Source organism: Halichoeres trimaculatus, unplaced genomic scaffold (assembly GCF_033239565.1).
Source record: "Halichoeres trimaculatus isolate MK-OKI-2021-1 unplaced genomic scaffold, fHalTri1.1 fHalTri1_scaffold_53, whole genome shotgun sequence".
In the NCBI taxonomy this organism is placed as follows: domain Eukaryota; kingdom Metazoa; phylum Chordata; class Actinopteri; order Labriformes; family Labridae; genus Halichoeres; species Halichoeres trimaculatus.
Genome location: NW_027437232.1, coordinates 114,303 through 186,391, shown reverse-complemented (window position 1 = coordinate 186,391; position 72,089 = coordinate 114,303). Strand labels below are relative to the sequence as shown.

At 40.7% G+C, this 72,089-nt stretch overlaps 2 protein-coding genes and 2 long non-coding RNA genes across 9 annotated transcripts in view; all 4 read right to left on the bottom strand.

The window, feature by feature from the left end:
- Window positions 1-24,010: 24,010 nt before the first annotated feature.
- LOC141786603 (uncharacterized) lies at window positions 24,011-26,287 on the bottom strand. Of its 2 annotated transcripts, none has more exons than XR_012597863.1 (4): window positions 26,219-26,287; window positions 24,948-25,216; window positions 24,327-24,603; window positions 24,011-24,197 (listed from the first exon to the last, which is right to left on the bottom strand). XR_012597863.1 is itself a non-coding variant. In XM_074665200.1 (4 exons), the coding sequence occupies exons 1-4, from the start codon at window positions 26,246-26,248 to the stop codon at window positions 24,175-24,177; spliced, it is 612 nt and encodes a 203-aa protein (XP_074521301.1). In that variant the 5' UTR covers window positions 26,249-26,281; the 3' UTR covers window positions 24,011-24,174. The 2 variants fall into 2 exon arrangements, 1 of the variants encoding a protein (XP_074521301.1); XM_074665200.1 differs by having other exon boundaries at window positions 24,314-24,603; window positions 26,219-26,281.
- A 5,011-nt stretch (window positions 26,288-31,298) lies between these two features.
- On the bottom strand, window positions 31,299-32,526 carry LOC141786602 (uncharacterized). Its single transcript, XR_012597862.1, has 3 exons — window positions 32,122-32,526; window positions 31,962-32,030; window positions 31,299-31,322 (listed from the first exon to the last, which is right to left on the bottom strand). It is a non-coding gene; the product is annotated as an uncharacterized LOC141786602 (long non-coding RNA).
- Window positions 32,527-32,549: 23 nt separating this feature from the next.
- LOC141786601 (uncharacterized) lies at window positions 32,550-34,520 on the bottom strand. Its single transcript, XR_012597861.1, has 3 exons — window positions 34,398-34,520; window positions 33,933-34,098; window positions 32,550-32,853 (listed from the first exon to the last, which is right to left on the bottom strand). It is a non-coding gene; the product is annotated as an uncharacterized LOC141786601 (long non-coding RNA).
- A 30,597-nt stretch (window positions 34,521-65,117) lies between these two features.
- Window positions 65,118-72,089, bottom strand: part of LOC141786597 (5-hydroxytryptamine receptor 3A-like) — a 23,301-nt gene continuing 16,329 nt past the window's right edge. For 4 of the 5 annotated variants that reach the window (XM_074665192.1, XM_074665196.1, XM_074665191.1 and 1 more), the window contains 6 exons: window positions 69,037-69,206; window positions 67,344-67,504; window positions 66,616-66,826; window positions 66,331-66,504; window positions 66,062-66,147; window positions 65,118-65,628 (listed from right to left, as the gene is read on the bottom strand). In XM_074665192.1, the coding sequence (XP_074521293.1) occupies window positions 65,383-65,628; window positions 66,062-66,147; window positions 66,331-66,504; window positions 66,616-66,826; window positions 67,344-67,504; window positions 69,037-69,206 (1,048 nt within the window). In that variant the 3' untranslated portion in view covers window positions 65,118-65,382. The remainder of the gene's footprint in view (window positions 65,629-66,061; window positions 66,148-66,330; window positions 66,505-66,615; window positions 66,827-67,343; window positions 67,505-69,036; window positions 69,207-72,089) is intronic. The other variant, XM_074665194.1, reaches the window with a different exon arrangement.

Genomic DNA, 72,089 nt, shown 5'->3' with positions numbered 1-72,089 from the left:
TGATTTAAAACATGATTGGTAGCAGTGACATAATTAATACATTGCAAGATGAAATGGAATTTCAAGCCTGACTTTGGACATGCCTGAGTAGAGGGCAAAAAAAGACACTTCATCCAACAAAAGCATTCCTTTAACAGAGTTATTCTAAAACATCAAGAAATGAGTGCTGTGCATAGATGTTACTTTGATTACTTTTGAGTTGGTAATTGTAAACTCGTTTCATACAGAGATAATCAAAGGGATCCCACACATGCAGCAGATGGTCTTGGGTCTGTCACCACAGGGCACTGCAATGTGTAATTTGATTTAACCCCTATACTTTAGCATGAGAACACGTGCTCGCTGTTAAACCACAGCTCTCCTGTTGGTGACATTTCACCCATGATGCCTTTATTAAATACTAGATAATAGCAACATAAATATTGCAGTCTAACATGGAATTGCTGTGTCTCTATATGCCAAAACATGACCAAAAGAACTCAAACCAGACCAAAACAAAAGAAAAACGTTTAAAACTCTCCCGATGTACATGCTTCAGTCTACTACCAAATGGACTGCAGGTGTTAGATAAAACCCGAAATTACAGGCACTCATAAAAACAAGCAATGAAGTATGTGCATGTGTGCTGTTCATACTTTTATGTGTGTGTGTGTGTGTGTGTGTGTGTGTGTGTGTGTGTGTGTGTGTGTGTGTGTGTGTGTGTGTGTGTGTGTGTGAGTGAGTGAGTGAGTGAGTGTGTGTCTCCACTCAGTCACTCAGTGTCCTATTCTGTGGTGAAGCTATAGCCACAATTTGTGCGGGCTTCCTGACACTCCCACCACTCCTTCTGCCAACCAGAGGGAGGACTGTCACCACCAAGTTAGGGCTTCACTCTATCCACTCTCTCCTCACTGTGGCATTCATCACGACATACTGAAAGAGAAAGGTAAGCCCTGTCATGTCTTTTCTGTTGTGTAACTTGTCTTAGCAGCTTTTTAAAGAGGATTCCTCTCATTGTAAACAGATATTGAGAATACCAGTGTCTTAAGACATGGAAATGAACTTATGAAGTGAAAGTGATGTTTGTCTCCAAAAGAAAGCATTCCATCAATACTTGTGATTAGTAAGTGGCCCCTTTTGTTTAATCTGCTTTTTTTGGTTAATAGGATGGTTGTTTTTCATTTAGCAACTATGTATAAATGCATGTTTGTTTCTTGCTGTTACTTTTTAGCTTCTCCTTAACTTCATGTCACTGTTGCATGAGTTTGGTTTAACCACAAGTGACCAGCTATCAGGACAGAGAAGACAAGCTAAATATACAGTATAACTGCATACATGCACCTCTGTGATTATAGGTCAGCGAGGTCTCCTCTGCCTGAGCAGATGGCACAACTTCCCCTCTGTCTTTCGAGCTCAGTTGGCATTTCAAGTTGCATTTTTAGCATAGCCTAAAATAATTTGTTGTTCCAACCAAATTACCGTATATAACTTCTCTAATGTAATTGGAAGAAATGGAGAAGGTGAGTGGGATTGTATGCAAGACAGTCAATGGATGACTCTTAGTTTTGGATGTGTTCCCACACATGCAGCATTAAAGAGCTCACTTATCATGTATTACCACAAGTTTTTTTAAGGCAGGAAAGAAATCCTTTTTGTAGCTTTTCACTTTGAATGGAGTTGTACAAAGATTATTCATAGATTTTACACTACATTGTTTCTTCTTCTCTAAGCAGAAAGTATATGTCTACAAGCAATGAAACATGCACCAGCCCATGTTCAGATTAGACATGACTTATCTTGATTGAAAACAGCCTGCAGAAGCTAGCTGAAGGGAATGTCAATCAGTGTTAACAAGCATAAGACTTGACCTGCATGTGTCACCCTTTGATTTGGTCACATACTCTCTAAACATACTGTGATTAAATATAAATTCAGATCACAAAGCTAACTATGAAAATAGACTAAAGTGGCAAGTGGCACAAATACATTTGATAATATCAAAATTTTTCTGTGACTGTTTAGATCCTGAATAAGTGTGTCAGGTGAGCAGCACTCTGTAAATATTTATATTGGGTTAAGTGAAATTGTGGTTTATAGGTCAAATAAGAAAACAAAATCAATTATTGAATCCTTAAATGATAGAGAAAATGTCTTTTCGTCTTTGTCAATCTGCATCATACATGAACTCACTTTTACCAATCGAGAGTGCTGGCAGGCTGCCAACACTCCTGAATATGGAGGCACTCTCCTATTTTTTTTTTTTTAACCCTTTTCCCCGCTGGTCTGCTGGCTTGTGGTTTCTCCTGATTGTCCCCCAACTTTAAGTATATTTCAGTGAGCTCTAATATTTTTCCAAGTCAATCAAGACCCGTACTTGGGCGTTATATTGAAAACTGAAAAAACATCCACCACTCTCTCTCTTAGTTGGTTTGATCCAAAGACGCTGCAGGACACCTCAGAGACAGAGACAGATAACTATGCCGCACTTGTTGATGCAGAGTTGATCAGAGCCTCAACTGTTTTCTTTCTTTCTTTTTTGGTGTTGACATGGCATGTCGTGAGTTAAACTAACCTAGCTCTGCTCTAACGCAGCATCCTCTCCAATAAGGAGAGTTTAGAGCAGCGTGAATCTTATAGTGAGAAGGCTGACTCTAAAATAGTGAAACGCTTGCCTTTGTTAAGCTCTGTCTGTCTTTGATGTGTGATGCGCATACGCGCTGCGCGTGTACACGACAGCACTCTTTCTTCAGAACAGGAGAGAGTGCAGTTGGAGGAGACTGACTGAGCCAGTGAAAGAGGGCAAATTCAAACCACAATGTCTTGGACAGTGCCTGTGATAGATGAAGTATTAAAACATAGAATAGAATAGAATAGAATAGAATAGAACTTTATTGTCATTGTAACGAGTACAATGAAATTGAAGTCACAGCAGCAATCAAGAAAACAAAAGTAAGAAAGTGTGTAGAAAGTGCAAAAAGGTCCATAAGAAAAAGTGATGACAGCGTGTCCATCATTCTCCAGTCAGCCAGCCTCCACCTCCACAGGGTCCAGGACTGAGCTTCTTCAGTCATGCTCCATCTCTGTCTTCTGTATCCTGTCTGCTTACAGTAGGTGAAGCTCTTCCAACATGGCGTTGGTGTCTGATGTTAGCTCTGTTAGCCATGTCTGTGAAAAGCATGATGCTACTCCGCCCTCTGGTTTTCCCTCTGTTGCTGGGTTAGCATGGCTAGCTCTTCCATCTTATTGGAGATAGATCTTACATTCTAAAGAACGATGGATGGAACATCGTTGATGACATGGACAGGTCCATGTCATCACTTCTATCATTGATATATGCTTACTGGTGCTAGAATATCATTGCAATTTCCTGTATACGAGCAACAAGATCACAAAGCTAAAGCAAATACTAAGTAAGCACTGTGTTTTCTGTACTGCTTTTTTGTATTTGCTTTTTATTAGATGCAACATGTTGAATATGTTGAAAAGGAATCTGGTGTCAGAGGGTAATGTAAATTTCTTTTTGTGTTCAGTTCTTTAGTCAAACTTCAAGTAGAAAATCCTGAATCAGAGTTTTCTTAGAAACTGTCATCTGCTAAGCTAAGATAGCTGGGGCAGAATAGCCAATGTAAGGCTGGCTCCTCCAGGGTGATGTAAAGAATCAACAAGGGAATGTTTAAAATTAAATGGTAAATGGACTTGAGCTTATATAGCGCTTTTCTAGTCATGGACCACTCAAAGTTGCTGTACACCACAGGTCACACTTACCCATCCACACCCATTTGCTCTCACATTCACACACTGATGGATCCAATCTTTACTATGACAGCTATCCATCAGTACATCTAACACAGTCACGCCCTTTCATACCCATTCACACACCACTGGCGCAGCAGTGGGAGCAAGTAGGGGTTAAGTGTCCTGCCCAAGGACACATCGCCATGTGTCGCCCAGAGCTGGGCTTGAACCTGCAACCTTCCGATTACCAACCAAGCGCATTCTCCAGCTGCGCCACCGACGCTGATGATGTTGATGGATTGAACCATTTCTTATTGACCCTTATCAATACCCACCCCAAAACACCAGTGAATCTTTTCACATCAACAAAATATATAAGCATACCTATAAAATACTTATAGGCTCACGGAAGAAATTTTGCTATTAATCTCAGTCCCACTTTCTGAATCTGAAGACCAGTGAGGCTAAAAAACAGACCCAAGAAAACAAGTCGCACTACTCAATACCCTCAAAAGCAGTATGCAGTACCTCCTGCTACCATCACTTCATTTTCTAAAGGGGCAAGCAAAGTAGCCCTTCAGTCAAGAATCGCACCACTTGATACACCTAAATATTCCCCATAGTGCACCCTTAAACATTGAAGCAAAAATGTTTGTACTGCATTATGAGATATATTCTCTGATGCATCTTGTTAAGTTAAAGTAAGGATGGGTTCATTATGAGAAGTCTGAGCTTTACTGGATGTTATTTTTAATGAGAAGTTTGCTTACTCCAGTCATCTTTGTAGAGAGGTCAAAGACGCTGAGCAATCCAACATCATCTGCACATAAAGAATGCTCTGTGATGCTGAAGCCAGTGGAGTGTTTTGATGTGGTCAGTCTGCAGCACTGCTGGTTTTCCAAATGAAGAGTGAAGTTTGGAGGAATTTAGGTTTACTACCCACCTATCCACACTGTTTGTCTGTAATGACTAAGAGGCTTTAACATGAAAGAGGGATGTATAGATGAATCTGAGGAAGGTAGAAAGTGGAGCTTCTTTTTTTAGGATTCCAGATGAAAGACTTTTAGAAAAGTGACACATTTGATTAATTCTCCAGTAGTATGCTGAGAGTGTTGTTTACTGCAGGCACGAGGCCTCAACATTAGACTCCATGGGCTTCTTCGGGCTGAAAATTCATCACCGTGAAGGGCAGATTGATAGAATGAATGGATATTTGGAAAATAAAGTTGAAGGTTCAACAGCAGGGAAAATAAACAAAAACAACCTAGCAAACACAAATTCATTAAAATCAAACAATTTCTGTTGGGTGTTGACCTGAGGATTTCTATGGGTTTCATGGAGTCTTTGAGCAGTGGTGATTTTAGGGAGTGGCCTGGTGCCACCCCTAAAAACTCATTGGCCACCCCTTTGGCCACCTCAGATCTGATAGGTAGTTGGCCAAGTTCGTTAACACAAGAAACAAGAGAAATGCTGTCAATCAATGGTGATGGCTGACTGACTGATCTAGAGTCAGTTTTACACTTTTAACTACCACAATATGGTCGGACTGAGGCTGCAGAGAGCTGATTTCTGATCACTGGAAAAACAGTGACCATGCAGATCTGGGATCAGTAGAGCCATGAGATGAGCACGCTGCATCTCTGTGTCACCTGTAGCTCCAGCAGAACAGGACAGAGACAACATTCATTGTAACTTGATAAAAACGGATTCAGACATTTGAGAGGTACAGTGTTGGGCAGTAACATCAAATAGCATCTAGTTAGTAATTTAACTACATTTTTCAGTAACGACGTGGTAGCATCGTTGTTTACAAAAAGAAAGAACTTTTCAGGCTTGGGTGAAAGTCGCTGAGGAGACAGGAAGAGGCAGCAGGCCTTGATTGTGATCTCCAAGGCTTTCACACACTCTCCTGTCATGCTTTTGAAACCATAGCTGATTGTTTTTCAGATGCTTATTTGGGCTCTTGGTCTATAAGTGAGCGGGCTCTCTATTCTGCCTGCACTGTCAAAATAGTCCAGCGTTGAGACCCTGGTGTTCATGCAACGCATTACAGGCATGACGCACGTTTAAATTCGCAAATTCACATTTGGTGTGGCCGCCGTATTAGAGTTACCTTCACCCTCAGGAACGGAGGTTATTCTTAAGTTATATTTACGTTTGCATAGTTCACATCTGGAACAGCGCAGTGCAGTTTGACACCATCTTTTGAACTAACACAAATAACAACCATAACAAAGATTCCTGATCCTGACTCAGGTTTTGGTTTTTAGGGGAGACCAGGTATGGTTGTAACATGGGGAGAGTTGTAATACTACCAATTCCACCAATCAGGGATAAGATAGGAGTTATTTTTTCATTTTCTAAACTGCTTATCCTGTTCAGGGTTGAGGGTGGCTGGAGCCTTTCCCAGCTGTCATTGGGGGAGAGGCGGGGTACACCCTGGACTGGTCGCCAGCCAACCACAGGGCTGACACATAGACAGAAAACCTTTCACGCTCATACTTACACCTACAGGCAATATAGCTGTTGAGCATGCTTTTGCAACACAGTCTCACTCCCAGCGTGTCAAAAACCGACGCTTGGTCAGGGCCCTTTGGCGTCAGAAGCTGACGCAAAAGTTCTCCCTCTGCGTCCTCATGAGACGCTGCGGGTCTCCAGTTCACTCCAATGTAAACCGACTGTGGCGTTTTACAACGCTGTGAGCTCACATCTGATTGGTTAACGGGGGAAAGAACATCCGGAAGTACTATCCTGTCTGACAGTTTTCACGTTCGTCGCTATTTTACTATGTTATACGCGATAGTTCTCTACAAAAAAACATATATTTGTCATTGTTAATTGCTCAATAAGATGTGTCAATGTTTAAGTCCATCAGTTGTCTTTATGTTCCTTTCGATTCAGAGAAATAATGAATTCGATCTCACTTTTGGATGGCCGAAGGTACTACACTACCCACAATCCCGTGGGTTGTTTCCATAGTGACGACACCCAAAAGCTTTGCTTCACCAAATCTTTTTAAAACTATTTATTTAAAAATAATTTAAAATGTTGATGTGAAGTGAATTTACTTATCATTGAAACGCTTTCTTAAATAGTTTGTTTCAATAAATGTTTTAGGGACGTGTTATGACGCCATGGTATAGCCTACATAGCCTACGACCAGCGACGATTGCGGGTGCTTCCCGCTTGCGTATTTTTTTTTTGTAGGATAGATGCGGGAATCTCATACTGTTACGTCTTCTTATAGGCAGATGCTTTCATGATTGGCTGTTGCTATTGCACGTATTACCCAACGGACAAATTGGATCAAGTCGCAGCATGAATATTTATGAAATACCCGGATGGATCCTACGAGAAAAAAAGCTCACCTCCCGCTGTCCCCATTTCTCCCCTGCTTCCTGTAAGTATTAAATGACTGAGGAAATTTAAAACATTAATTTCAGTATCTGTCTATTCAGTTGTTTGTAGGTAATAGTTTACTTTTTAATTTCATGAAGATAAAACAGACTTTATGAGTGTTTTATGAGTCAATCATGTAATGATTTTATTTTGAATGTTGTTTTGAACGTTTCCAAAAATGTACTTGCCGGTCATGCAGGCATTATTTTACAAACTATCCTGCTTTAGGCAAACCCCTTCAAAATATTACCTTTAATTTATATTAATAAAATTGCTCTGAGGAAGTATATAGGCTAATCTCCATAAATGATATATTTTTATTCACTGCGTAACACCATCTCAAGATAGTTGGTCAGTAGCCAGTAATAAACACAAGTGGCTGATGCAGGTTGTTTAGTTTTTGGTAACTTGTGTCTGTTATTTCCCCTCAACAGATCCTTCAAATTTGTCATCTCATATATTTTGGTTTGAAAAATCCACAACAACCCAAAGGCACTTTTAAGAGCCCTGTCTGTCTCTCTTGTTAACTTGTCCTTGCTGTTGACTTGTCTCACCTGTTAGCCTGTGTCTGACTCTATTTCTGTTTATATTTGTCTTACCTGTCCATAAGTCTATTGTTTCCAAGTTTGTTTCTGTGATCGTGTTCTGTCTTACTTTTTGTCCCTTGTCCGTATCCTTGTGTTGTGTTCTGTTCTTCGTTTGTATCTGCACAGTCACCATGAGTGATTCTGAACTTCAGGAATTGCTTATGGCTGTGGATAGCCTGACTGATCAGTCACAGGTCAGTGGTGATTTAGCAAGTGCAGATGACTTGCTCAGGGAGCTGCAGGGAGAACAAGCTGCAGCAGCACCAGAAGCACCAAGACCTACAGTGAAGTGGAGAAAGAGAACCTGTGAAGGAGACTTAATTCATGGACGGCCAAGATCAATAAGGAATCAGTCTAATCAAGGTCAGTATTGTTTTTACATTATTAATATTAAAAAAAAATCCAGATTTTAACTTGCAAAATAAATGCAGTATCACTGGTCTTGGATCATTTTTGAAAGAGACACAATAAGGCCACTTTGACTTCTGTGTCAAAGGGAGTATTAAGTTCTGTATGAGCTTACAAAAGTTAGCACTGCTGTCAGATCTATTACATTGTCTTGAAGTCTTGCGAAATGTCTTGGCTTTAGACCTAAATGGGGTAGCATTGTTGCTTTCATATCAAATGTTTCACAATGTTTAAGATCTTTTTCTTTTTATACAGCCTGAGATTTTGAAAAAAAAAAAAAACAATCATTATAATGTCACAATTTTTTTTCTCTATATTTTTTTCGAGTGTAGCCCGGCTGACTCGGAAGACTGATCCTCCTGCTGATGCTCCTGAGATTGTATTTGCCCCAGCCATTTCTCCAGAGACACTTGGTATTTACTTAATTTATTCTCCATTATCCCACAGCATAAAGTTGAGTAATATGTACTTGTTTCTGATAGAACTGCAATTTATAATACATCTTTGTATTACATCACAAATACAAATAGAATTGAATAATGGACAGTTACACCATTCAAAGCTACTTCATATGGTACATTTTAAAATTGAAAAGATCTTTGTTATTTTTTTGTACCATTTTAATAGAGGGGTTCTTACAAGATCTGCAGCAATCCCTCAGTGATACCACTGGAGATGAGGTGGATGAGCCAACCCCAAGAGCTTCTCTTCTGGCTTTATCAAACTGGAGCACAAGAAAACTCTCTTTTCAGAGAGTTGGAGGGCAGAGAGACCACGTCTTGTGAACACAACCATAGCACAAGAAAATGCAGCAAACCGTGTCTGCCAACAGTGTGGAAGGAATTCAGCTGTTGTCCGATGTCGTGATTGCCAGCCATCCCCCTTCTTCTGCTCTGAATGTGATGTCAGCATGCACACCAGACATGTGCTTCACAACAGAGATGCCTGTACAGCAGGATTCTTCCAGCCTTTGCCTCCAACAACTTTTATAAAGTGTAACACCCTTTGCCCATGTGGTATGTTCTGGTTTGTAAGTTTCAAAAATATATTTTCTTACTGGATTTGTTGAGCACTTTAGGGTTCAATTGCAGCTTCTTCTGGGTGATTTTAATACTTTTCAGTCATGTGCTTCATGTCACATTTTTGTCATGTAGGTAAACTGTAGTTGAATTGGGTCAGAAATTTGTCACAACGCAATATAGTAATTAATTCTTCTCTCATGTCATTCATATGGTGTTTTCTTGTGCTTTTCAGTGCGTTTTGTACCCATGGAAATCCTTGACAAAGTCTGTGATTGTCAAACACCGTCATTAAGTGTCAAACCAGGGAAGACTGTGGCAGTGATCACAATGAATGGTAAGAATGTAATGAACTTTGGTCCTGATTGAAATGTTTGTTTAATAAGATCTGTCTCTTCTCAACAACTCCCACATGTTGCCATACATTGTTAGAAGGAAAAAAAATCACATGAACATCGAGTGATGCATTCTGCGTTAGAGGGAAAAAATGATTATCTAGGGCAGTTAACATTACAGTGGATTTCCATTTTTTTTTTTCCAGGACGCCATGAGCTCAGCATGCCTGAGTTGGTATGTGAAACAGGCCAGGTCAGTTGGATTGCTGGAGTTGATGACCTTCTTCGAAGTGACTACTGGCCAGCTACCCTTCACTTCTCCACCATTTTTGCCATTGTTACTTTTATTTCATTTGAAGAAAGTAAAATGGTTGCACCAGGACTGTCCTGTCAGGCATTTTTAAGAATGCTGGATCGGCGAACTGTCCGCTTTGGCCGTGTGAGTATTGAAGGTCTTTGTCCCATGTTATTTATTTGTATATCTTTGTTGAAAACTGGTGTCCTTAAAATGCATTTGTTTTAGTATCATTGTTTGTAATTTCCCTGTTGATGTTTTTTTTATGATAGAGTGGACAGATCTCAGCTGATAGCTTTTTAAAGAGTTTTTTTGAGTGGGAGGCTGTTCAATTTGAGGTCAACAGCATCTGCAAGGAGGAGCCCTTCGCCTGTCCTGCTTGCAGCCCGGACATGCTTGCAGTTTCTGTTGATGGAAACCGCAAGCATTACTGCTTCAAAAATGCAGCTAGGTACTTCAAAGTATATATATAACTTCACAGTGTTTAAATTAATAACAATGTAAGTCTTTTAACCCGAGAGTGTGAGATATCATCACCTGTCCCTTTGTTTTATTTAGATCTGAGGAACAGGCCATCTTTGAAGGCGTCTTCATAGCAAAGGATGAAGACGTCTCAAAATTTGTCGACTACATACAGAGCACAACCAAACATGTAATATTGCAGACTGTAATTATATATGTTCAGGAATACAATTGTGTTTTATGGAAGTGTTTTTTGAGGTCCGTCTTTCGACCGTTTTAATGAATAAATTTTCATATTGTAGGTCTCTGGGAGAGGTATTTGTGGAGGGGAGTGGTCAGCAGCCAGAGAGACCTCCCAAAGATCTGCCAGCAAGCTAGATGAGGAGGGACTGGAACTTGCAGTCTGTTGGCATGGAGTGCTCCTGTGTGCCCTCAATATGTACAGAGGAGAAATTTTTGCCTATCCCCTGTACTTACAAAATAAGCTAGAAAATAGGCAAATAACATTTTTTTGCATGGATGTGACCTGCAAGTACTGGCCCTACCTCCAAAGAGTCACAAAAAGCTGCCCAGAGCTCCAGTATCTTTTAAACATGAAGCCCTTCCTCTCAGTGTTTCATGCCAAAGCCCATGACTTCAAGTGTGAAGTAAGTAACAATTAGCATCAGACAAAATGACTGTCTACATCTCAATATCAGCACTGAGAAGTTATAATTGGCATTGTTTTTGGAATATATTTTAAAAAGGTGAAATGGAGTGGGGCATATCAGGAGGGGGCTGGGTTGACACTTGACGAGGAGGTGGAACAGTGCAATGCCTTCCTCTCGCGGATAGCAGTGACCACCAAACATATGTCAAAAGGAGGTGAGGTGAAAACCGTAGAAACTCAGGTATACCAAATGGTACAGGATAGAGGTAACACATTTTCTGTTACAGGACGCACAGACATGCTGACACACATGGCCATGCGCTGGAATCAGCAAAAGTTTCACAACCTGGCCACCTCACTGTCCCGCAATCTGAAAGTAATAACGTTATATCCTTTATTATTACATAAGTATTATTTGTCCTTTCAAGTATGAAATATTATTTGATAGGAATAGTTGGGGATGTGAACTGAGTGTTTATTTCATTATTTTTATTACCTGTGATTGTTTGTGACTGTAGACCTCAAAAGCTCTGGAAAACCAGCTGCAGAACCTGGAGTCCATGAAAGCCCAGTTGGCAGTGACTGAGAGCCAATTGGAAGAGTGGATCAGCGATGTGAAGGAGTGGGCAGAAAGTAAGAAAACTGTTCATGAAGCTTTCAGGGTTTAGTCTGATACTTTGTAATTGATACCTGTTCATGTTGAAATACACAATAATGTTATGTTGACACATGACATCCGGTTTAATCTCTTAAAATAAGGTATGGTCTCTGTAGGCTTTCATTTGAGAGCAAGCATTGAACACTCAGTTTTGCAAGCCATTAACTTATAATGCCATTCGAGAATTAAATAAAATTAAGATTGAATTGCACTGATATTGTAAGTCACTGAAGTGCAAAACAAATATACCCTCTCTACAGCAAAGACCAACACCTTGACTGATGCGGATGCCTTGGCAAGCAGGATTGAGTTGCTGGTGGCAAGTATCAGGAAACGTTCCCAGCGTCTCTACAAAGATACAGACAGCAACAAAGGTCGTGCCAGGATCCGCCGCAAAATCAGGGAGGAGAAGGGGATCCTGAGTTCTGTGGTTGAAAAATACAACAAAATGGGACCAAGTACAGGAACTCTGTGTTTGGAGACCATTCTGTCTCAGGAGACAGCTTGGCCATGGCAACGACCACAGAGTGGTGTGTACACTAATAAGTTGACTACCTTCAGTAAATGTAACAAGTACAGAATACCTATATTGCCTTAAATTGTTCTGTAAAGCCATAAAACTTTGTGAAGCCTTTGAATTCCTCATTATGAATTGACCTTTTTATGGAAGTATAACTGTGCCATCAGGATTTGAACATGAATTTCTAACTCTGAATTTTTTCAGCATCGAAATTGGACTTTGAATATTAAAAAACATCGAATTTTAAGCGCTGATTGGTTATTCTCCCCCTTTTATATTTGTCCATGTTGAAATAAATTCAGTGTAAAAAAAATCAACATCTCAAAAAATCCAGTCGAAAAAAAATTAGTGTTAAAAAGAATTCAACATAAAGAAATATCTATGTCTCGAGAATTTCGGTGCCAGAAAATTCAGTGTCAGGAAATTCAGTGTCAAAAATAATCCAGTCTCAACATCCGGGTAACCAAGGGGAAGCAATCGATCCCTTGGTCAAGTCGTACAACGCTCAGCCAATCAGGTTGCGCTCCACTGGTCTTATGACACCATGACAGTTTCGAGTGAACTATGTCGACCAACTCCAATGACGCGGCTTTGGTAAGCCTGTTTATGCTATTTGTCATTTGTGTTTTGAAAATTGCATTATAGCTATGACTTAACATGCTGCACGTTAACCGGCTATTTTGAACGATAACAATACTCAACTTTTATTACGTGGCGTTCGCCAAAACTGCGTCAGCAGCTTGCTAACGGTACGTACATTGTGTTTTGGGGCAACACGGATGAACGTTTTTGATTTGAGGAACAACGATGTCGTTATCTGATTGTTGTAAACAATCGCTGGGTTATCTGGCAAGTAATGACAATCTCGGCCTGCTAAAACTTCTTCGCCGTGGTGTGGGGCCGCTGCGGTAGCTCACCTCGTAGACCCGGTGTGTGTTAGCCTCCTGAGCCTCGCAGATTCGAGTTCGTTCTCACTTAACGGGACTGGTTTATCGTGTTGTTTATCTGACACAGAAGTGTTTTTTACTGAAATATCATACCATGTGATGTTTCTTCTGCTGAGAGTTGAATGAAGATAATTTTGGGCATAGTTAAGCATGTCTAATAACCCTGAATTAGTGTCTTTTCCCAAAGAAATACATAATATTGTTTTCAGAATCAGAATCAGAATCAGAATCAGAATCACCTTTATTGGCCAAGTATTTTCAAGAATACAAGGAACTTGACTCCGGTTTAAACTGCACTCTCTCAGTACAAATGTGGATAGAATTACAAGAGTAGAAAAATAGAGTTTAAGTAGTAGAAAAAGAATAATAATTATTACAATATTAAATAAAGGACTCTGCACAGAGTAAATACAAAAATATATACACAATTTAAGTTAGGAAAAATAGTGCACTGAATAAATGTCATAAAAAAATGTGCAACTTGCAACAGGGAATGGAAGATGGATGTGCAATAGAAACAGAAACAGAGAGACTGTGGCTGTACATGAGGTATATGAGTTTTTTTAAAGCAGGTTAAGTGTTCATCAGAGTGACGGCCTGGGGGAAGAAACTGTTCCTGTGTCTGGACGTCTTGACGCACAGAGCTCTGTAACGCCGACCAGAGGGGAGCAGTTTAAACAGTTTGTGTCCGGGGTGTGAAGGGTCTGCAGAGATGTTGCCAGCCCGCTTCCTGGTCCTGGACCTGTACAAGTCCTGGATGGAGGGCAGGCTGACTCCGATGATTTTTTCTGCAGCCCTGACAGTTCGTTGCAGTCTGTGCCTGTCGTGTTTGGAGGCTGAGGAAAACCAAACCGAGATGGAGGAGCACAGGACAGACTGAATGATGGAGGTGTAGAAGATGATGAGCAGGTCCTGGGGCAGGTTGAACTTCCTGAGCTGTCTGAGGAAGTACAACCTCTGCTGTGCCTTCTTCCTGATGGAGTCTATGTGGGAGGTCCACTTCAGATCCCGGGAGATGGTGGATCCCAGGAACCGGAAGGAGTCCACAGTAGACACAGTGTTGTTCAGAATGGTGAGGGGGGGCGGAGGAGGGGGGTTTCTCCTAAAGTCCACTGTCATCTCCACAGTCTTGAGCGGGTTCAGCTCCAGGTGGTTCTGACCACACCAGAGGACCAGCTGTTCCACCTCCTGTCTGTAAGCGGCCTCGTCACCATCCTGGATGAGACCAATGATGGTGGTGTCGTCCGCAAACTTCAGGAGTTTCACAGAGGGGTCCCTTGAGGTGCAGTCATTAGTGTAGAGGGAGAAGAGCAGTGGGGAGAGCACACACCCCTGGGGGGCGCCGGTGTTGACTGTCCGTGTGCTGGATGTGATGGACCCCAGCCTCACCTGCTGGGTCCTGCCAGTCAGGAAGCTGGAGATCCACTGACAGGTGGGGGGTGGCACAGAGAGGTGGGAGAGCTTGTGGTGGAGGATGTCAGGGATGATGGTGTTGAATGCCGAGCTGAAGTCCACAAACAGGATCCTCACGTACGTCCCTGCAGAGTCCAGGTGCTGTAGGATGTAATGCAGTCCCATGTTGACTGCATCCTCAGCTGACCTGTTTGCCCGGAAGGCAAACTGCAGGGGGTCCAGCAGGGGTCCTGTGATGTCCTTCAGGTAACTCAGCACCAGGCGTTCAAAAGACTTCATGACTACAGAAGTCAGGGCGACGGGCCTGTAGTCATTCAGTCCTGTTATGGAGGGTTTCTTTGGGACTGGGATGATGGTGGAGCGTTTGAAGCAGGAGGGCACCTCACACAGCTCCAGAGATCTGTTGAAGATCCGGGTGAAGATGGGGGCCAGCTGGTCCGCGCAGGCCCTCAGACATGAGGGGGAGACACCATCAGGTCCTGGAGCCTTCTTGATCTTTTGTCTCTGGAACTGCTGGCACACATCCTCTTCACGGATCGTCAGTACGGGTGGGGTTGCAGAGGGGGGGGAGCTGTCCAGGGGGGCAGGTAGTCTTTTGTTGATGGGATGAGTGGGGGGTGTGAAGGAGTCTGTTTCAAACCTGGTGTAAAACAGATTCAGCTCCTCAGCCAGATGAGGGTTCTCCACAGGGTGGGGGGATGGTCTCTTGTAGTTGACGGCCTCCTGAAGGCCCCTCCACACCGACACAGGATCGTTAGCTGAGAATTGTCTTCTCAGCTTCTCAGAGTAGCTCCTCTTAGCTGCTCTGATCTCCTTTGTCAGTGTGTTCCTGGCCTGCTTGTACAGGAGCCTGTCCCCACTTCTGTAGGCCTCCTCCTTGGCCTGGCGAAGCTGCCTCAGTTTCCCAGTAAACCAAGTTTTATTGTTGCTGTATGTGCGAAAGGTCTTGGTTTGCACACACAGGTCCTCACAAAAACTGATGTAGGTCCATGAATGTCTGTGGCTGCAGCTTCAAAGACGCTCCAATCTGTGCAGTCAAAACAGGCCTGGAGCTCCTGCCTTGACTCATCCGTCCACTTCTTCACTGACTTCACTACAGGCTTTGCAGATTTTAATTTCTGCCTGTAGGTAGGAATAAGGTGGATCAGACAGTGATCAGAGAGTCCTAAAGCTGCACGGGAAACAGAGCGATATGAGTCCTTTATTGTGGTGTAGCAATGGTCGAGAATGTTCGCGTCCCTGGTGGGACACGTGACGTGCTGTCTGTATTTTCGGAGTTCATGGCTGAGGTTTGCTCTGTTAAAATCCCCTAAAATGATGAGCAGGGAGTCTGGATGCTTCCTCTCCACGTCTGTGATCTGGTCGGCGAGCTGCTGCTGCGCCTCTGTTACGCACGCCTGAGGTGGAATGTAAACACTGACCAGCACAAACGAGGAGAACTCCCGCGGTGAATAAAACGGGCGACAGTTTATGAAAAAGGATTCCAACTGGGGGCTACATGTCCTCTTCAACACTGTGACATCTGTACACCAACCTTCGTTAATATAAAAGCATGTTCCGCCTCCCCTCGTCTTCCCTGAGAGCTCCGTTACGCGGTCCGCGCGCAGGAGCTGGAAGCCGGGCAGATGTAGAGCGCTGTCGGGGATGTGTTCACTGAGCCAAGTTTCAGTGAAACACAGGGCGGCGGATCTGCCAAAGTCTGAGTTTTTCCTGTTGAGGAGCAGCAGTTCATCCATCTTGTTTGACAGAGAGCGGACGTTGGCCAGGTGGATAGACGGGAGCGCAGTGCGTAATCCCCGCTGCCTCAGTTTCAAGAGCGCGCCTGCTCGCTTCCCGCGCCGGCGTCTTCTGTAAACTCCATACAGAGCTGCTGCTCCTCCAACCAAAACATCTGTAAAGTTCCCTGGTTCAGTGAAAACCAGTGGAAAAATTGTACCAGATGTCAGGCCAATGTTTATGAGCTCTTCCCTGGTGAAAGTGACCAGAGAAGGAGAGCAGAGTGCACTGAAAAAACACAAAAACGCACAAAGTACGAGAGAGCGCAGTACCGAGGCGACCATCCGCGGCGCCATCTAGATAATAGTTTTATAGCTTGTTTCAAATTGTTGTATAATGTAGGACGCATATCTTAAGTGTTCACCCTTTGGAAACCACAGTAGGGTCACCATAATTATAGTGCAGTAACGAGTAACTTTGTAAAATGTATTCATGTTCTCGTTCTGCCAATTTTTAATGCTCCTCTTGCTTTTTCTGCATTGTTGCAGGGCAGTCATGCTGATAATATTTTACAGTCAGCCAACCGCCTTTTACAACTACTCAACTCATCAGGTCAGCAGGGTTCAGCAAGTGTTGGAGTCACAAATCAACAAGTGAGGTTTAGTATTGAAATTTACTTTGTGTACATATGGCTTATACTACTCATACATTTTAGATGTATTGATTATTAATAGATTTTCTTGGATACAATTCTGCAGAGAACAGAGACGAACAGAACCAGTTCAAATGGAAATGACCAGGTGAAGAAAAGTTTGTTTAAGTTTAAAACATAAACTTCTCACTTAAGGCTAATATTAAAGTAATTATGAAATGAGCGAAGTTATAGCGGGACTTGATAATACATAATCTTCTAATAATGTCACATATGGTTGTAGTTAGTGTTTTTTGTTTGTTTGTTTTCTGTAGGTCCTTTCCAGGTATTTTCACCAGGGGCAGGGGAAAAAGGCGATTTCCCACAGCAAGTCCTGTTCCTGCCAGGAGGCCTAGGCCACTGGATGTGGCTTTCTATTTGTTGCCAAAGCGATGTGAAAAAACTCCAAAAGAGGAGGAGCAAATAGTCCATATGCATGCAGGACTGGGCCGTAGGACTGCTCATCTAGATGAAAGCACAACACATGAGGAGGTAAAAACATGCAATTGTTAACTTAGTATTGTAGGTTTTGAAGTTATATGGATTTTTTAGAATTCCATGCAGTGTTATTGATGCTCTTCATGATTTCAAGTTTTGACACTATTTTTGGGAAAGATTATATGTGTATACATTTTTTGCTTACAGTTATGTGATGCCCTCAAAGTTTTATTCCCAAAATTGGGGTCAGTTACTGGTGGGTGGCTGCTCTACAAACCTTCAGGTAGGCCAACACTAGTTTGTGTGATACTGGTACTTTTTCATAAAACAAAATACTTAAAATGTATTCTTCACAGTAACCTCTATACTTTGAACTCTGCATGTTTAATATCAAGCATATCTGAGCTGAGGTCAGAGAGCGCAGACCTCCACCAGCACCACAGTCCTCACTCAGATTGTAATTTTCACCATTAATGTTAGTCCTACCTTTATTTCATCTAACTATTTAAAATCATTGACTATGAAAACATACCATTAGCAAGTGGATTCATAATCATATCTAATTTAGTTCAGTGGTTATTCAAAAAAATTGCATTTTTCATCATGCTGGATCCAGACGGTGATCAGGATCACTCCCAAAATGTAATCATTTGTTTCTTGTCCCAATCCTGACATTTCCTGAAAATTTCATTGAAATCCGTCCATTTTTTTTTTTAGATATGTAACGAACAGAGAAACAAACAAACAGATGCTGATTATTGCATAACTTCCTTGGCAGAAGTGGGAAAAAACAAAACAAAAAAAAAAACACCTGGTTTGTTTTAGGTTACTTCTTCAGCCTGGTCTGTTCTGATGACATATTTAGGTGCTTTGACTAAATGTTTGGATTATCTAATAACTTTTGATTGTAATGTAATCTTCCACTCCTGCTATCTGTAGGTGGATGGGGGAGCCGACAACTCAATCTTGTGACTCCCAGTGATACTGGCTATACTGGCGTGATGCTGAAATCTTTAAGTCGTGGGTGTAAAAACCTTTACATTGCCCCAATCCAAGAAGAACTCAGCACAAACCCCCTGCCACTAACTGATGTAGCATTCAGCAACATGCCAAAAGCCACATGTCAGAAGTGTGGATTAGAAGTTCCCCTTCCACTCCTGACAGAGCACATCAAATCTTGTGACGTCATGGATTTCTGTAGCGACGATAACCTGGCCAATGGGGAAACCAGTCGGCTTGAAGAGAGACAGTGTAAGAACTCTTAATGTTCAGCTTTTGTGAGTATTGGTATTGAAAAAACAGAAACCCCTTTTTTGAAAATAACACTCTTCTCAACCTCTAATCAGCAGGTGTGCAGGAATGTCCTGTCTGCACGAAGATGATTCCTACTGATATCATTGAGGTACATACTTCCTCGTGTGTGGAAAGGTATCTATGTACTTTTTATTCTCATTGTCTTTTCAGTCTTTGTCCTGCCTATTCTACAGTTGTAACAAAAATAATTTTGTGAGGGTAGAAGGGCAGGGAAAGAGGTGACACATGAAAGCGTTACATTTGAGGGAGACCAAGAAGCAATGCCTGGACCATCCAGATCTTCTACAGCTATTACAGATGGTAGGTGCTGTTCAGGCTTAGCAGTAGCATAGGAAAGTTAAGGAAGATATAATGTTACATCTGAAATTTTGAATTCTTTTTGCTGTCTCAACAACAAATATTGGTAATGAAACAACCTTATTTCCTTTGTTTTCATATTAGACTGGTTAACCATCACTGACCCCAGCAAGGCCATTTCTCAGTGTGCTGGCAGTTCTCTGCGTAATCATGATACAGAGAGTCCCTTACTTCTCAGCATGGACATCAGAAAAAGCCTTGAAGAACAGGACATGGCACTGATCTCCTTCTACAAGCGGCCTAATGTGGAATGGGGACGACCCCTCAATTGCAAACTTGAAGGTAGCTTCAGTTAAAAGCTACAATTGTCAAAATCTAACTCACTTATTTACCTTGTGCTTTTGCTACCAAAATTGACATTGTTTTACAGGAGATACTGCTATTGGAGAGGGCGTAACCCATTTTTTCTTCTCAACATGCATAGAAAAACTGAAGTCAGGGTTTTGCATAAATTTTGGTATGTATTTTTTTTTTAGCATTTTCAGCATTGTCAAATTTCTAAAAGCTCCTCTTAATGTTGGCCAGACTATCACCAAAATAAAATGCAGTTTCTGAGGAATCACTCTCATACACACCCAGGGGAAACACAAATGCGGACAGAGCCATGTTCATTTCAGTGTATCGCCACATTTATTCTGTGGTCTCAACATCAACAAAGTAACAACACCACAAAGCTACAGTGCCACCTATGGACCAAACTTAGTATAGCACTTCTGGTAATCCAATATACTACAAGGCCTATTTCTTCTTATTGTTCTTGATTATTGTTTTTTATGTCTTAACAGCAGGTAAAAAGCTTACACGTCTTTTTGAGGGGGAGCCTGGGCATTTAGTCCCCTCAGCTTCTCACTTTCTAGTGGAGAGTGAGATGTTCATGATGGCGGGGAGAATGATAGGCCACTCCTTTCTTCATGGAGGACCATGGGTGCGTCTCAAAGCTCCAAAGTTCCATCCTTCCTTCCTCCACTTGCGTCGTTCTCTTGCGTCTTAGTCCCTCCCACCAGAGATGCATGGGAGAGACGCGAGGAAATAAAGAGAGGAGAGAGGAACGGAGGAGATTCGTTTTATAGAGCAATGGGACATCCTCTCCTTCGGAGCGTCACATGAAGCGACGAGTTTCAGTGATGACGGCATCAGCTGATCACCTCTGGATCATCTGTCAGTCAGCTCTAACAGCTGTTTGTGCGTCTGGGCACGTGCGCTGTAATAACTCTGATCAAACAGAAACAGTAACAGAGATTTGTCTGTTCTTTTAACCAGTTAAACACACACGTAACCATAAAGAAAACTTGCTCTCTGTTTATTCTGTGTGCTGTTTAGAAGGTCACGGATCACTTTTCCGGTAAAATGCGTAATTGTGAGATTATTTATGAATAATTTATCCTTTATCTTGAGCCCATCTGATCGTGAACTCTGAAGCTTCAGAGTTCACGATCAGATAAAGTGGGTTATATTACTATCAATATGACCCACCTTATTGTGTCTCAGGAAGATATTATTGATCAGTCAGTTTTTTGTATTAATCCTCTGATTATATTGATTTGATGATGGTTGTGTTCAGTGTTTTGTGATCTAAACTCACAGCAAACCCTTTAATACCAGATTTATGATCAGTTTCTGAACGATCCTCTGTGCCCGTCTTCAGCTCGTCTTTTCTCTCATTAAACTCCGTTGTGTTTGTGAAGTTTCATGTGAAGTCTGAGCTGCTGCAGCGTCCAATCAGAGAGTGATATTCCATATGGGGGCGTGTCGGTCAGTGAAAAGACTTCCGCAAAGCCGGCTCTCGTGTCTCGTCGATCATAGCTCCTCCGATCAGTCTCCTCTCTCCTCTCTCCTCTCTCCTCTGAGCGCAATTATCGCTTTGGGACAGTCTTCAAAATGGCGACTGGGAAAGTACTTCCGGTGTCGTGGAGGAGATAGGACGGAGGAAGCACGAAGTTAACGCATTGAGACGCACCCCAAGTCTTCAGGGACTCAGCCCTTCTTTTGTACATATTCTGCTTGGTGGGAGTCCTGACACTGCCACCGTTACATTGGAGGACTGTCCAGACCTGGACATCAGGGAAACAATTAGGCTTGTATGTTTAATTAAAAAACAGTTTTCTGTCTTTCGGTAATACGTTGTACAATGTGGATACCTTTTTATTTGATCAATCTTTATTTGTATAGCGCCAATTCATAACAAGTGTTATCCCAAGACACTTAACAGTAGAGCATAAAACTCTTCATTTTGTGGATACACATATAAACATATATAAAAACTAGTGCTGTCAGACGATTAAAAAAAATAATCTAATTAATTAGCGGATTTATTATTAATAAATCTAATTAATCACATTTTAATCTCATATCTGCTTAAAGTACCCTAATAAAGAATTTGAATTCTAGGATATTATAAAATTTTTGTGCATGACTAATCAAATGAATACACTAAGAAGTGAAGATTTATAAATCCACATTTTTATTGGTGATTAAATAAAACAAAAGTCAGGGCAACTTGTCCAGAAAATTCTTAGCTCAATCAGGCAACTCAAATTTCACTTTCAGTGTGTTTCATAAATCAAATTCAAAATAAGAAAAAGGTTGAGGACATCCAGCAAACCAGTTAGGCCTGATGCATTATTAAAGAATGTAGTAAAAATATAGATAAACCAATTCAATAATAAAACAAGACTAAGTCTTAAATATGCCATTCCTGTTGTCACCTGGGCTTTGTTTTGTTTGACTAGAGACGCATGTGTGAAGTGACGTGCCACTGCCATGTACGAGTCCTCCTGCTGGCCAATATTAAAATGTTTGTGTGCTATGATTAATTGCGATACATTTTTATGACGCACTAATTTGTGGTGTAATTAATCTAATTAATGCACTAAAGTAACTGCCCTATAAAAAACAAAAACACATATGTATACAAATATATACTCCCAACACCAAAATGAATCCGTTTATCCCTTTTATTGTGTATCCATTAGGAATGTGTGTTAATATCAGCAGAGTATTTGTATCAGCCCACAACATGCCATCACTAACTGCCATCTCTGGTATCCATTGTCCTTGACGAGATATTTTACATCCCTTATTGTCTTAAAGCTTGAAGGGGGATCCATACTGTCTGATAAAGATAAACAAAGCATCCAGGACTTGGCCTTTGCATGGGACCTCCCTTCCCTAACTGAGAACAACAGGAGGTGGCTTTTTGAGAAGCTGTTGATCCATGCTGTGAGTGAAACTCAGGCCCCGTTTACACGACGCCGAAAACGGTCGATTCCGCAAACATTTCGTTGCGTTTTGGCCTTCCGTTTAGACGAGACCACGTTGCGTTTTCAGTGAAAACGCAAACTTTTGAAAACGCTCCCCAGAGTGGAAAGATCTGAATCCGCTCCGCCATCCAGCTTCGTGTAAACACAGAGCGGAGCGTCTCAGGGTGAAACGCTGACGTCACCGCATGCGCACTCGCAGTTTCAGGTGAAGGCTCCGCGCTCAGCCACATTTCCAGTTGAGCCAGTAGTTGGCGGTAATGCGCGTCATGGTTGGATTGCCGACCGTCTCACACAACAAAACGGCAGAAAAAGAAAAAACAGAAGAGGAGACTTCTCCTCCTGGAGTCGTATGAACGCGGATCGTTTTCGGCGTGAAAACGATCCGCGTTGAATTTATTTTAATATTATCTTTTAGTGCTGTAGAAAATGTTTTTTATACCTTGTAGGCATCCATTACTGTCCATTTTTGTCTTGTTCTTGTTACTGATGTATTCCTATACATTACTTACAATTGACATCATTGGTATCAACCAGTTATGTTTGACCAAAGAGTGTAATGAGTATTGATTTAAGAATCAAAATTATTGTCTTAGTCATTCTATTTTCTTTTTTTCAACATAGGTACTTCTTCAGCGAATCACATGGCCTCGTGAGGATGACAGTGATGATGAAGACTGTTCCATCGAAACTAAGTGCCGCATGTCAGGCTATCTGCGACAGTTCATAACCAATGGTAAGTTTACTCGTCTTAAGAGTTTGTCTAATCTTCTGTTAAGTTAAGCTGTTTGTGCAATAGTTGGCTATTTATTCTAATGACTAATCATCACCCATTTGAATCTACTTCGTAGCAACACCAGCTGAACTCACCAACTTGGTGAAATTCTGGACCGGATGGGAGGTCGTACCACAGAGTCTCTCTGTGGAAATCATTGGGGGCAGATACCCCACATCATCTACCTGTTTTGAGACCTTGCGCATTCCAGGGCATTATAAGGACTACCCATCTTTCAAAAATGACATCCTGGCCTGTATTTGCACTTGTCATACTGGAATTGGTCTTGTGTGAGCTACATCTGGGCCTCAGTTTATGCTTATCAGACATAGTGGCTGAAGTTAAATGTTGTTTTCAAGCTTAGGTGTTCATTATGTCTTGAAGTTGTACAGATATAGTTCTCTTTCTTTTATCTCAGACATGTAGATTCTTCACGTACCTTGACATGTTTCGGCGGAAACTTCCGCCTTCCTCAGAAGTGTCAACAGATGATAGATATGACGTGTTAAATCAGCTGGTGTTATGGAGGTGTGACTCTCCTGTTAATTTTTCTGACGGGGTCACGCTGTCCATTCCCCTGAGCAGGACGCTGCTCCAGGTGTGTGAGAGCATGTATGCCCCCACCTCCCTGTGCATCGTCCCTGGGTCCCGTTTCCTGAATTACGAATAGGGAAGCCATTGAGATCAGGAAACAGGGCCCAGGGATGATGAACAGGGAGGTGGGGGCATACATGCTCTCACACACCTGGAGCAGCGTCCTGCACAGGAGAACAGACAGCGGGACGCGTGACCCTCCTGTCAGAAAATTTGACAGGAGGGTAACACCAGCAGATTTAACACGTCACACCTATCATCTGGTGACATTTCTGAGGAAGGCGGAAGTTTCCGCCGAAACATGTCAAGGTAGGTGAAAAATCTACATGTCTGAGATAAAGGAAAGAGAACTATATCTATGTTTTCAAGCTTGTTCAGATTGATCTGACAGTACATTAAAGGTTCAACACAAAACAAGTCTTCCTGATCATTTTATTTAGGTATCTTGAAATTGCTCACAAAATTGAACTGCAGATATGTAGATATCACAGCCCAAAGACTGGGATGCAGCTCTTGGGTTGATTGCATCTCTCAAAGATGTCAGTTGTTCATCAGTCAGTGGGCATGCAGTGTGTGGAACAATGACACTCAAGTGATCATCACAAGGAAGTCCACTTTCTTCCCAGTCAATGTTGGGGATATCCATGCCCTACAAATAGAAAGCATTTTAGATTGTATAAAGTAAAAGTGGACACACTTCAAAATATTTTGTGCTTTTAGCAGATCTGATTCAATATCTTTAATTAAATGATTTGTTCTAATTACACATATGCATAACCTCTATGCTGTCTGGTCCCGGAACTGGATTATGTGTGCGACCAAGTTCCCACAGCTGGTTAGGAGTCATGTGGCCCTCTGTTCTTAGTGAATGGTTGTCCCAGCCACTGTGGAAAGTATCGAGGTCATCCTGCAGGCGTGGGAGGAACACAAAGTGGCAGCAGAAGAGGTGCATTTCATTGGCGATGCTGAGGAAGCCCTCTTCTTCAAGGTAGTGGAGAACATCATAGTAGATGCAGGTTACAGCTGTCCACAGGTCTCTCCACAGCCGCTCAATTCTGGAAAATGTAAATACATTTTTAAAAAATAATCAAAAAAGTGTTTCTAATTATCTGTTTAATTTGTTTAAAATATTTTTATCCCCAATGGATGCACAAAAAATAAATGTTAAAATATCAAATATATTTCAAACAATGAATTTCTTTATTTTGTATTTTTGCACAACCCACTTAAGATTTAGAACTTGTTTCATACATACTGCATGTCAATACAGCCTATGCATATGTGAAAAAAAATTGTACATGAAAGTTCCCCAGTAAGTAGTTGTCTGCCAACATACTACCACAGCACAGTATGAAAGAGGTGGCAACCTAGCATCTGGTATCACTATTACTGAACATACCGTTGGTTATGAACACTCTTCCCGGATATAAATGTTTGTATGTCAGTATGTTGCTCTCTTTCCTCCTTTTCTAAATTGATGAGACTGTGAAGCTGTGTCAGTTCGTTTAAAATAGCTGGACAAACAGTCAATTGACCTGACAAAGCATTCAAAAACACAAGTTCTTGTGTGCAAGTAAACTCCAAGAAGTCTAGGTCCAGAGGCATACGTCCCAGAATATTCTCCAATCGAGAGCGAAGCCTTTCCAAAAGATGATTAAGCAGTTGCTCCTAGGAGAGAAAAAATTAAATTAAAAAAATTACCCATAGAAAAGCAGACCCATGATAAGTTCTACTATTTAGAGAGTGCAACTTGTAATAGTAATTGCTTCAGATACTTGAACAGCTTAAAATTAGATGGCTATTGACAATTATTACACAACAACTCGACAGTGACCTTCTGATCCTCACTCTCTACATTTATAACTAGCAGGTATCTGCGTGAAAGAGTCCTTTCTCATGCGCAACCCTAAAGTGGTATATAAAATGAATGTTAAACTATTGTATCACAAAATCAATCTAAAATTCACCGGATGAAAGGCGAATCTGGGCCTCTGCAGGACAATATTAATCATTTACGGCTGTCATGTCCCACCTCGGTGAAGTTCGTTTCAGGTTGGATCTTCCCAGGCACCTGTTGGTCCTTATATCCATACAACTGCTTAACCGTCGAAGACCCAACGCAAAACTAACTTCACAGCGGTGCACAACCAGACTGCTGCGTAAAGCAGGTAGGTCCGTGGAGATATGCCCGCTGTTCCCCCACCCCCATGCACCCAAGGGCGGCGGCCAAAAGAAAACTGACTAATGTAAATTACGTTATACTGCAACCGTGTATCACAGTTTAAATGTCGGTGTTTAAAGAGCAACTCTGGTTTTTTGACACCTGGACCTTATTTATAGGTGTTTGCATGCTCTATACTCATTCAGACAAACATCGTGCAGCTCGGAGTCCTTCAGAAGTTATTTAGATCCAACCGATTTTAGCCGCACTTCGCGGAGGCCATGGCAAGGGAGCTTCGGCGCGGCACATAATCTCTGCAAAATCGCTCATTTCGGCTATATTTTGTCATCCATCGCTATCCATCGTTATCACAAACACGCTCCTCTTCTGTTGCCATAGGCGAACACTGTCCACAAGCGCACCACCAGTTCGCATTGAGTCGTGGACATGCTAAATAAGGTCCAGGTGTCAAAAAACCGGAGTTGCCTTTTAATGTCAGTAATACTCACCGAAGCGATATCTCTTCCGTTGCTCGACATGGCTGAGTAGCCGGTTTCTTCTTGTCTCGTTTGTTTGTATGTTTTTCTTTAACTTCTTTTGTTCTCTTCCTCCGTATTTTTCTCCTTCTGTTCGCTGCTCCTCTTCTCACGGTACCTCTTCTGCTTTGCAAAACGAATTGACCCTTGGTGACCTGTCATGGTGTCAAATGACCAGTGGTGCGTAACCTGATTGGCTGAGCGTTGTACGACTTGACCAAGGGATCGATTGCTTCTCCTTGGTTACCCGGATGTTGAGACTGGATTATTTTTGACACTGAATTTCCTGACACTGAATTTTCTGGCACCGAATTTCTCGAGACATAGATATTTTTTTATGTTGAATTCTTTTTAACACTGATTTTTTTTCGACTGGATTTTTTGAGATGTTGAATTTTTTTACACTGAATTTATTTCAACATGGACAAATATAAAAGGAGGAGAATAACCAATCAGCGCTTGAAATTCGATGTTTTTTAATATTCAAAGTCCAATTTCGATGCTGAAAAAATTCAGTGTGAGAAATTCATGTTCAAATCCTGATGGCACAGTTATACTTCCATACCCTTTTACCCTTAATGTTTACAGCCTATGTTGATCTCAGGACCAAGAGAAAAGCCTTTGACATTGTCATGGCAGTAAGGAGACTTCAGGAGGAGAAAAAAATTCTTGTCATGGAGATGAACCACCATTGGAAATCTCTTTCAGCTCGTGGTAAATCTCTAAAGGGACAGTCCTGCTTGGTTTCTGGAGCAGTGATTCAAAGTATGTATTTGAATTTCACATTGCATGAATGTGCAAATCAAAGTCTGCTGATAACATTACTAAAACTGTTTTTAACTCTTAATGTTAATTTAAGATTCACCATGGAACCTAAATGAAGATGAGTTACAGGGTCTGCACAGTGTCATTGGAAAAAAGCAGCAGAAGATCAGAGAGATGATGACTCATGCAAGACGCTGCTACCTGCAAGTTTTGTCTGGAGCAGAGGACATCGACTTCCTGCAAGATGATCAGGCTGATTACTCTGATAGTGATTCTGAAGGTTCAGATGATGCACTGTGGAAGCCTAATCAAAGGGCCTTCAGTGCTTTTAACTTATTCACCTAAATCAGATGCTTAAAAGATCCATGTATCATTTCATATGGACATTACAATCAAAGCAACAATATACAGGAATTCAGTTGGATGGAATTTGGTGCTGCGGCAGCACGGTGGAATATAGCTGAGCACTTGGAGCTAACACAACCTGATGCTGGTTTGTGGATTTTTCATTTTCACTGAATGTTTTTTAGCAGGTTTGAATGTTTTGCATTTTATTATTCAAAATTTCAACCTCATGCAATTTTTATGTATGATTTTATTGAAAATCTTTAGGACATATTTTTTGCTGTGATTCTGAGTACTTCATCAGTCTGGTTGTCTTGTTGTCTTCAGCTGTGATGTGACTTACCAATTTGCATCATTTATTTTGTTTTGCTTCTTCTTGATAATAAAGACTATTTTTGCAAACTTGGCTTTGTGAATTCATAAAAACTTGGATAATCCTTGAAAATGTCATTGCTTAGCAGGCTTTGGTGTTCTAATAAAAATGTAAAATTGTGCTAAAAGAATGATAATATTAAAAATAAATGCTTCACTGTGTTAAGCCTTGGTCCTATTGAAATCATTGAAACAAAACAATACATCCCTCCAGAGCAACCTAAGATCTTTTTCAATATTGGAAGCAATGAAATTACACATCGATCCAAAAAAATGTGGACAATGGGCCTAAATTTATAAATCCCTGTATCTACATTTATAGAACAGAAAGTGCATTTCATACTTCGGAAACCGGAAGTGGTAAAAGGACCGTTTCACATTTTTAGAAAATTAAAAAAATTATTAACAATAGAACAGCATATTAAAATTTTTTTAAATAAAAACACTCAAGTGGTTTTTCTGTAAGTAATTAGGCTAACAAGTTTTTTAAATACATTATCAAGAAAGAACTTTAAAGGTGGCCCTATGCTCCCTTCAAATTTAGAACTACAACCTTTGGATTGATTTGCATGAAGCAATATGGCGCGGTTGGCGGGAGTTGTAGTTTTTTTTCTTTATGAAATATTAGTGTTTGATTATCAAAAAGTGGCAGTTGTTAAAACTGGAAAAAGTAGTACACTCGGACATATATGATGATGATAAACCAATGTATATAATCAGATTTCACATATCAAATTTCTTAATAGGAGAACTTTAATTTAACCCTTTTTTATTGTGCCCTTATCTGTTGATTATATCCATGTGATAGCAGGGCTCAAGAGGTTTCCATAACACTTTGTACCATGTCTGTACCCCTTTCTGTTGATGAGTTATAACCATTTGAATATCCTCAGAAGTCAGCAGTCAGGGGCTTGTATTTCAAAGCAGGAAGCATGTAGAGCCTTCATACTGACATATGTTACTCTCCACTTCAAGACCTTTCCAACGATGTATGTGGTTTAGATATCAGACAATTTTTGAATTTTCAGATTTCAGGGCTGCAGGCCGGCAGATGAGTGGGTTCGGAAAGGGACTTGACAGTCAACTGATAAAATTAGACTTTAAGCTCTTTATTTTATTTATTTTTTTTTTTACTTTTTTTTTTGCATTTATTTTGTAATTATGTACTGACCAAAATGAGACAGCCTTAGATTGAGATAGACTGTGTTTAAAACACTTCATTGTCTTTTTTACACTCCTTACATACCAAAAAAGATCACACCCCAGATCTTTGTGAAAAGTGTCTGGAGGTTGGTAGCTACTATCAGTACCTCTGGCAATGTAAACTGATACAAAGGTTTTGAGGTATAATCTCTCAAGAACTAAGTAATATCTTTCTTGCAGGTTGAATTTTAAAGGGACCCAGGCTTTTTGTGGTCGGCCTGCCATCTAGACATTTAACACTTACACACTCACAGCTTAATCCATGTGACAAGCTACTGTTATGGACCAAGTGTCTTCTGATTTCTGATTAACTCGATAAAAGATTTACTTTCAAATGTCAGTGATATGCAGAGATGGTCAGGGTTCTCCTTCATTCAGAATTAGTGTTGTATTGAGAGGCAATCAGAGGTGTTTTACAGAGCTGTGGTCTCTTCTTTTTGATTATTTGCTGACGGATCAGTCAGAGATCGATGGCCAAGCACCTGTAGAATAACATTAAAGTTCATTTTTATTCATTCATGTTCTAGACTGCTTATCCTTTTTTGGGGTCGCAGGGGGCTGGAGCCTATCTGAGCTGTCATCGGGTGAGACTAGGGTACACCCTGAACCAGTTGCCAGCCAATTGCTGGGCAACATAGGGAGACATACAACCATTTTCTATCAGACTCACCTAAGGGCAATTTGGAGTCACTAATTAACCAAATGAGCATGTATTGGTCTGTGGGAGAAAGTCTGAGTACTCAGAGAGAACCCATGCATGAACAGGAAGAGCATGCAAACTTTACATAAAAGAGTCCTGCCTGACCCAGGGATTGAATCAGCAACCCTCTTGCTGTGAGGCACATGCACTACCTGCTGCACCACCATGCCGTCCAGTTTGTACTGAACTTGAACTTTTTATATATTTATCTATTTATTTCTTCCCAATCAAAAAAAAAAAATCTGTGATGTGATCTGATGACAGAACTATGATGCTATTTTGCTATATATTGTATTTATGTTCATTAAGAGATACTTTTCTTAACTTAAGCTGCCTACACTTTCACATAGTTGAGACTATCCAGCTGGAATAGAATAGAATGCTCTTTATTGTCACTCTCAGTGTGCTTAGTGTACAACAAAGTTGGAAGTGTATATGTCCTTTGAGGGGCCGATGATCTTCAGGGCTGTTTCCACAGTCTTCTGAGGCCTCGCTCTGTCTGCCTGAGTGCAGCTCCTGTACCAGGTGATGATGCAGTATGTCAGCAGGCTCTCTGTGCACGAGCGGTAGGAGGCCAGCAGCCTCCTGTCCAGATTGTTCTTCCTGTAGACTCAGGAAATGTAGCCTATGAGTCTTAATGAATGATGAGATGTTGTCTGTCCAGGAGAGGTCTTTCCAGATCTGGATTCACATGAACCTGACTGTGTGAACCCTCTCCATACACTTGCCGTTGATGTAGGGGGTGGCTTAGCACTGGTCCCCCTGAAGTTCACCATGTTCTCCTTCGTTTTTGTGGATTTCAGTGCCAAACTGCCAAACAAGTAAAAGGCTAAACATTTAATGCAGTAAATGTTGGATAATTGTTAAGATACTTCAGGGTGTGAAGGTACATGCTGATTTACAAGCCAGGCTCAGGGAATGATCATGATTAATAAAGTGCACTAAGACCATGATAGCCACTTAATGTTGTGTTCTTTCTCTTGTCATGAGTTCAAGATGATTGAAGGCAGTCATCGGCTCCTCAGGTCACCCCAAAGCTTGACTTTTGGCAGTCAGATGACTATTGAGTGTTACAACCCCCAGAGCCCCAAACTTGGACACCTTCAAAATATTTACTGTTTGCAAACAAAACAACAAAACATTATGACACCAAAACAACATTTAATAATCCAACAACTCATAACAGGGCCACACACTGTGAAAACATTGTTGTGTTAAATTGCTGTGCATAAAGTGTAATAGGCTGCTAATAACTGGATAAATTACCATAGCTGAAACTAAGATTTACCTCATGAAGTGAACATATAAGTGAACAAAGTATACAAATTGAACTGAACAAAACATTAAATGTGGAACTTTTTTACAACTTAAACTGATCGGCCGGTTCCCATGTGTCATCCCATGTCTTGCCGCTGCCAGGATAGGAAAGACAGAGACATAAACACAGGAAATAAAGATCAGAGGCTAAAATTTCTTCTGACATATCAAGAAATTTCATGTCTATAATTTCCTTAGTAAACCTGTCTTTCACATTAATAATTAAGCTCTAGTAGTGAATTTCAAATGAGATAGCAACCACTGGATCACAGCATAAATCTTTTGTCGATAGTTCAACATACCGGTTCATGGTCGCTTACGGAGCACTTACCATTGTGAGCATGGTGCCCACCCCACTTTCACTTCTTCTCTGCCCTGGAAGGCAAGCAATAAGAAAAAGGGTGCAATTTGTTAAGAGAAAGGTGTTTTCTTTAATAGACAGAGCCATAACACATATGTGCACTTTTAAGTAGCTAAGTATTATGTAGAAATTCTTTATCTATTCAAATAATTTCTCAAGAACATAGACATCACAGCATAAAGTAGAATCTTTTTAAAAATATGACTTCAATATAAATTTAGCCCTCAGTAAACATGACATACTATATGTAAGCCCAGGACTGGAGGCTTATGCAGAGGGTGACTGATATTTCACAGACCATTTTTGGTACCAGCTACAGAGTATCAATGATGATAGTAAAGATGTCTGTGCAGAAACTGAATACTACAAGAAAGCAGACACCCAGCCATAGACTGTTCACCCTGCTGCCATGTAGTATAAAATATAGAAGTATCCACTGCTGTAGCACCAGACTATAAAATATGTTCTTTGCTCAGACTGTAATACTCCTCAAACTTCACAATGGTTTGGTATTAGAAACCATAAACTGAATATCAAATTAATTTCCTTTTGCAACACATTGTTACAGAGTGGCCAATAAATACAACCCAGAACCTTGCTTTTACATTGTATTTCACAATGAAGCCAAACATAACAAAGGAGAACATACTTACATTTACCAGGCTTCGATTGGACAACATCCTCATACTTAAACACCCTCTGCTTCCTACGTCTTAGGCATTCTAAAAATAGAGAAAAAAGAATCTTATGGGGCTAGCCTAGCAATTTGAGAAGAACTATATGCCTACATAATAATATAAAGGGATATCTAACCTTTCTTTTTCTTTGCTTTTCTTTGTTTTGGTGGGAGGACAGGGCACAAAGATGACACAGGATATGGGGGGGACTGAGACATGGGAGAGGATGAAGGAAGGTGAGACAATGTGGAGGCCAGAGGAGGAAGAGAGGGAAGGGGGCATGGAGGATGAGAAGAGGTGGAGGTTGGTGAAGGATTAGTAGAGAGGGGAAACGGAGGATGAGAAGAGGTGGAGGCTGGTGGAGGATGAGTAGAGAGGGGAAACTGAGGATGAGAAGAGGTGGAGGTTGGTGGAGGATAAGAAGAGAGGGGAAATGAAGGGGGAAAAGAGGTGGAGGTTTGTGGAGAATGAGTAGAGAGAGGAAACGGAGGAAGAGAATAGGTGGAGGCTGGGGGAGGATCAGAAGAGAGGGGGAACAGAGGATGAGAAGAAGTGGAGGCTGGGGAATCATCAGAAGTGGTGGAGAGTGGTGGATGATGAGAGGAGAGGGGGAACGGAGGAGGGTAAGAGGAGAGGGGGGATGGAAGTTCAGTTGGCAGGCAGGATGTTGAAGGTTCAGAGGGGACAGAGGATGTAGGGTGACAGTTAGAAAGAGAAGAAGGTGAGGTATTTGGGATGAGGTGCAGGATGATTTCTTCCTCATCTCCTCCTGACTGTAGTGTCACAGGCTGAGCTGCTGGACAGCTGCTGTCCTCAGGGGGCCAAGGAACTGCTGCCGGTGGGCTGGTGACACTTGGGGAAGACAATCCTGCAAAAATGGAGAAAAAAATGTAAATTTTCTCCTGTCACACCATTTTCATTCCTATGTTAAGGATAAAAACTAATTGTACCTGCATTCTGCATCATGAACTATTAGCTGCAGTCACATTAAACTTGTTGAGACAGATAATCCATCCCAGTGTGTGCTCATACTACATCCTTAGTTTATAAGACAGAGAGATGAAAAATCATGCAACCACACTGAGATGAACCATTGCACATTTTTGTGATACTAATCATCTGAATTTTGACTGGGAGTAAGTCTGAACACATGGTAAATGATCTGAGATTATTAACAGCATTGGCATCACTCAGGTATGGGCGTATCATTATCACGGTGTCCACTCAGATAACATGCTTGCCTGACATCTTTTGTTTCAGGCAACAGCAAAAGTTGTTCTCTCTAAAATGGCTTAGAAGTAAAGAGGTTGCAATGTAGCAATGAGCTAGATGTAAAGCCAGGGGTCTGTCTTTCTCACTTTTTGACACTGATTTATTCATCTTGAGAACCACTCCTCCAATCAACACCAAACTTGGCTGATTTCTTGCTTAGAACCTTAAGAACTTTCAATTTTCAGACAGTTTGAGTAAAATAATATGAGATGTGTAAACATTTTCATTATTTAAAAAAATGTGTTAGTGACTGACTTCTGAATTCACTATAGGTTGCAGTGCAGCAATAATCTGTCATAATTCAGAGGATGACATAGTGAAGTTTCAGGTATGGAGAACATTCAAGTGACTTAGTATTTAATGACACATGTAGTATCACCAGCATTCATTTAACACAACTTATGAAATAGCTAAAATTGAACTGAAAAATAAGCTCTGATTGCATGTGACAAGCTTCTTAAAGTTTTCACGATATCTCCCTTTGATTTTTACAAGGTAATCTGGTTGAGCTATACTCAAGAAAGCTGCAGTGACCATTACCAGGGCATGAGAAACTAGACAAGCACATTGTTAATGGGCACTAACGTGACACAGAGTCCACCAACAACTACGCTATAGGACAACAAAGTATAACATATCATAAGATAGTTTTATTATAAATAATCATAGTCTTACTTTTCAATAGGTGCTCATGCAGTTTCTTCATTTTCAGAAGAAATTCTTGAATGATCCCATCAGTCGGTCCAATGTGATGGACCATGTCCCCATAAAATACTCCGTTCCTGCCTTGATGGGCCATAAACAGGACTGGATATTTGTCCAAGGCATTCAGCTTCAAAACCTGAAAGACAGATTTTGAAGGGAAGAAAAATTTAAGTCTGTTATTATACCTCAACTCGAGAAACCAACAAAACAGAAGTAAAGGCACGTGTTCATCTTTTTCTAGATTATACTATCCTCCAGTTTACTGGAGTATAATATTTTATATCTTATCTAGGGCTGTCATTTTAACGCGTTAATTAGATTAATTAATTACACCGCAAATTAACGCGTCATAAAAATTAACGTAATTAATCTGGATCCCAAACCCGCGAGGCGTTCAAAGACGCACTCATTTTCAAATGTCTAGCATTTACAAACCGTTTGTCCTACATGAAAAAAGTTGTGTTCTCGTCAGATTTTCAAATTTCTGACGGTCCCTGAATGTATCACATCTAGCAACATGCTTTGAGCCGAGGGAAGAGAGCGCTGTTAAAGGATAAGTTCGGTTCATACAGCTTTTACATTGTTTATAGAATGAAGTAGAACAAAATACTCACCCAGAAGGCTTATCTGATCCAAGGAGTGCTTCGGGAGATATTTAGATCCAAAATCGTGCAGCAGACGTCCGTATAATGGGATTCATCAGGGTATAGACAGCACCGCTCCTAAAACTGCAGTTCAGAGGTCATTACAGCCGCACAGCGCTGTCTGGAGTGACACAGACTGCAGCAGAGGACATCTGGGAGCCGACCATGATGGAATATTGGTGAAAAACACGAGTTTTTGGACGATTAATGCAGTTTTAAGGAGCGGCGCTGTCTATGCCCAGATGGATCCCATTATACGGACGTCCGCTGCACGATTTTGGATCTAAATATCTCCCGAAACACTGCTTGGATCAGGAAAGCCTTCTTGGTGAGTATTTTGTTCTACTTCATTCTATAAACAATGTAAAAGCTGTATGAACTGAACTTATCCTTTGACGGCGCTCTCTCTTCCCCCCGGTTCAAAGCATGTTGCTAGATGTGATACATTCACGGACCGTCGGAAATTTGAAAATCTGACGAGAACACCACTTTTTTCATGTAGGACAAAATCTACAGAAAATCAACCGTTTGCTCTAGCTCAATTCTGTAAAAAACAGGTAATTTTACACTCTCTACTGCATCAAACAAGTCCTGAATTATCGAAAAAGGTCTTGTATTTAAATCTAAAGAATTATATGAAAATTTGCTTCCATCTTCCTGGTGTCATGTTTCAGCTTGGGGCTGCTCTGCACCAATCAGTAACAGTTTGTGTGTTCAGAGCATGTGAAACTGAAAATACTTCACTTTTCTTTGATCCAAGACTTGAATAAAGTGTTTTGTACATAGTTCCTCACAGTTTTTAGCCTTTAGCCCTGGTTCTCTTGACCTCATAGAAGTATAGAAGTTCATATTGCAGTGAAAATGGAGTCCACATAGAGTAAAAATGTGAACAGTAGCAAAAAACGTCCTAAAAATCAAATCAGCTTATCTTAGGTGCAGGACTGTGTAGATTTTGTAAAGATAGAACCATAATACTTTTTTCATTTGTTCCTTATGCCTCAGTGTACCTAAAAATGTGTTGTATATATTCCCAACTTATTTTTAAATGTCTTTTAATGTAATTTTAATGTCCTGGAATTCAAATTCTTTATTTTGGGACCTTAAGCAGATATGAGATTAAAATGCGATTAATTAGATTAATTAATTACAAATCCTGTAATTAATTAGATTAATTTTTTTAATCGCCTGACAGCACTAATTTTATCTAATACAGAAACTTAGACCCCAGCACAGTGATGTGGGACTGTTAAGCTCTAGCTTGCCATTTGTGCGCATTATGGAGCGTTCCACCTCCTTTTACAAACCACCACCAAAAAGTGAAAGTGTTGTTACCATGAGCATACTAAAGAACTGTAATGGAGTCAATTAAGTAGTCAACTGAGAAAACATTTCTTCTGCCCTCAAGGGCAGTGGCTGGATCCTGTCTGAGGCGTAATAGATGGTATTAACCACATACAGTATTTTAGCTCCAAATTGTTTCATCAAAAGGGATTAGAATGAGGATTATGATTAGCATTAGCAGTTAACGTGAAACACGCTAGTTCCAGTTAAATGAATAACTACATGATCACCTCATAACAGCCAAGCTTTTTGAAAATATGAAAATAAAATTGAAAATATAAATATGAAACTAAAAATGTGAATATGAAATTGTCGCTAGGCACCTGTTGGCTATGGCTGCCTTTTGAAGCAGCTCTCTCTTCTTTGTCCGATTCTTGTAATTGTTTTGTCTCTTTTTCGTCATCTTTGTATTTGGAGTGGCTCTTTACTTTATCTGGTTCATTGTTGGTCATGGACACCAAACTTTTTGTGGCTTCAGTGATATTTTTACTACTTTTTCTCCTGTGTTTGTCTGGAGATCCTACATGTTATCCTACATGTACATGCAGCCATGGTTATGGCTGCATTGTTTACATGTGAAATCAGCTGTTAGCAGCCCGTAGCATGTCAATGCTAACTGGTGTAAAGCTTGATGATTTCCCTCAAGGTGAGGAGGAGGAGGTGAGGACAACATGCTGGTTCTCCGGTGTGAGCTCGGAGGTGACAACGTGGACCTGTCCTTCCATCCATTGTTGTTGGGAATGTGGGATTTATCTGGGATCTAACGTGGGATGGACGAGCTAGCCATGCTGGCCCAGCGGCAGAGGGGCTGCCAGAGGGCAGAGTGGCATCGTGCTGTTCACGGACGTGGCTGACAGAGCAAACACCGGACGCCACCGCCACATTGGAGAAGCCTTACCTGCTGTGAGCAGACAGGATCTAGGAGACAGAGACTGAACAGACTGCTGGGGAGGCTCAGTCCTGGACCCTGTGGAGGTGGAGGCTGGCTGACTGGACAATGATGGACAAGCTGTCATCATCTATTTTCTTATGGACCTTTTTGCACTTTCTATACACTTTATTATTTTTGTTTTCTTGATTGCTGCTGTGACTTCAATTTCGTTGTACTTGTTACAATGACAATAAAGTTCAATTCTATTCTTTTCTAAATATTTTGATCATTCTTACATTATGTCATTACGTGAATATGTATGCAGCATATAGATCAATGATTAAAATTACATGCACCACACAAGACTGATAGACAAATTAGATAATTATATAATGTATGAGAAACTAATCCCCTTGTGAAATCAAAGTGACTACAACTTACAGATATCTGGGCCGACTTTACTGTCCTGCATGCGTTTCGATTTTTCTTTACAGAAGACGACCAGGTGGAGTCTTTGAGCTCAGCCTGTTTTGTTTTTTTTTAATTTTTAATTTTCTGGCAGAGGACAAAGGCACTGAGTGCAGCTTCTGCACTGCAGTGCATTTGGGGCCTGGCAGGAGGGGCAACACTTGATTTTTGGCTTCGTCATTCTGAAAAAGAAAGTGAACATTGGATTATTTATGATACTATGTATGCTGTCACATGATATATGTATCAATTTGGATATGCAATTTGCAAACAGACAAATATAGCACAGAGCAACATTTTATGCAAACACAATATTTCTATTGCAATATGATTTTAGATAACAAATTGTCAATACTTGAAAAAATGTACAATCATTAAAAAGTGTATCAACCTCCAGTGCTTTAAAACTGATGACTACATTCAGGTTCAATACACATTCAAACACCAATAAAGACTGAAGGTTTGTACAGTCAAAGTTGACATCATTCTGTGAATAAGGGCCAATGTGTGCTGTCACAGGTAAACACTTATGTTAAAAACATGATTTACATGTCAAGGACAGCTCATAGAGCAAGCAGTGAGGGTGTGTTTTCTACAAAAATCTGGTTTGTATGCAACGGTATATGTAACAATAGTAGTTAAGTTCAGTGCAGTATGAAATATCTATTTTGCAGGATGTGAACTTATCATTACGCAGCTGAAATAAATTAAACCAGTGCGATTTGAGTTGACTTTGATAGCGCTACCTTCACCCCACGTTAAGCTAATTTGAGCTGCTATTACGTTGTTTATACAGATGAGTTAGCAACGAAAAAAGAAATGTTGCAGAGAAAGTTCTCTTTAAATTTCTCTCTCTCTTCCAGAAAATGGTCCAACAAGACATATTATTTTTTTTGTTATGTCTGTTTTGTTATCGACATTAAAATGATCGGGAGAGTTTACAACTTACCTGGCTTTTGTGTGATCAATAAACAATTCTTGACATGAATAACGCAGCATTAACTGGCAGGATCCTTGAACACTACGACTCCCAAAGGGCATTGCGTCTTACGCATCCAATCACCAAACTTGAGACTGACTCACCAAACTTTTGGCGGACTGAAGCTAAGTGCAGATATTTTTTTAACAGCGTTTCAATAATTAGTCGCGTTTAATCACTTCACTTCAAATATATCTGACAAAATCTTTGAAATGCTTCCATTTTTGATTGGTTTAAAAAAGATTTGGTGAAGCAAAGCTTTTGGGCGTCGTCACTATGGAAACAACCCACGGGATTGTGGGTAGTGTAGTATCTTCGGCCATCCAAAAGTGAGATCGAATTCATTATTTCTCAAAATCGAAAGGAACATAAAGACAACTGATGGACTTAAACATTGACACATCTTATTGAGCAATTAACAACGACAAATATGTGTTTTTTTTGTAGAGAAATATCGCGTATAACATAGTAAAATAGCGACGAACGTGAAAACTGTCAGACAGGAGAGTTCTCACAGCGTCTTAAAACGCCGCAGTCGGTTTACATTGGAGTAAACTGAAGACCCGCAGCGTCTCATGAGGACGCAGAGGGAGAACTTTCGCGTCAGCTTCTGACGGCAAAGGGCCCTGACCAAGCGTCGGTTTTTGACACGCTGGGAGTGAGACTGTGTTGGCTAGACACTCTTGAAGCAGTTTGTGGGGTTGCCCTGCTCTCTCACTCAACTCTGCTTTGGGCTGAGCAGGAGCTCACTTTGTGAGCTTCACTTCATGTGATTATCAGCTGATCAGATCATTATAGTGATCACCAAGAAGCACTGCTGTTTTGCCTAACGTGGCTTCGCCTTACGCCGCCTGGTATTACTGGACTTTGCTTTGCTTTATATGTTCTGCCTTGACTCGGCTGGGCCATGGTACACCTGGGTTTGGCTGCCTGAGTCATATGTGTATCCTGCCCAGAACCAAACTTAATTGTCGTTGAGCCTGCTGAGTCTGAGCCTTACTTGTGCTCTCTCAGCCGAACTTTACTTGGCTCAGAATAACTGGGCCTATTTGTTTTAAGTGTGTGAAAGTGAGTTAATTAATTTGATTTGGATTTCTTCTTTTGGATTTTGGTTCAGCACTGATTTGAGTCATTTTGTTTCGGTCTCCTTTTCTTCCTGGTTTGATATTTCCTTTTTCCCCTTTTGGTTTATTCACTCATTTCCTTGTGCCTTAATTCTTTTGTTGTCATATTAGAATTTTGGACACAGTTATTTCTTTTGGTTTGTTTCTTTTGTGAATAACAGTTATTTCTGAGGGTTGGTTTGGGTACCCCAAGGGTAATGTGGTATTGACTGTTTATTTGTGGTAAAGTAATTTTGGTTCAGTTATCTGTTTTCTGTTATTTCTTTATTATCCAGTGTAGTAGTTGTGTTCAGGCTACTTTAGCAGTTACCTTTGGTGGCCTTAAATGTATTTTTGATTTATTTGTGGGTTAGTTGGGTTTTTGGTTTGTGTTAATTGAATTAATTTTCTCTCCCTCTCCTTATAGGACTGGAGTCTGGTGGTGGTGGTCCTGGGTTCCTGGTGGTGGTGTTCCCCCTCCTCGTGTGTGATGTGGTTCTTCTTGAGTTTTTGCACAGTTCAGTGTGTGTTTTTCACAAGTTACTGGGTGTTCCCTTCCCCGTCACATCCCAATCCAGCCCACTGGTGAGCCCAGTCCTGCCAGGTCCCCTTTTTCCATTGTTTTCTTGTCTTTTGGAGTGTTTGGGTGCTTTTTATGAATTAAACCTTTTAATCTGTTCTTGTTTGAAAAAGAAAGTATCTGTGGACTTTCTAATGTGAACCACGTCTCTGGTTCCTCTTTATGGACTGACCTGTGTGCCTATCATCAGTGAAAGTGAACCCTTTCCCTGGGTGCAAGTCCAAGGGTGGCGTTGCCTGGCTTTATTATCAAAAGTAAATTAAGGGAAACTCAGACCCCGTCCACTCTAGAGAGAGTGTGTGTGTGCTTGTTTAGGCTGGTTTCTTTCACCTCCTCCACTCGCCACATTTTGATAACAGAGCTTTGCAACTTCTATATAACTGGTTGATTGTTCCTTACTTGACCTACTGTGTTGATATATGAGGAAGTGCAAGTTAAACTTCCATCCTGCCAAACTTCATTTTACAAAAAAGAGCAATAAGGAATATTAACAGAAGTCCATACAGAGCTCCCTTAAACCCCAGTATTCATTAAGTTACAGTTGCTGAAGCTTAATAATAGATTTTAACATGCTACAATTTATGCAAAAAGCTAATAAAAAGCTCTGACCATCAAACATTCAGTACACATTTATAAAGGGAGAAAGCATTACAAGTTAAAAGGATTAGAAATATTTAAAAAATCAAGATCCAGAACCACTCTAAAGGAGCACAGTATTACAGTTAAAGGTTTCTCTTTATGGAACAACCAGGACAGGGACTCTAAGGAAACCAAATCATTCAGTATCTTCACAATACATGCATAAACAAATACAGGGATGAAAGAAATTCTTAAACTTTCAACTTAAAATAAATAAATAAATAAGTCAATAAATAAGAATAAAACCACCAAAATATTACTGACAACCATGATACGATTTTTTTTAATTTTTTTTGTTGGGTTTTCTTTTTGTTTGATGTAAATTTGCATTTAGGTTGTAAATTGCTTTGCCTGTCTTCTTTCTGCAAAAAAGAATGAAGGCAAAGCTGAAAGGCATGCTGGCAGACAGTATTTTTGTTTTTATCTAATCATGTGTTTAACATTGAATGAATGAAGGGGCAGATACAATAAGACTTTTTCTCTTTTTTGCTCCTTTTCATTTGTTTGAGATTTGTGTTGTTTTTATATTGTACTTTTATTTTGTTGCAACATAAATTTAAAAAAAAAAAAGTTAAAATAAATAAACTAAGAAAAAAAAAACCCTCATCCATCTTTCAGTGAGAGCTGTCCCTTCAGCAGGCAGAGGACAACTGGTTTCTCTAGTCCATGACACACAGCGGCCCTCATTTATCAATCTGAACGTGGGTGTAGGGTACGCTCAAATCCCACACCAGGTCTGAGTTTGTGTTTGCAAGTTTCATGTCATTATTAGATCATATGAGCGTAAATCATTTTCAGACAGAAAAACAGAGGTTTACAGAGAAATATTTAAATATTAATAGTTAAATTAGATATGAAACAATAGTGGTTCTAACATTTCACTCCTCTTCTGTCAAGCTTTCACATACATCACTTATAAAAGAGCAGAGAGCTGTCAGCTGATTTCTCCATAAAATAAATAAAAAAAGATTACTCTATGGGTTTTGAAAATAAAAAAAAAAGAGAGGCTGTTATGTGCCACTAATGTTTTGTTTCTGTTTTATCTTGAGGCCACCTTGGACCTCCATACCTGCTTCGCTCCTGATCCCTGGCACCTGTGAGCTGGCTTCAAAAGCCACTGCTTGGCTCCTCCCACACTCTCTCCCACACTGCAGCCAGGATCAGCAGCAAGGCAGCAGCTCCTCTGAATCCTTTCTGGTCTTTTCTTTCAGTTTTTTGTAATAAATGATTGTTGAAACTTCACTTAATGTCTCCTATGTTGCCTCCCCTGAGCCAGGGTCGTAACAAGGCTGTTATCAGTTTTTAATACACCCCCATGTCCATGATAAAGTCTCCGCAGAGAACATTCAGAGGATGCTAAATCAAACTTTGAGCCAGGATTTTTTGAGGAAGCCGTATTGATTACAAAATATACTGTGAAGATGATTATTTCACCCCTCATAATTTTATCATGTAAACGTGAATTGTGTGTGAAAAAGTGACCGTTTCATATTAAATTGTGTTCATTTACATGGGATCACAAACAACCCGCTCGTCTTGTGGTACAAGTTATCATAAAACTCATTGACACACTTCTTGTCCAGACACCAAATCAACCACGAATAAAGTTAATGGGATCAGTTTTTAGGTGCACTAGTTTGCAGAATTGAAAATGTTTTATCTGTATCTGACACACAGTGCAGGTTAGTCTGTCCCTCCACCACTTCTGCCTGAAACTAACGCAGAGCCGGTGAGAGCTCCTCTCCCTCCTCAGTCTGTGACAGGTTCAGCAGGAGGGGGTGGAGAACATCTCTGCAGTCACTGTGTGAGGGTCTCATCAGGTCCAGGATCAACCTTGACCTCAGCTTTTATAGACAGCCAGGAGACCTGGACTCTTTCAGGACCATGTGGTGCTTTAAGGGCATTTTGAGTGATGTGGCAGACGGTGACCTGAAGTTTGGGAATGTGCAAAAACTATGATGTTTTTATTTATTTATTTATTTATTCAATATTTCAACAGAAAGTGGTGTCAGTGACTACTATCCAGCTGCTACCAGCCAATCAGAAACCACATTTGGACAAACAGGCAGTTTGATATGAGAGCAAACTAAGCAGCTATGAAACAAACAAGATGACATAAACCTATTATATAGTCTGCACCAATCTGTCAACAATAACCTCCATTTATCATTCACTTTAACAGACAAACAAACACACAAAGGTCCGTACCTTCCTCAGACTGTGTGAATGGAGCTGCTTTCACCTGACACAGAAAGAGTTCACAGGTTTTTTTCTGTCATTATTCTTTATCCCACTGAGAAACAAAATCCCTTTCTACATACCCTCCAAGTGGCTCTGGTTGTAGAGGCCTTCAGCATCAGGAGGCTGCGTGTGATTGGAGCTGCTTCCACCTGACACAGAAAGCATGATCAGCTTCTGATTGAAACATTCTATCTTTGCATATGCATCCCCTCTTTTCAACAATCAATGCTTTTCCTGCTCACAGAGCTCACAGCTCACTGACACACCATCAACATTCTGCTTCAATGAAATCAACTCTGCATGAATGTTTGTGAATATTTGAAATCAAAGTGTAGAGCTCCACAGCAGCATGCTTCAAAGAGAAGAGAGCCAGCTTATTTGTGAGGAAGAGCAGAAAGAGGAACCCTGCAAACATCCTGACCGTGGAACGTCTCCTGTCACTAAGGATCCCTGTCCCTCAGACTCTCTGCAAGATTCTGACTTTACACATCACTGCCTTGTTGTGGAAGAGGGCAGGCCACACCTACAACAAAAGCTTGCTTCCTTCCTCTAAATGGCATCAAGCTCAACCATTAGCACACTGTGGGTAAATCCATTTTCTCCTCCAAACAAAGCAGTTTACTCCTCAGCACATCCTCTGTGGTGGCTCCAAAGTTTACCAAGAAAAAGCTTTTTAATGGAAGAGCTTCACCCAGCAGCTTCCACACAGCCATGTGTCATTCCTCTTCAGTGCTGTTGATCTTTGAATCCAGCCTGTTTTTAACAGAGATCAAATCACTCCCTCAGACTCCCTTAATAAAGACTTAATAGACCACTTCAGGGGTCAGACTGACCAATGCAACAAAATCCCAGGGGAAGCAGCAAAGCAGCAGTCCCCAAACCAAAATGCATCTCTGCACTGCCAGCTGTATAAAGATCTCAAAGGCTGAAACCAGGTGAGCCTCTTTGATAAGAGCTCAATCCCAAACCACCCCCTACATACTACCCCTTCACTTCTGAGTATAACTCAAAGTGAAGTCACACTCCTGGTTGTGGAGGGTGCTCTTATTGAAGGGGGAGGGGACAAATATGAATGGCAGGAATGGGAGGCCCTCTTCACTTCACTGGGACACAGAATACTGGTCGCCATGGCAACAGAAAGACCCTCTCTGTGTATGGCTGTTAGAATAGAGTAGTATAGAAAATACTTAATTTATCTCTGAGGGGAAATTCAGGAGTCACAGCAGCATTTAAGAAAACAAAAGTTAGAAAGTGTATAGAAAGTGCAAAAAGGTCCACAAAAAAATAGACAATGACAGCCCGTCCACCACTCTCCAGCCCAACCAGTCTCCACCTCCACAGGGTCCAGGACTGAGCCTCCCCAGCAGTCTGTTCAGTCTCTGTCTCCTGGATCCTGTCTGCTCACAGCAGGTGAAGCTCCTTCAATGTGGCGTCGACGTCCGATGTTTGCTTCGTCAGCCACGTCTGTGAACAGCACGATGCCACTCTGCCCTCCAGCAGCCCCTCTGCTGCTGGGCTAGCACAGCTAGCTCGTCCATACTACCGGAGATAGATCCCACATTCCTGTTACCGTCTCCCAAACATAATATAAACTGGCTCCAGACCGCAACATAAAAGGGACACCACAAGCAAGTTTTGAAGAAAAACAAGAATTTAATTTTATTTCAGACAAATCAATGTTCAACCAAAATGAAACAATAAACCAAAAAGGACTGGAGACCCCGGCCGAAATAATCAAAAGATGGGAAGCTGCCGGGCAACCATGCATTGGACCGTCGTACCCCATGCATTGGACCGTCTTACCCAACACCTTCCCCCAACACCTTCCCCTAACCTAAAAACAACAGAAAAAAATCCTACTTCAAAGAAAACCCGATAACGTTTAGATGTGTGTGTACGTTCAGATGTGTGTGTTACGTTCAGATGTGTGTGTGTGCAGGTCTGTGTTTATGTACGTGTGTGAATTTTTCTAAACAATGGAATAATATTATTATTATTATTGTTATTATTATTGTTATTATTATTACCATAATTATTTCTATTATTATTATTTCTCTTATTATTTATATATTACTATATAATAGTATATATCTCTCTAATATACAATGGGCCAGGGTGGTCCGGGGTGTCCTTGACCCTCTGGCTGCCACGGCCCGGTGCTCTGAGTCTGGCGGATCCTGGGCCCCCCCTGCCCCGGGGGGCCCCGGGGAACAGGGGTGCCTATTGCTGCCAATAGGGCGGCTCACCCTCCAGAGGGGAGCTTTCTCCTCTCTGGTCTTACTTTGCCCCACAGCCCTCACTCCCCCGCTCATCTAGAGCATCCACACACTTAGGACCTTGAGGTGCACGTTCGTCAGGTGCGGTGGTAGAGGTCCTTAGGGACCACTTCTGCTACACCCTGATAAGACTTGCGCCTCAGTTTTACTTACACTTAGACATCCCTACATGATGCCAACTACTCTACACAACACACACAGAGACCCTTGGGGTGGGCCAAGTGGTATATGGTAGGCAGGGCACTTTGAGCTAACCACCTGAAGGGCACTGCCCCATGAGCTACGAGGCCGTCCACTCCCCAATTTTAACTTTTCTTTTTAACTGCATTAGGATCACAAACATCCACACACTACAGAGCGGGGGAGGTAGGGCAGGGGGCTCTTCTCACACCCCTGTTTCTACCATGCCCCCTGGGGCATGGGGTAAAAGCGGATCCGCTGCCTTGGGTTCTGGGCGAGTGGCTCAGCAGGGGTCCCGCGGCGCCCCGGAGGATGCCCATGGCTTTATATCTACTTATTTACTTATTTATTTATTTATTTAATCCTCTTTTTAAAATTATTTATATATGTACGAATATATATATGTATTTGTATGTATATGTATGTGTGTGTGTATATATATGTATGTGTATATATATATTTATATATATATATATGTATATGTGTATATATGTATGTATGTGTATATATATATGTATGTATGTGTATATATATATGTATGTATGTGTATATATATATATATTTATATATATATATATATATATATATATATATATATATATATATATATATATATATATATATATATATTTTTTTTTTTTTTTTTTTGGTGAGTGAGGACGAAAAGGAGGGGTATTTCCCACCTGAGTGGCTGGAGGTTCTGAGTGCGTAATGATATGGTGCTGCCGTGTTGTGATATTGTTGTGTGGTCGTCTTGTGGTGCTGTGGTGTTGTTGTGCTGTTGTGTGAACGTATGGGTATGGATGGACAGAATGTTTATGTGCGGGTGTCAGGGTCCACGGTGGAGGGCTGGTGAGCTGTGATAAAGATGAGAGGGGGATAGGGGTGGGTTGGGACAGGAGGCTGTGTACGGGGGATACTGGGTTTCTGGGGAGAGGACTTCTGTGGTCTCTGGTGTCTGGCCGGGTGCGCTGGGGGCCGGCACCGACTCGTGATAGGTGGTGGCCTGGGCTGGGTCCGTCCTCCCGGGTGCCTGACCGAACCCCTCCTCCTCGGGGGTGAGTGGCCCTTGGGCACAGGTGACCCCTGGTCTTACCCCCTGCACTCGATCGGGGGCCCTGCGTCTAGCGGGGCCTGCAGACCTCAGTCCCTGGCCCCTGGGGTCCTCCCTCCGCAGTGTCGGGGGCCTGCCTCTAGCCTTCCCGGGACGCTCCCCCCTTGCCTCCTCCTGGATTGGCGTGCTGCTGTCTCCATGGTGGTCTGTCTAGGCCCTGTGCTCTGTTGTGGCTGCGGGACGCCCGGGGATGAGGGCTATCTCAGTGCATGTCTGGCCTCTGGGAGCAGCGGGGCCACATCTGCATGATCACTCCTTGGCATGATCACCTGACCCAAATCAAACCCAATTTTCTATACTGCCACCTGTAGCCCTATATGTGTAGGTGAGTATATGCGTCTGTGTATAGATCTATATACGTATATGTACCTCTTTGCAATTGTCATTGTTGTGCTCACTGCTACTCATGATTTCTCCAGTTCATCTCTCCAGGTTCTTCTCGTGATTATGACGTCAAAGACCCCAGGATACTGTCTCCTTTCAGGCTCAGTAGCTGGTTATTTGTTTCTCCTGTCTGTAGTCATCTGTTCAGTTGTTGTGGTTGTTCTCTACTGTTGTTTTGTTGTCTCTCTCTCCCCCCCTGTCTAGTCTCTTCTCTACAATCTTTTCCTTTTTCACTGTTTCTTTCCTGATATCACCTTGTTCTGGTTAAGCAGTAATCTTCAAACTTGGCAATATACGGGAGGGAAACTGTATGGATACATGTATGCGTATGCGTATATATATGTGCATACATACGTATGTGTGTGTGTATGTATATATATGTATGTGTATTTATGTATAAAATATATATATATAATTAAAAAAAAAAAACACTAATAAAGAGTACCATTTTAACACTCAAGGGCAGCTCTATACATTAACGGCTCCCTTTGGAAAAGCAAATGTGTTCTGCACAATACGGCAGCCAGACCATAATTCTGTTGTCGTGACGCTGAACAGGACAAGGGGAAAAAAAAAAAAAAAAAGAAAACCCGATAACTGCACTACCTGAGATCTCCAGCCCAAACTAAAACAACAAAACCTGGGTGAGAGAGAGGAGACAAAAGAAGCACAAGTACAATGCAGTTATAAAATTTCACACAGGGATGAATTTTGTGCAAAGTTTTGAGAGTTTAGAGCACAATGAAGGCACATAATCTGGGATTAAAGAGTCTGAAGAAATAATAATCCTTATGGTTTCAAGAGGGCCTTCGCCCTGTTTTTAGGCTCAGGCCCTAATCAACCATCCCATTGCTAACCCCTATACGTGAACTAATATGTGAGAGCGTATTTTATCTATTTTTAGTTTAACACACAGTGTGTCAGGTTTCTTCTAAACACTCAGATCTTGATAATATCATATCTTACTCATATCTTGGTGGGAATTCACACAGTGGAGCCTGACTTTGGTCATGGGCTCCTTTTTTCAAATCAGCAAATACATTTATAGATACTACCTGTTAAATTTCTCTGTTATTCATCAAATTAAATCACAATACACACTTTAAATATCAACAAAAGAAAGTTTTCTGACCTGAAAGACACAACAGACACAGAAAGATCCTCTCCATCAAGGTGCTGCTCTGTGGACTGTGCAGGACCACAAAGAAACCCAGGGGTTATGAAGATCCCACTTTAGGTAAAAAGCGTGATGACAGCTCAGGCAGTGGCACAGTCTAACTTGGATGTCAGGATGTTGTATCTTTCTGAATGTTGGCCTTCACATCATGAATCAGGAGGAAAAACCTGCGATGATCCCAGAGCGAAAACAAACCCAGCCCTATTGAACAAGAAATAAAGGGTAGTCCACTCAAATATCCTCAAAGAAGCAGCTGGCTCTGTGGCTTAGTTTGCCTTTTATTGTGACGGCTGTGTTGATTACACCAACACAGGATCTCAAAGAGACTTATAAAACAGTTATGTTAATTATAATTTGAGTTCAGATTAAAAGGTTTTTAGATCATTTATACAGTGAATTACTGTTTCTGTTATCTGTTACTATGGGGGTGAAACCTGGTTAAAAGTTGTCTGGTATGTGTCCAGCTTTTGCTCGATTCTCAGTCTGTTCCAAAATAAACACCACATGTTGAAATACGATAACTTTTCCCTGTTGCAGGAGCACGCAGAGTCTTTAATTCAACTTCATGTGTATGATGTACAAAACATTATGGAGTTTTTTTTCATTACTTAACTTCTGCACCAAAAAAAAACCAAACAACAACCAAAAAAAAATCATCAGATAAACACGGGATTGACTCTCCTTTCAAACACAGGAGACAGTAAAATTTATGCAAGAACCAACAGACATTAGTCATCCAGATGAATAGTTAAACGCTGGGAGCTGCCTGAAAAACAAGACGACAGAAGCTCATGTAAAGGACTGACAGCTGAGCCTGGAGAGTTAGCATCTTCCTGTGGTGTGTACTCCTATAAAAAGCCTGAAATTCTGAAGAAATCTTTATTCTTTAATGATCCGTCAGAAAGTTTCCTGCTGATGACAACCATTCAAAAGTTTCAGTCATACCTACTGGCCAAAAGCAGTACTACAGTGCACTCTGCACTGTAACGAACCAACTGTGAAATTCACAGTAATAAACTGGCAGCAATTGGCAAGTTATTGTAAAACAAATTACAGTGATCAACTGGCAACAATCGTCAAGTAAGATATTGTGAAAAAAATTACAGTGTTGTAGCTGTATAGCTGAACACGGTAATTCAAATTTACTGTATGTTTTATTATAGCATTATTTTTGTAACTGTAAAATGTAACACAGTAAATTTTATGTATCGTTATTTATATTACAGTAATATTGTTGCAACTGTAAAATTAAATAAAGTAACTGCACTTTACTGTATCTTATGTAAAAGTACTGTTATTGTAACTGAAAATCAAAATCCAGTGTTTACTGTATGTTTTTTACGGTAGAGTTAACTGTAACTGTGAGCCAAAAGACAGCAAATAATAAGTGTTATTTTGTTTTACTGTTGTTGTGGTTTTTTTTTGTTTGTTTGTTTTTTGGGCTGTAAACAAGAAAAACAAAAATGCTATATACTGTATTTTTACTAATTAAATTGGGACAACAAAATAAACATTTTCCTAACTATTTATTTTTTTGTGCATAAACACAAAACAATGGATACAAATATCCATACATAGCATTAGCAAAATGTATGATCACCATCAAGTTTTCAGAACATGTTGTGAAACATCTTACAATATTCCTTGCCATAATATCCATAAAAACAGTGGCAAAAACATGTCAACAAAACTCTTTTTTGTATAGGGCACTCTGTGAACATTTGTGGATTCCAAGTAGAAAAAAACTCCATAAAACAATGGATATAAACATCCAGAGATCATATAGACAAAACACTATTTTTGCATAGAACAAGCTGTGAACATTTTTGCACTCCGAGACTCCAAGTGTACAAAGACATCTTGCCTCTTAGGATCCATCACCCAGTCTGTTCCACAGCAACATCCTGAAAAAGCAACAATCATAGTAAATAAGAAGCGTTTAAACAACCTATATTTGTGTAAGTTTGCCAAAAGCAGTGCTGTACTGCAGCTTTACAGCAGTTTTTCCTTAACAGAAAACTTTTATTAAAGTGCTGTGGTCATAACACCAGATTTATACTGGCCACTAAAACGCTCCCATTCACATCTGGGGGTTATTCCAGTAAGTACAATTTTTCGTTTTTCTTTTTAAACCGACGCGCCAGGCCTGTACACTGGGGACACTGGTTCAGATTGACAACTAAATGATTGTTTTCTTTTATAATTTAAAATGTGGTGGTTATGATCAGAACTAAAGTGGAAAAAAAGTATAAAAAATTAATGAAATTTCAGGCTGTTTTAGAAGGGCTTAAAAAAAGGAATATTTTAGCTACGCTGTGAGACTAAAGTCGGTCAAGAGAATGGTCACTTACACGCAACGATGCACGTGGGCTGCTCCACTCGCTTCTGTTAACCTTGGAGTTGTCCTGGTGTTTTCACAAAGTGCTGAAAAACAGTCCTCCTCTTCCTGCAGCAGACTAGAGATGGTTGCAAACTCCTCTTACAATCCGTTTTGGTTTGGTACAGAACAGAAGCCAAAACCAATAATGCGTCTTAAAACAACACCAGCACTCAGTAATCCGTTCGCGCCAGTCAGTCTCTATTCGTTGAGCTTGCCGCTTACTTGTTAGCTGCAGCCATGTGAATCGCGCATGGTGATCACATGACCCAGGTGGCTTCCCGGGCATGAGCAGCTGCACCAACCAGCATCTGCTCTCTGATCACCGTAGTTCCTCTAGTAAGATGATTACCGTAAATGACAGCAGGCTTTTCTTTTGTCCATCCCCAGGTTTGATACTGAAAAATGCAGCCTCTTTTTTTTTTTTTTTTTTACTCCATATAAACACTAATCATAGAACAAATTAAATGAAATACCATACCATACCATACCAGCTTTATTTATAGAGCACTTTTAAAAACAACCACAGCTGTAGACAAAGTGCTGTACAGGTAGATCAAATGAAATGATAAAAACAGATAATTAAAAACAGAAAAATAAAAGAAAAACATTTTAAAAACAATAAAAAGCAAATAAAAAGGGAAGTTATTGTAAAGGGAAAGGGAAGTAAAAGGGAATAAAAGAAAATAAAAGAGAATAAGACCAGGCAAAGAAACTAAGTCTCGCTGGAGTTAAAAGCCAAAGAATAAAAATGGGTTTTAAGACGTGTTTTAAAAGTGGACAGTGAAGGGGCCTCTCTAATGTGCAGGGGAAGACAGTTCCACAATCGGGGAGCAACATTAGAGAAGGCCCTGTCCCCTCTGAGCTTCTTCCTGGACCTTGGTACCTGCAGGAGCAGCTGGTCGGCTGACCTGAGGGACCGAGAGGGTGAGTAGGGCTGAAGAAGCTCAGAGGGGAAATAAAACAAAGATAGAAATCCAAATAGAAAAGCTGTATAAAAAGCTCAAAGTACAATATAAAAACTCTTTTGGATTATTTTATTTTTATAGATTATACATTCGATAAATTTGAATTAAATGTATTTGATAGGAATTAATACATTTTATTTTCCTTGATGCTGTTTCCTGAAATGTGTATTGCTTTGATTGGGAATGGTAGCTGCAAAGCAGCCAAAAGCTGTTTTAATTCCCTGAATATGTCACTTAAAGTTTTGATATTTTTTCCATTTTCTCCTTAAGGAACTTCACTGTGTGTGAAAGAGCATGTGATCTTTAGCCCCAGTGAAGCTCCGCTCACCGAGACACAAACACGTGCACCCATTTACACCCGCAGACAAGCTCATTTCATATAACGGACAGAGAGCTGGAAAACCACCACAAGAAACATCTCCCAGTGCTTTCTCCATGTAGATGCAACAATCACTCTCCTGTGCTCGCTCCTAAGCTCCTGCAGAGTGACCCAACTCTGCAGGACCTTTGGCAGGCCAAGAGCCCCAGTAGGACGATAGGACCCCCAAGGGGCTTCCTGGGGGTCCTATTGCAACAGGAACAAAATATTCTGGTAGAGGACCCTCTGATAAGCAACATACTCAGATTTCATGTTCACAGCTCAAAGTGTGTATAAGTCTTTAGATGGAAGCATGCGTAAAGGCCACATTTACTCTGATGGTTGACCCCTGTGACCTTTGGCTCTTCCCGAGGTGCTGCGGCTCTGAATTTGTACACAGTGCATGGCTTGACCCCCACGATGAACACAGTAACATTTCAGCCCCTTATGTCAAAGCGTTTGGGAGTTATTAATTTTCCCTGTATTTTGTAATTTCAAATTTCAAAAAGTGCCTTTTTAGCTGCCATGCTGCAACCTTTGACCCCACTGACCCCAAACATGGCACATGGGATGGCCCTAGCCCCCCACAAACAAACTTAAAATTTAACTCTCCAGCTTAAACCTGTCTCCTTTAAGACTCATAATATGTTACTGTGAATTTTTACAATGTCGACTGGTTGTTGTCATTTGTTAAAAGTAAATGTTATTGTAAATTTTGATATATTACTTTGGATTTCTACAACACCAGACAGGTTGCTGGATTTCCCAGAGTACGTGATATTACACTGAATTTTTTATTGGTTGCTGTAATCTTCCACAGTACATCCACAGTTGAGGTTTCTACATAACAGTACACAATATGTAACCGTGAAATTCTACAGTTCTGCAATAAATACTGTGATCTTTCACAGTACTCTACAGGTTACTGCCTTTTCCCACAGTAAATTATTTGTTACCTTAAATTCCAATGTATAACTGTGAATTTCTACAGTACCATACTAGCTACCCTACCAGACACAATATATTACTGCAAATTTCAATGAATTATTGTGAAATTTCACAGTACTGTAACTCTTGCTTTGTTTTTTTTTACAGCATTGACGACATTACTGTGAATAACCACAGTAAAACTTGGTCTGCTGTGAATTTATACAGTATTGTGTTTATTACCGTGACTTATACAGTATTTTGCCAATTACTGCTAATCATACAGCATTTTACTTTAAGAATATTCACAATAACTAACCTTACAGAAAGACTGTAAATTACTGTGTATTTCACAGTCATTTTTTACAGTGTGTGGTTGAAACAATGGATGTGTGCTTGACTTTGGGGCCAGGTCTCATGGACAATTCAACCTTCAAGCCGTAATGTAACATCTCAGTGTACAGAGGGGTCTCACATCCACTGTGTCCCCTCCTCACTCACTCATGGTTATAAAACACTGTCACAACAAAAGTGACTTTGCTGTAAAATAACAGTAACATACTGTCTGCAGTGTTACCAGTGTTTTATTTTTTTAAATACATTTATACACTATGTTACCATATACAGTATAATACTCGAAAAAAATAAATAACAGTGCATGCCTTGTAAAATAACAGGAACCCACTGAGTGAAGAGGCAGTCAAAGGACGTCCTTTCAGAGTCATTTTTGAACGTCTAACTTTGGTCTCCAGACTGTTCCTCCAGACATGGTCTTAGTCTGACATCTACTGGATGTCCATTTATGACGTCTACAGGACCTTCCTATAAGAGTGATCCAAAATAAGAAAGAAAAGAAAAAAGATCTGTTCATGTTAATTCAGTCAGGAACCCTTTGTCTGTGTGGAGCACCATGACTTCCTCATTGGCTGTGCCGTATTCTTGAAGACACTGGACCACAGCCATAGACACAGTAGAACGGTTGTTCTCCTGTAGGAAAACAGTGTCAGCAAGGTGGGGCAGGATCCTCCCAGATTCATCCTTCTCCAGGAGGCAATGAAGATGTTCACATCCTCCATCTGGAGTCTCCTACGAGCTTCTTTTTCTTTGAGGTAGACTGATCCTAGGTATTTCTCCTAAGGCTGGTGGAAACCAGGAATGGCTCCTCCACCTCCTCCTCCTCCTCCTCCTCCTCGATGACATTTTCCTTCATGAGTTTTCTCATTATTGGGTGATTGCTCTGAGAGAGTGGGATGTTTTACTACAGTGCAAGGGGCAACCTAATCTTCACAAATTTTAGGGTCAAGGGAAAAAATATTCTGTCAAGATAAATAATCACAGCTGGTGAAAAAATAGCCCCACTCCACTGTAGCCTGCCTCATTCAAGGACGTCTATCTCACAAACCAGCTCTGGTTTCATGACAAAACCAACTTGATATTTTGAATAAAGCTTTTACAGCATGTTTCAACAATAAATCAAAACTTCACGATGAAACTACTTTCTGAAGCAGAACACCAGGGAATTACAGCACAGCCCCACAGTCCGAGAGTCTTTCAGTTCTCCCTGCTTACACCCTTTGCCAAATGTAGACCTTTGTACACATGAAGACTTAAAGGAAAAGTCAGAACCACTTCCTGTAGGGGCATCTATCAGCATACAGCACAGAGCTGTTAGCAACACTCCTGGCATTACAGTGGATAGAAGAGCGTGGACTTTGTTCAGCTGTTGTTGGTCTCCATGACATCAGGACAAACTCCCATGAAACCCTGACATATGTCATCATTTTGTACTGGGACTCTGGCAGACTTTCAGAAAGGTGTCCTGTCAGGAGAGAGCTTGTGTAGTGAAAGTCCAGTTCAGTCAGTCCACTCCTGCTGAACCCAGTCCAACTTATTTTGAGCAGCACAACTTTGTCTTTGGCATCTTGGCTCTGAGCCTCATCACTTCATGCAGGATGACTTTACATGAAGTCAGTGATCCACATCATCCCAAGATGCTTTGCAAAAACAGCTCTAGACTGTACTCTGCAAAGACCTGGAGTAGAACCAGACTCATGTTAGAGAGACATCTGCAGAGACAGTGTTGGCTTAGAGAGAAAGGGATGTTTTTGATTTTACTCAACAACTTTGTTTACAGTAATGTGCAACAATGAAGAAGCTCATTTTTCACAGCCTAAAGAGCCTGATGATCACACAATGGACCATGTTTCCATAAAACCTCTAAGATCTGCCGTTCCTTTAAAGAAATGAAAGTCCACCCAGACTCTGGCTCTCACTAAGAGAAGGAAGAGCTCACTCAATTTCTTTCCTGTCCTCTTCTCCACCTCTTTCTTCCTGCTGAGAGAAACGCACAATTTTGCCTGTCCTGATAAAAGAGTTTCAAAGTTTCCGTCTGAGCGTGCTGGTGTGGACCAAAGTATTTTTAAAAACCAATTGGGGGGGATATTCCTTCTTGAGAAATACCCGGCGACGTGTGTAAAAGGCCTTAATCAAACCAACAACCTCCCAAACACAAGTCTATTCTCAATACTACTACACCACACAGACAGACAGGCTTCTGTTTCATGAAGAGAGGACACTTGGAAATTACTAATCATAGACAAGGTTAAGAATGTATTTATTTATTTATTTATTTATTTATTTATTTAGTTAGTTAGTTAGTTAGTTAATTGTGATATGAACAAATTAACCAGCAAAATCACCTCCTCACCCTGAGTCTCATATTCTGTCATAACCCCTGCTTTACCTCTCTGAGACACACTTCTACAAAGTGACCACTAGATGGCAGTAAACACTCAGGAGTAAAGAGCAGAAGGCGGAGAGAGGCCTGTTGTGTGAACAATAGATCATAACATTTTTTAGGACACCTTAACCCTTAACCACAATAATACAAACAGTCAGCCTGGTCCTTTTTCTCTTTTTAATCAATAAATGTGTCAAAAATGTATTTTGTGTGAATTCTTTTGCCCTTTTTTTCAGGACAAATCTCTCAGGAATTTGTCTTTCTATATTTTTTAGATGCTTCAACTGTGTGGACCAGCAAAATCAATGATTCATTTATTTGATAGTAACAAAGCAGTTTAACAACCAAGCATTAATCTGATGAAAAAAAAACTAGATCATAAAATGTGCATTTACCAGCAAAGGGCAAGAAAAAATTACAGGATAACGGTAAAAAAACAAAACAAAAAAAACCCCACACATCAACCTAACAAAACAACAATGTCCCAGCTCAAACAGAAAATTAAAAACATGGCAGCCTAAAAATGGTTACAGCTCTGTTTTGCTTTCAGCCAGAATCAGAATCAGAATCAGAATCGGGTTTTATTGCCAAGTATGCAACACATACAAGGAATTTGACTCTGGCAGTTGCTTTCTCCAGCACAAGAGGTCAGCCAGCACTTGACCTTAACAGTGAAAGATTTTAAATCTGTGTTCAGTTTGATTTCAGTTGGTAATGAATTTCAAAGTTTCCCCCTTTAACAGAGAAAGCTGACTGTCTAAAAGTTGATGTACGTTTTTTATTGATAAAGTTTCCATTCACTGTACTTCTGGTTATTCTGCTGCTGCTGCTGCTTCTCTGCCTTTTAATACATTTGGAAAGAGGTTCAGAGGCCAGATTATTGACAAATTATATAAAACAATAAACATACAAATAAATAAATAAATAAATAAATAAATAAATAAATAAATAAATAAATAAATAAATAAATAAATAACTTCCTAGTTAGTTTCCTGTTTATAAACACTGTTGATGTACAGAAGTTTCAGGCTATTTTTATGGAGATGAAATGTCGCCATCTTTTGGTGAATTTTATTCATAACACTCATATCAGATTAGACAAGATAAATCAAGATAATCCTTTAATTGAGCCACAATGGAGAAACAAGAACAAAATAATCACATGAAAATACTTAAAATAGAAATCATCAAATCAAATCATAATGAAGATTAGTATTAGTTGTAGTCGTGTTTTCATTAATTGCATTTTAATCTTTGTGAGGTTAGTATTTACATTAATCTCATTGTGTTATTTAACAGTCAGACCAAATCAAACCTTAATAATCTGCTTGTTTGATGGATTTCTTGTCCTAACAGGGTCCATGTTGAAGTTTGTTCGTGAGGGTGTCACAGAGCCAGCACCCAGCAAGTCACCAGAGTCCTGTACTACCAAGCTGGATTTTCTTTTAGCCAGGTAACTTCAGGGTTAACCTCTGCAATCAGCTGTTTACAGTAATATGATGATGATAGGCTTCAACTTTCAGGAAACAGAGATGCACTCTGCAAGAAAAGACAAGTGAGGCAAATTTTGGCCTTAAGACTGTTTGCTGTTGCCCCTGACAAATACATGTAAACATTACCAAAAGATAACATAAATATAATCATTTTCATTAACTGCTGAGATCATATCGTCAACAAAAACGAACTATGAGACTCAGAAAATGGAAAATACCAGTCAAGTGGTTAAGTGGTTTTGCACTTATGGAAGATATATGTCAGTTTAAAAACTGGAATATTCCAGTAGGAAGTGGTGTATTCCATATAGCCAGAAGTGGTATACAAAAGGCACGTCTCAAAGCCATAAACTGCAGTTTCCTCTCTCCTCTCTCCTTCGCAGCACTTTCTGAGTAGCCATATTGAAGGACGTTCCAAAGTGATAATTGTGCTCAGAGGAGGGAGAGGGGAGGGAGAAGGGAGGAGACTGATCGGAGCAGCTGTGATCGAGGAAACACAAGAGCTGGCTTTGCGAAAGTCTTTTGACTGACAGACACGCCCCCATATGGAATATCACTCTCTGATTGGACACTACAGAGTCTCAGACTTCTCTGAAACTTCACATCAGCAGAGTTTAACTAGAAAAGCAATTTCTGAAGAAATTGCGCTGTGAATGCAGAATGCTGAAGCAGCTTGCGCTGAACTGCTAATGCAGGAAGCTGAACATGAAAAACTCAAGATATGTCTGAAATGGTTGAAATAGTCCTGAAAAGCTTTCGCTCAACTGCTAACGCAGAACGCTGAACATGAATGACTGAAGTTATGTCTGAAAATGGCTGAATGAAGTCTTACAAAGCTTGCGCTGAACTGCTAATGCTGATACTGAACATGAATGACTGAAGATATGTCTGAAAATAGAAGAAAGAAGTCATGAAAGGCTTGCACTGAAATGCTAAAGCAGAATACTGAACATGAATGACTGAATTTATGTCTGAAAATGGTTGAAATAATTCCTGAAAAGCTTGCACTCAACTGCTAATGCAGAGTGCTGAATAAGCCCCCCATTAACTCTTGGATGAAAGGAAATTAATGGATGAATCAATGGAATGGATAAATGAATTTAAAGTTCAAATGGCTGCATCTTTTCAAAATTCGAAGCAATGAATTAAATTTTAAAGAATATTTATGGAAACAATGACCTGGCTGAGGAATATTGCAAGTCTCATCTCTTGAAATCCTGTGTGTCCTGTGAGTGAGTTTTTAATCATGTAAGCCTTTTAGCTGAGGCTCATCTGAAGCCAGATGTTGCCATGGTAATCATTGTTTACCAACTGCCATCAGAGAGCTGGTGGAGTCTGTTGATTCCCAACACATTTCCACTGAAATCAGGGTGTCAAACTGCCTACGACTGTGACAAAACCAAAGGGCCGATCAGAAAAATGATCACACCGTAGGATTCCTGAGACCCTGAGGAAGCTCTCCACGTAAAATTCATGTCTGAAGATGCAGAAATACGCCCATGACAGCAATAGATAGATGAGGGAAATTTGACTGATCCCTGAGAAAACCCCTCAGGAATTAACATTGGGGTACATGGGTGCCAGAGCTGACTTTGCCCGACAGTTGGCCACTTTGTGAAAAAGGGCTCAAATCTTTTGCTTTAAAAACCACTTTGTCAGAAGCAGGACAAGCCTCCCTACATTTTGAGGGCTTATTTGTGTTGACAGCTCAAAAAATGTGGCCAAGAGAGCAGTTTACCCAGAAGTTTCCCAGGTCTTGTTTCCCCCTCTCCCCAGTCTGTCATTTGAATCTCCCAGTCTAAGCCGAAACATTCCGTCCAATACACACCAATGTTAAATGGCTTGAAGAGCTGAAAATCATCATGACCTTTGAAGGGTCATTGTGAAGTAACTATGAATGCTAGGAAACATTTGAAACCCACTGAATGAAGCCAAAAGATAGCTGAATATTGTGAAGTTTGAATGGAGTTTGTAGCTGAATGTATGAATTAATGAGGAGGGTTTGAAGCAGGCTGAAAAAATGTCCTGAAGGGAGGAAATTTTGAAAATTCCGCATTCATCTCTATGGGACCGAAATTTCGTAAATTGTTGAATATCTCGGAAAGTATTTGTGAAAAGTTTCTGAAGAGTCATACCCCCCTTGTCCCCACTGAAACACACGTTTTGAAGTTTGAACGGTGAAAATCGGTTGAAGTTTGTAGAAGTTTTAGCGGTCCAAAAAAGCGGGCGGAAGAAGAAGAAGAAGAAGAAATTTTTTTGACACAAAAGAACATATGCTGTGAATGCATTACTGCATTCACAGCAATGAGAGAGAAAACAGGCACTGAGGATGGTTCAGAAACAGGTCATGAAGGATCATGAAGGTCATGATCAAAAAACGGTTTGATGTGAGTTTGAAGAACAAAATACTGAACACGGCTGTCATCAAATCAATGAAACAGAAGATCAATACTGAAAACTGAAATCTGATAAACAATATCTTCCTGAGACATGATAAACTAGGTTATATTAATAAGTTTTAGTTTTGTTAAATGTGGTCACTAGATGGTGCCCTTGCTCAATTTTTTTGTACTCTTCTGAAACAACTCTTCTGTATACACTTTGTTGTGTTGTGTTCATGAAGTATGAGAGCAGGCAGGCAAGACACCTGCACTCAAGTTTTGTGTCAGGTTAACCTCTTGTAGTGGCACTAAAAAAATACACCAAAGGCTAAAGATCAAAGATCGAGTAAGTTTGCTTATCGTCCAGACCCAAGAAGACAACTGAACACTCCAACATCAGGCTAAATAATTCATAAATAATCTGATAATGAGGCATTTTACTGGTGAAGTGATCTGTGTGCACACAGAGTGAACAGAGAGCAGGTTTTTTTCATGTTAACGTGTTAAACAGGTTAAAAACACAGACAAAGCTCTGTTACTGTTTTTGTTTGCTCAGAGTTATTACAGCACACATGTACAGACACACAAACAGCTGTTAGAGCTGACTGACAGATGATCCAGAGGTGATCAGCTGTCATCACTGAACACGTGGCTTCATGTGACACTGCAGAGGAGAGGACGTTTCATTGCTCTAAAAACAAATCTCCTCTATTCCTTTCTCCTCTGTTCATTTCCTCATTTCCTCTCTCCTCTCTTTATTTCTTTGCGTGTCTTCCATACATCTCTGGTAGGAGGGACTAAGACACAAGTGAACGACTCCAGTGGAGGAAGGAAAGATGAAACTTTGGAGCTTTGAGATGCAACCTATGAAACAATGAGGCCAACATGAAAAAGTAGAAAGCTGCAGTAATCTGTCTGAGTCTTGTTCCCTGTGAGAAGAAAACAGCAGCAAACTCCTAAACCTGTCTTGAAGGATCTTAGCTGTTTTAAAATAAATCATAAAACACAGGGATGGTATGGTAATAGAATGGGGGGAAAAAGAAAAGAAAAAACTGAAGAAAAAGAAATTTGACAATCAAGAACTAACATAAGAAAAAAAGAAATAAAGTTATAAAATTATAAAAACCCTATATGAAAGCCATATATTTGCTTGTTATCACCAAAATATGTACTGATGACTGTATCTTAATGCAAGAAAGATGAAACTACAGTGGGATTACACTGACACATTTATATAACCATATACATAAACTCTTTATTCAATATTTAGTAATATTTTGTAGCCATATATCGTTTCATATCAATACATGCAAAAATGTAAAATAGAGGAGACAAAAACTGATGATGTTATACATATATGGAAACACAATTTATTCTTATTGATGTGTTAGCTTTTTGTGTGTCTTGTTTCACATTTTAGTATAAATAAGTAAAATATATTAATGAAAACATTTAGTCAGTCTTTCTTATGACTTTACTGCAATTAATAGTGAACCTGATTTTCCTTGACAACATTCTGGTATTTGTGTGTGTGTGTGTGTGTGTGTGTGTGTGTGTGTGTGTGTGTGTGTGTGTGTGTGTGTGTGTGTGTGTGTGTTCTTATTTTTTCCATAATGTTTCTCTGATTATACTGGAATTGTTATAATTGTTTGTGTGTTAAGTTTGGTGAGCGTCTATATATCCATCCATTTTCTATACCGCTTATCCTGTTTAGGGTCGCGGGTGGCTGGAGCCTATCCCAGCAATCATTGGGCGAGAGGCAGGGTACACCCTGGACTGGTCGCCAGTCAATCGCAGGGCTGACACATAGACAGACAACCATGCACGCACACACTCACACCTAGGGACAATTTGGTGTGACCAATTAACCTGGTAAGCATGTTTTTGGACTGTGGGAGGAAGCCGGAGAACCCGGAGAGAACCCACGCATGCACGGGGAGAACATGCAAACTCCACACAGAAAGACCCACCGGCCGAGGTGGGGATTTGAAACGGTGACCTTCTTGCTGTGAGGCTGCAGCGGCGTCTATATGTATATATATATATATATATATATATATATCAGAGAGAGAGAGAGAGAAACAGAGAGACAGAGACAGATAGGTTGTCATGAAGATATAGATATAAATACATGTATAACAGTAGTTATAAGGTGTTGTTCTCAGTAGTTGATGACTAATTGTTCATGCTTGGCTTTGATTTTCTTTCTCAAAGCAACATTTTCATGCTCCCTTCATCCTCTTTGACAGCTTCTATGGCCTGTAGGCCACAGATGGCAGCTTGCTGTGCATGCTGTACAATGAGAGACTGTGAAATGTCTCACCAATCCAATCCAGGCTTCAATCCAGGCTTGTTCATTCTGTGAATCACTTTCTTCTTCTGATTATTTCTAAAATAAAGATGTTGGTTTGTTTTCTACCTTTATTTCTCATCTTTTCCTCCACATCCTTCAATCTTTAAATCACATTTCAGATGTCTCTGAAAATATTCTTCCTCACAAATAAACCTGTCAGTGACAACACTTGTTGGAAAGTGACCCTGTTCTTCTACTTCCTTCTGCTTCATTATTTAGTTACTTCAATTAGAGGAAAAGGGTTTAACATGGTTCCAGTCCAGAAGATTAAAGTGTGTGCTGAAGCCTGTGTAACGTAAGTCAGGCTGGGACCTGGTTTCGCAGCTCTAACCTGGTCTCCAACTTTAACCCCCCCAAGGAAGGAGAGGTAATAAAGCAAGTTTTGGAAAAACAGACCTCTGCGCTCAAGTGGTTTTCTCCCGAAGTCTGCCTCATCCCTTCTCTGATGTTTGCAAGACTGTAAAACATTAAGACACCGCTGTAAATTCGAAGACTTTTTGTTGACACCTGGCGGACATGTGAAACTGTACAGACATCCTTCTCTCAGGGAGAGGCTGGAGAGACCTCCCAGCCTCCACCTTGTATCTTGTGACCCTCGACCTTTCTCTCTGGGAACAAGAAAGAAGGAATGCCAGGGGGAAGATTTGCTCCCCACCTTCTCCTCAAAGACAAAGACTCTTTGATTCACACAGTTGAGAACAGCACAAAAATGATGTTTTTACACTAAGACTTACATGTACATCTTCACCTTTGCAAACATGTACTGTGTAATGAGAATCATTGATAATGTGTGTGTGAAAACTGCTGTCTTCCCATTGAAACATCTTGATTTTGATTTTATTGGGTTCATAAAGAGAAAAACCTATCATGTTTAGTCTTGATGTGAAGCTTAAATCATAAGAAATGTTATTTTGACTATTACACGTGGGAATCTCTTTACAGTTTAAAGTTATAGTTAGTAAGTGATCTCTGGGACAATCTGATCCACGTGCAGAAAGATGAGAGGTGGAGGGGCGTCAGCCTAAAGTGACCTCACTGACTCGGCGGGAAAAAGCTGAGTAAAACTCCACTCCAGGACAAGAACATTGGCTCTTTCCTCTACCCCTCATCCAAGCTCTTTCCTCTTACTTCTTCCAGAAGGTTCCTCTTCTCCTTCTGCTCCTGAATCTTCACACGTCCTCAACTGGCAACGCACATTCCAGCTCCAGACCGGCTCCAGACTGGCTGAGACGCAAGTCACCTCAGCCCGACTGCATCCAGTCATCTATCGGTGCCTGGGTCTCTCCCTGAGACTCCCAGCTGATCGACGGGGATCCCCCCTCATACGCTGACGTCAGGAGACGAGCGCTGCTCACTGCTTTCCCTGCGGTGATTCAACTTTGGAACTCCGCCAAAGTTTCAACCCGACGCTCGGCTTCATCGCCGCTGTTTCAGCCGCTACTGCCGCTGTGAGAATCGATTCTACGGACTCAACTAATCGGACATCACCTCCGTGACGCTCAGATGACCTGCAGTAGGCCTCCAGCCTCTCCATCATCCCTCAACGGACATCCGCAGACATCTGCAGCAGGACCCAGCCATCTCAGTCGCCCCCTCCGCTCTCGTCATCGGCCTCAGGACTTGTGTAAGACAATCTTGCATTTCTTGGTAGGGGAGACTGGGGACAGTTGCAACACTTTTTACATTACTCTCAGTTACTCAGAGAATATTTGGACTAGTCTCACCAAATCTTTACATATTAAACCTACATCCGTATGCTAAATGCCCATGCCATTTAAAGATGGCTACATATAACATATTCATTTGAATAGAGGAATTCAGATGTTGCAACTGACCCCAAACCTGGGGACAGTTGCAGCACAGATCAGGGTTGCAACATATAAAAAAACATTAATTTTTCACTAATTATTCTCAGTGTTTTGTCTAAATAGGACAAATACTAATGGTATGACCCAGAGTGGGCTCAAATTCAATTTTTTTTTTCTGTACAGCTTTAAGGTATTTAATTAGTTTTGTTTTGTTTTAAACCTTGAGTCAATGTGCAGATGTTACTGAAGCTATAAAAACTCAATATTACATTTTGGGACAAAAAGAATAGAATAACTTGCAATTATTTTTTGATGCCGTGCTTGCAAGATTCTTTTTTTTTAATGTGGAACCTGAACAGTGTGGTGTGGCATATGTCAAAGGCCACTGCCCTCACTGATTTGCCCTCAACTATAATAATATCTGAGGCTTGTTCCAAAATACGGAGGGGAACCCCTCTGTTAGTGACTCTCTTCCTCACTCTTTGCTTACTGAAAATAAACAGAATACAATTTCTCTATTTAGATGATTCATTCACTCTATGACAAGTTTATATGACACATACAACATACAACAATAACTAATTGCTAAATTTTGCTTAACAAGTTATTTGGGAAATTATTTTCTTTATCATTAGCGTTAGTTTCTCCATGTGATTGCCTGTTCTGTTCATCATGAGCAATAAGATATATTAATGTTGCCTATTTTGAACTAAAAATGTTAAAAAATATGATTGTGTGGTCTTTTCTAGTATGACTAACCTAACAGCATGGGGACAGTTGCAACAGTTGCAACTGTCCCCATGGTACCAGTCATGACAAAACGCTGTGTGCTAGCTAGCCACATTGACATTGACACATGCTCACCATGTCATTTAATAGTCAACAAAAAGTGATTCAAACTAGAAAGGTTTGGATTCATTCATACATAAGGTCAGGACAGTATGACTAAAAAACAGCTCATGAAAAAAGCTACTTTCATACCTCCAAAACAACTTTACTTGATAGAAGCAGGACCAGATGCCCAAAATGGCCTCTCTCTCCTTGGTGGGTAGAGGGTCTAACTGAGCATGTGCAGTGTGAGTGTCATCACTCTAGCATGTTTCTGATTGGAGAAATAAGGCTTGTTGCAACCGTCCTTGCTGCAACTGTCCCCAGTCTCCCCTATATTGTGGTCAATGCCCCAGAGATCTTGGGTGGGTTAGTCAATTTATGTGGGTTGGTATGTTCTTTTATTCCATTTATCCAGTTTATTACAATAAGTTTCACTTTCAATTCATCAATGCATTTATCCTTTTATAGTTTTAAAATAAAGACTCTGTCCCACAAGCATCCTCAGCCATTGTGGTAAAGACGTGGCTCTTGTTAGTGTGTGCATTTAGTGGTCCTTAGGGATGGGTACCATATTAGATAGATAAGATAGACAGATAGATAACTTTAGTGTTCCAATTGGGAAATTGTTTTCACAGCCTGCCAAGCCCGCCATTCAGGTACTTTTATAGGTACTGACCGAATTCTGTCAAAAGTACCGGATACCGACTCACACAAACCCAAAAGGACCATGTTTAGGTACTTAAATGCATCCATTTGACTGTGAAGAGTGAAAGAGTAGGTGATTTTCCATACAAGACATAAACACAAAATTGGAAGGTTATATACTGATGAAAAATATTGCCAGGTACTGGCATCAGTACAGTCTCATTTTAAATGTGAAAGGTACCCATCCCTATTAGTCATCAAAGGAACATTTGGTCTTTGTGTGGTCCGTGAATTTGTGTTCTCTGGGGAAAATCTGAAGCAGCCACAGATACCGAGAAATATCATTAGAAATTTAGAAATGACCAGTTTTGAACTCCTGAATAACCAACAGGCAAATAGAAAAGAGCAAGACTGTTTGAGGATCAGGTCTAGAGTCCTCACAGGGTCTTAAGGAAGCAGGACTGATCCTCCAAATCAAGCCTTTAACTCTGACCTGTTGAACATCTGGACTCTATGACTCTCTGTACTGTTGGTTTCACTCTTTAGATGTTCTGGTGGTCTTCATGGAGCCAAACTGAAAACACAGATCCCAGGAACACACTGGCAGCTAGGAGATAAACAATGAAGTAAATCCGGTTCAGTGTTTTGGTCTTTCTGGTCCAGTAGCCAGGGTCCTCTTCTTCCTTCCTGCTGCTGAGAAGCAGAACCACTGTCTTCAAAACCTCCCTCAGCTCGTCGCTCAAATTCTGTAAGTCCTGGATCTCCTGGGTCAGCTGGCTGCTGCTGCCCTGAAAAAACAAAAACATACCATGGTGTATTAGAGCGGTTAGAGGAAGAAGAAGATGGAAAAGAGGAGTCATTGAACTGAAAGTCAACAGTGGACCTAATATTCTGTCTGAGAAGCTGCTGATGGGGGGAGGTGTTGAATAAAGGAAGAAAGTGTCAAATCAGCCTTTCTGAGGCTTTCAGATGACTCAGACAGTTACACCCCAAATGATTCAACCCTGATTGGAAATGAGCTCCATGAGCAAAATGTACAAACTTCCCTCTGTTAGCAACAACAAACCAAGAGCCGCATTCAAAGCCCTCTGCGTCTGCTCTCTTTCTGTCACCTAAAGCTGAGTCAGGGTTTGTTCTAGGGGCTCTGGATCTATGGGATGAAGAGAATATGGAGCAGAGAAGGATCACAGCAGTTTGACAGAAATACAATTTTATGCTGACCTCTTTCACCTCTGGCAGCAGCTCAGGAGGCATCCCAGCAGGGGACTGGTCAAAGACACGCACACAAGGAATGGATTTGTTCATGTCTGTAAAGAAACATGGGAAAGCTTAGAGCCTGAACAAAGAGACAACAAATTGAAATGATAGATTCTACATGAGGAAGATCTGGAGAAAGACTCTGCTGCTCCACAAATGAGGCAGCTGTCTGTTTCCTCCTTTCAGTCAGAAAGCTTTCTGTTAATATTGATGTTAGTTGAGCTGAATCTCACCTCTGAAGCACTCGTGGACTTTTCCTGCTTGGTCCCTGTAGTCCTCACCCAGGCTTTGGTCTTTATCTGCCTCTTGGTCCTGGGACACATGGTCCTTTTCCATCAGGTACATCATCAAAATGGTCTCCAAGAGGCTCAGCATCATCAGAGTAAAAACCCCGATACAGTAGACGGCTGAAAGAAGAAAGCAGTGACAGAAAGAGCAAAGCAATCAGTGAGCTCACAGTGAGTTAGTAGGTGCTGCTTAAGATCCATCAGTTAGTGCAAGACTCTGAGCTCCTTTACCTATGAGTGGGATCCTGTCTGAAGAAGAAGGCAGAATATCATTCAGAATCAGCTGCATCACTGTGACAGCCAGCAGCACAGTCACCTTGAAGCTCAGCTTCTCACCTCCACTTTCTGAGATCAGGAAGGAGGCCAAGTCCAGACACAGGAAGAACAGGACGGGGACTATGAAGTTGGCCACATAGAGGACTGAACGCCTCTTTATAGTCATCTGTGAAATCATGGTTAAGATCAGGTTGGTCTTTTTGTTCCAACACTTCAGTTAAGAAAGCTCAACAGTCTTTGTGCCCACTGCATATCAATGAGCTGTCAAATCAGCAGGTTAGCATCATACAGGTTATCATAGAGTCAAAGTCTTTGTTTAATGCTCACTGTTTCTCTCTTTATAGACTGAACTACACTCAAATCAGTAAGCAGTGGGGACAGTTTGGCCATTTCAAAGCAACATCAGTGTTTGGAACCAAACTAGTGGAAAGAAGAAAAACTGGAGCTGTTCAGGATGAGGGGAGCTGAACAGGTGTGTGTTGATCCAAACAAGCTAATGCTCTGCAGCAGTCCATGTTGTTCAATCAATAGAATCAACATGTGAATAGAGTCTGGCCTGTTTGGAAGAGATGGACCAATGGGCTCTATGAAAATGTGTTAGTGTGTGTTAGTGTGTGTGTGTGTTTGTGTGTGTGTGTGTGTGTGTGCGCTTGCGCGTACAGACTCCTGCTGCTGGTACTCACTGTGTAAACCAGCATGCTTGAGGGAATGTTAAATTTAAAGACCATTGTAGTTTCCACGGTTACGTTCATGAGAAGCCACTCCGACTCAGTCTTCATGTAAGCACGAGTATCCTTTAACATGTATCCATTGGGGATACCTGAACGAAGCTGTATTTGTCCCACTGATGATAGAGAAAGAGAGACAAGTGTGAGTATTTTCTTCCAGTTCTAACAAAGACAAGGTATCTGGTCTTGGTGTCATGAAGTCCTGTACTAGCCCAGGGATTCCAGACCCTTTGACCTTGGTGAACTGTTCCTGATGTGTTCATTTTTGTCCTTTTTTTCCCAGAGGGGATCAGAAATGGCTGCAGGAGGAAGTGATGGAAGCAACTGGACAGACCTTTAACCAATCGGAGCCAAGTAGCATGTGACCCAGGGTAGCTCAGAGCTACTTAGAGCGTCCCTGTAAAAAGTGTTGAAATTGTCTGTCAGTGAATGAGAAAGTTGAGCAGTTGAAAGAAGAGGGTCAGTCACAGATTGAACAGAACGTAGAGAGAACTTTAGAGATTATTCTCTATCAATACTATCAAAGTGATGTCCTCACTCTCTGTAAACTCCATCAGATTCTTTGGATCTTTTAGAAACCTTTGAGTTATCAAACTGCCACACTTATCTCTAACCATGAAGGCTCTCTTAACACTTCTTGTTCATGGCTAATTCAACAGAGAGTCAACTGCTCTGATCAATGTTCAGCCATCTGTCACAGCTTTGATATGTCAACGTCATCATTACATTTTTAGGATCAAATCAAATCTGAGATTTTAGTTTCAGTTATAAGCCAGCTGTGATGGTTTGTAAACCAGCAGGGTTTTCTGGGACCCGAAGGGGGACTGAGGCAAAAACAGGTTTGAGGGTTTTTATTGAGAGATTAGGTTTAGATGGTGAGATGGAGAGTGTGGCTGTCGGTGAGCAGCTGTAGGGGTGATCCTTAGAGGCACTGGAAAGAGAGACATACAAGGGTTAGTCCCCAAGAGATCCAAAAAACACACATGCACAAAAACACAAGAGATACTATATCGATCTGATTACCACGGTGAGAGCAGGAATCAACTGGCCGGCCCATTCCTCCAGCAGAGCTTAAGTGCCGGCGCTCCTAATCACCCAACTCGAGACAGGTGTGCAGAGTGCAGCCGCAGGAAACCTCTAAGCAGCTCCACAGAGAGGGGAGGGGAAAGGAGAGAGAGAGCAGCTTCCACAACAGCCAGGATCATGACACCAGCTAACAAAAAGATAAATATCTGCAGCGCTCAGCTCACAGCTAAAATATAGTCCCTGTCATCTTTAGTGTGATGGAGGCCAGCTGGATGCTGATAGGGTTAAAAAGTGTTCTAATGTCTCTGAATCAAAAACAGCCAGAAAATAAAACTTAATCCTACTCTACCCTTAAAGAAATAACAAACAATAAGTGACTTTAAGTCAAATGATAATGAAGATGAAAAGATGGAAATATCTCTAACTGTAAAATGGATGAAAGAAATGTGTTTTCTACATGTCTAAAGGTCCCACACAGTCGTAATTAGGCTCAAACAAACAGCTCGTTGTAATAAATAATAGACATGAGAATCAAAAAGTCAAATGTGGAGCATGTTTGGTCCCTGATCCCAAGAATCAGAGATTTAATGTTAAAAACACAAACATTCAGAGTTATACTCACGCTCATGTTGGATTGACTTGAATGTTAAGTTGCAGATCTGAGTGTCAAAGGGAAATCTGTAGAAATCCATCTTACAGGTGCTGACCAGCACCATGCCACTCTTTTGATTTATCCATCCATTAAACCTCATGGTGAGATACTGAGTGTTAAAGAGCTTATCTTTGTTTGTTCTGAAAGAGACAAAAAACAAGTGACTCTAAAAGCATGCTGTAGATTCAAAGTGTTGAAAAATTCTCTTTGTGTTTCTGCTTGAAATGAAGGCAAAAAGTTCATCATTTGAGTCAAATGAAGCTCTGAGCTCATCTCAGTGACAAAACGATAAAAACACTTTGACGGCACAGACTGAGCCCTAACACCTCAGACAGCAGCATGGACACATGGAGAGAGGACAGGTGCAGAGGGTCTTGTTACAGACCTGTGTCCTGGTAAACTCTGGATGTGGCTTAAAGTGTCACCAGTCTGTCACCTAGATAAGATCTCCCTACAAGTTCAAAGGGGGACCTTTGGAACTGAAACACCAGTAGATCTCTGCTCTGGCTTGATAATCCACATTCTTGCTTTTAGTGGATCCTTTCAGACCTGTTCAATCCTCTTTGTCTTTAGAGCTCTTCTCCTTTTAAGGGTAGATTGAAATTTGCCTTTCCTCATGAAAAAAGAAGAATCAGTGAAATAGCAGCCTCCACTACCACCTGCTAGCTGTGACAGCAGCAGAAACTGTCCTAACAAAAACAACCTTTCAGAATCTCAATAGTGCTGTAGGGCTACCACATCAGTTATAAATATACAGTTTAAGGATTTTACTGGTCTGAAATATCTAAAGAAAAATACATCAAGATCGTTCCTCCCTGCAGCCATCAGAGTTTTTAATTCTTTAATCTTTGGAAGATGAGCCCAAACAACATGAATTTCCCTTTGGGGATGAATAAAGTATTCTATCTATCTATTTATCTATCTATCTATCTATCTATCTATCTATCTATCTATCTATCTATCTATCTATCTATCTATCTATCTATCTATCTATCTATCATGTAAATCAGGGGTTTTCAAAGTGTAAGACAGTGAACCTCTCTTCAGAGAACATGAGGTCGTAGGGGCCTCCCCTATTTAAATAAAACAAAAACTACTTATAATAAATAAACACTCCACTCTGGTTGGAACCACAAAACATATGAATGTTTATTTTATAAATTCTGTTCTAAACCAGTCCCCCAAATTTTAGCTGAAATGGGTAGGAATTAGATGAATTTCGTTCAATGCCTATATGTTCATTTATCATGATGACTTCATGAACATCAAACATTAAAATAAAATTAGATGAAAGCTCTTGAGCCAAGAAAGAAAGCATGTCCACTACTGCAAAAGAGAATAAAAGATCAATCAAAATTCAGGAATTAAAAAATCATTCAATTACAGATCAATCATACACAGAGCTGCTTTTAGCATCTGCAAAACTCTTGTTTAAGAAGACTGTTTAGTACAGCTTTTCAAACGCCAAAAGATTACAAATTCACAGTAAACAAGGTACACACTGTGGCCTTGGAGAATCTGGTGAAAGAAAAACCCAACTTTAAATATCCGTCGTTACCATTGTGCAAAATACGTAGGGGTCTGAGACCCCAAAATTGATATATGAGACCTGCTAAAAGGCTCAACGGCAACATTTCCAGAGGTCTCTTAAGAAGTACATTTCGCCATACATCGTTTAGCTGAGTTCATATGTTCACATTAGTGTGTGTTTGTGGACACATGCCCCTGAGGGATACGTGAGTGTCCTGTTTGGTTGCAGAGCAGAGCAGTTGTCCTGTAGCTGCCTGCATGGTTGCGCGTTCACAACTCTCCTCCGCTCTCTACAAAGCGCATGGCAATGTTCCACCCCGATGCACACAAAGGATAAACAAACATGTGTGTACGCACACACAGAGACGAGCATGCAGACAGCATCAGGGAAAATAATGATGAAACTACAGTGCATTTGTTTCCATAATTTTTGTGCTCAGTGCTAATTCAGACATGTAGTTTCTCTTCTTGGGCCTCCCCTGGACCCTTTAGCAGCCCCCAGGGGAGGCGGGCCTCACAGTTTGAAAACCACTGATTTAAATAAATGTGAAGTTAGGTCCAGAGTTTATTCAAGGCTGTTGTGGCTGACCAAGCTTCACAACCTACTCCTACCACAACCAGCATTTAACAGCAAAACAGTCAAAAACACAAACACTGGTCCTGAATCACGTCTCACAAGAGCAAGAGTGGAGCCACATATTTCTGTACAAAACTCTTTAAGCGCTTACTAGCTCCAACTACGTGTCTTCCTCTTGAATATTTAATTAGCCAGCATCAACTCCCAGTTCTCATGCATGCGTCACATGGGCTGTGAAATGGGAGTGAGTGCTTCAAATTGGCAGCTCAGCCCCACCCCCCAGTCTCTGCTCCACGTACTCTACTTATGCTGCATTTGTATTCAGAACTGGAAAGTCTGGAGTGGGAATGGCGTCACCGCCGAGTTTAGCATTCCAGTTTCTTGCCATAACAGTAGTATTTCTGTATATCAACATTAAATAATACTATATACATGGCTGACTTATTGCAACAAACATTAGTCAGAAATTCTAAAATTAAGAGAATCTAACAGGAGCTTAGTTACTATTTACCCTGGAACCTCAGAATATCCAACTTAGAACTCAGGGATAGTGTGAGTGCTCCAGCTTCCAAGTTGGAAATTCTGACCTTGGTGGGGGGCATTCAGTTGGGTGTTCCCACTCGGAACTTGAAAATTCCAACAAATGCAGCACTGGAATAATGGAGAAATGTTGTGTACTGGGCGTTCGTGTAGTGACGTAATGACTACACGACACGCCCACTAGATAAGACGGAAATCACAGAAAAACACGCGAGACACTGTTGAAAGTTTATAAAAAGGAAGAAGACAAAAAATAAGAATGAGCCATGGAAAGATTATCACTATTATTATGTCAAGAATTGAATAGACATATTTCTGTGTGTGCTGCAACATTTAATAACTTTAATCTTCTTTTTGGACAGTGAATTGAAAAATG

Coding starts and splice junctions, on each gene's coding strand:
- LOC141786603 (XM_074665200.1), bottom strand. CDS start 26,248: ATGTCGAGCAACGGAAGAGATATCGCTTCG. Junction 25,217..26,218: donor ACGGAAGAGATATCGCTTCG/GTGAGTATTACT, acceptor TTTCTCTCCTAG/GAGCAACTGCTTAATCATCT. Junction 24,198..24,313: donor CATAGAGGTTATGCATATGT/GTAATTAGAACA, acceptor TTCTATTTGTAG/GGCATGGATATCCCCAACAT.